This window comes from Ornithorhynchus anatinus, chromosome 8 (assembly GCF_004115215.2).
Source record: "Ornithorhynchus anatinus isolate Pmale09 chromosome 8, mOrnAna1.pri.v4, whole genome shotgun sequence".
Lineage (NCBI taxonomy): Eukaryota > Metazoa > Chordata > Mammalia > Monotremata > Ornithorhynchidae > Ornithorhynchus > Ornithorhynchus anatinus.
Window position 1 is genome coordinate 30,463,607 of NC_041735.1, and position 63,677 is coordinate 30,527,283.

General features: G+C 46.1%; 2 protein-coding genes, 1 long non-coding RNA gene and 2 pseudogenes across 3 annotated transcripts; all 5 read left to right on the top strand.

Annotated features, from left to right (window-relative positions):
* Nucleotides 1-13,116: 13,116 nt before the first annotated feature.
* LOC100092588 (histone H2B type 2-E-like) lies at nt 13,117-13,461 on the top strand. Its single transcript, XM_001521110.2, has one exon. It carries the CDS (start codon nt 13,117-13,119, stop codon nt 13,459-13,461), a length of 345 nt encoding a protein of 114 aa, XP_001521160.2.
* An 18,730-nt stretch (nt 13,462-32,191) lies between these two features.
* On the top strand, nt 32,192-33,073 carry LOC114813778 (zinc finger protein 202-like). Its single transcript, XM_029070708.2, is given in 2 exon segments — nt 32,192-32,775; nt 32,778-33,073. Coding segments are annotated over 2 exon segments (516 nt in total). The 5' UTR covers nt 32,192-32,414; the 3' UTR covers nt 32,933-33,073.
* A 2,636-nt stretch (nt 33,074-35,709) lies between these two features.
* On the top strand, nt 35,710-52,743 carry LOC103166513. The gene is made up of 3 exons (XR_003761522.2): nt 35,710-35,780; nt 36,168-36,294; nt 52,370-52,743. It is a non-coding gene; the product is annotated as an uncharacterized LOC103166513 (long non-coding RNA).
* A 38-nt stretch (nt 52,744-52,781) lies between these two features.
* On the top strand, nt 52,782-54,462 carry LOC107547453 (annotated as a pseudogene).
* Nucleotides 54,463-62,987: 8,525 nt separating this feature from the next.
* The window catches only part of LOC114813772, an 8,067-nt pseudogene continuing 7,377 nt past the window's right edge, over nt 62,988-63,677 (top strand).

Consider the following 63,677-nt stretch of genomic DNA (forward strand, 5'->3'; position numbering starts at 1 on the left):
AGGTAACTGAGGCACTGAGAAGATAAGTGACTTGCCCAGGACACACAGCAGGTAAGTGGTGGAGTCAGGATTAGAACCCAGAGCCTTCTGACTCCCAGGCCCATGTTGTAGCCCCTAGGCCACACTGCTTCTTGCTTCTACACCATGTGGGGAGATCCATTCCAGGAACAGCTTTACTGCAATGCCTTTAAAAGGCAAGCCCCCTTGCCTATTAGTGAAGTTGTTCTCTGGTTAAAAGACGACCCTGTCAATTGAATCTTGGAGAGAATCTCTTACAAAGTTTCACACTCTGCCCATACATATAACTGCTCCATCATCCATCAAATTCAATTTTCCATAGCCTGCAATCCCAGAGTTGATTTTACAGATTTGCCCTGCTGGTAGGATTCTCAAGCATTGTGGTTTTGTGTAAAGAGCATGAGCCTGGACACCAGGAAGCCTGCCTTTTTATCCTGGTTCTGCCACTTTCCTGTGACCTTGGCAAGTCGTTTGCCTTCTCTATGCCTCAGTTTTCTCATTCATAAAATGGGAATTAAATATCTATAATTCCTCTCCCTTGGACTGTGAGCTCCATGTGGAACAAAGACTGTGTCCTAGCTGATTATCTTGTATCTACTCAGGTGTTTAGTACAGTACTTAGCACACAGTAAACCTTACCAAATATTACAATTATTATGATTATTATAATTATTATTAACAGTAATAACCTTGAATTGATTCAGTGTGTTCAATGTATCTTGATCTAGTCTTTCTCACTTCTGACTCCTTGACTACATCTTCCCTCTGGCCAGGAACATCCTCCCCATTCGTATCTGATGTATCATCACTTTCCCCATCTTCAAAGCCCTCCTAAAATAACATCTCCAAGAGGCTTTCCCTGACTAAGCCCTCACTTTCCCTATTCACCCTCCCTTCTGTGACACTTCACCTATTTGCCCTCCTTTCTGCATCACCTATGCACTTGAATCTGTAACCATTAAGCACTTTGATTTGTACTGATACAGACGTCAGTACAAGCAAACAGGCATCAATATAAATAAATAGAATTATAGATATACACATATATACATGAGTGCTGTGGGTCAGGGATGATGATGATGATGGTATTTGTTAGCACTTACTATGTGCCTATCCCGACTGGATTACTGCATCAGCCTGCTTTCTGATTTCCCAACCTCCTACCTCTCCCCATTTCAGTCCATACTTCACTCTGCTGCCCAGATTATCTTTCTACAGAAACATTCAGGGCATGTCCCAACTCCAACCCCCTGCCCCACCATCCTCAAAAATCTCCAGTGGTTGCCTAACCAACTCGGTATCAAACAAACAATCCTCATTATTGGCTTTAAAGCTCTCCATCACCTTGCCCCTTCCTGCTTCACCTCCCTTCTCTCCTTCTACCTCCCAGCCCACACACTCCTCTCTCCTCTGGTGCTAACCTTCTCACTGTGCCTCTATCTTGCGCGTCTCACCGCCGACTCCTGGCCCATGTCCTACCTCTGTCCTGGAATGGCCTCCCTCTACAAATCCAGCAGACAATCACTCTCTCCACCTTCAAAGTCTTAATGATGGCACATCTCTTCCAGGAGGCCTTCCAAGACTAAGCTCCACTTTTCCTCATCTCCCACTCCCTTCTGCCTTACCTCAACTCACTCCCTTTACTATACCCGCCCCTGCCCCCCCATCTCTTAGGTAAGTAAGCTCCCTTTCATTCTTTACCTATTCCTTTCCCGCTCTCACCTCCTCCTTGCCCTTATGGAGACCTGGCTCACCCCTGAGGAAACAGCTCTTCTGCAGCTCTCTATAGCGGAGGCTGCTCCTTCTCCCACTCTCCCAGACTCACCGGGAAAGGTGGAGGCACCAGTTTCTTTCTCACACCTCAATGGCACTTCCGCACTATTCCCCCTCCCCCTTCCTTCTCCTTCCCCTCCTTTGAAGCCCATATTATTCATCTCTGCCACCTCCTCCAGATTCTTATAAATATCATCTACCACCCTCCTGGTACCACCTCCAAATTCTTTAACCACCCTGACCCCTTTCTCACCTTCTTTCTCTCCTTATCCCTGCCTACTCTGATCCTCGGAGACTTCAATGTCCACATGGATGTACCTGGTGACTCCTCTGCCGCCTGCCTTCTTTCAATCTTTGACTCTTACAACTCCTGCTCCACCACACTTTGCCCACTCCCAACTTGGTCATACCCTCAATCTCAACATTTGTTACCGCTGCACTATCTCCACCCTCACCAACTCTGAAATCCCTCTCTCTGACCATAACCTTCTCACCTGCCTCCTTTCTCACACTCCCTTCCCTTGCAACTCTGCATTATTCCCCCACAGAGACCTCCACTCTCTTGACCCCATCTGTCTCTCCCAATGCATCACACCCCACCTTGCCTCCCTATCCTCTCTTTCCACTCTCAATGATCAGATTACTGCTCTCAACTCTACCCTCTACTCAATGCAACTCGCTCACCCTCCTTTCCCTCTGCCTCTCTCGCTCCACTAACCCGCAGCCCTGGATCTCTGCCTCTGTCTGCCTCCTTCGCTCTTATGCTCGAGCTGCTGAGTGCTGCTGATGAAAGCCTAAGCACCAAGCCAACTTATTCACTTGAAATTTATCTTTTCCTGCCTCTTTATCTCTTCCCTCTCCTCTGCCAGGCAAAACTATTTTTCTTCCCTCATTGACGCCCATGCCCATCACCCCCAACAATTGTTCCAGACTTTTAACTCTTTCCTCAGGCCCCCTGTTCCTCCCCCTCCCCCATCCCTCACTGCCAACCAGCTGGCCACTCACTTCATTACAAAAATTAACACCATCAGGTCTGAGCTCCCCAAAGTAAGCACTCCCCCTTCTCCATCCCCCCCACTCCCAACCCTCTCCCCTACTTTCCCATCCTTCCCTGCAGGATCCTCAGAGAAGATCTCCTCCCTCCTTGCAAGTACCACCCCCTCCACCTGTGCTTCGGACCCCATTCCTTCTCACCTTATAAAAACTATCACACCCTCCCTCCTCCCCTCCTTAACTTCCATCTTTAACCACTCACCCTCCAACAGCTTCTTTCCTTCTGCCTTCAAATATGCCCATGTCTCCCCCATCCTAAAAAAATCCTCTCTTGGCACCACTTCCCCTTCCAGTTATTCCCTCCTACCCTTCCTTTCCAAACTCCTAGAATGAGTAGTCTACACTCGCTGCCTTGAATGCCTCAACTCCAACTCATTCCTGGACCCCCTCCAATCTGGCTTCCGTCCCCTCCACTCCACCAAAACTGCCCTCTCAAAGGTCAGCCATGACCTCCTTCTTGCCAAATCCAATGGCTCCTACTCTATCCTAATCCTCCTCGACCTCTCAGCTGCCTTGGATACTGTTAACCATCCCCTTCTCCTCCACACTTCATCTCACCTTGGCTTTATGGACTCTGTCCTCTCCTGGTTCTCCTCATCTCCTCTGGGTGTTCATTATTGGTCTCCTTCACGGGCCTCTTCTCCCCCTCCCTTCCACTAACCGTAGGGGTTCCTCAAGGGTCAGTTCTTGGTCCTCTTCTGTTCTCCATCACTCCCTTGGTGAACTCATTCGCTCCCACGGCTTTGACTATCATCTCTACACAGATGACACCCAAATCTACATCTCCTCCCCTGTTCTCTCCCCCTCCCTCCAGGTGCATATCTCCTCCTGCTTTCAGGATGTCTCCACCTGGATGTCTGCCCACCACCTAAAACTCAGCATATCTAAGACGCAGCTCCTTATCTTCCCTCCCAAGCCCTGTCCTCTCCCCGACTTCCTTGTCACTGTGGACGGCACTACCATCCTTCCTGACTCATAGGCCTGGAACCTTGGTATCATCCTTGACTCTGCTTTCTCATTCACCCGACATATCCAATCTGTCACCACTACCTGCCAGTCTCACCTTCACAATATCACCAAGATCTGCCCTTTCCTCTCCATCCAAACTGCTACTGTGCTGGTACAAGCTCTCAATATATCCCGACTGGATTATTGTGTTAGCCTCCTCTCTTATCTCCCTTCCTCCTGTCTCTCCCCACTCCAGTCTATTCTTCATTCCACTGCCTGTATCATCTTCCTATAGAAACGCTCTGGGCATGTCACTCCCCTCCTCAAAAACCTTCAGTGGTTGCCTATCAACCTTCGCACAAAACAAAAATTCCTCACTCTTGACTTCAGTGCTCTCCATCACCTTGTAACCTTCTACCTCACCTCCATTCATTCTACTGTGCAGTCCGTACACTCTGCTCCTCTGCTGCTCACCTCCTCATGGTCCCTCATTTGTGTCTGAATTGCCATCTACCCTTGGCCCACATCCTCCTGCTGTCCTGGAATGCCCTCCCTCCTCACAACCACCAAACTAACTCTCTTCCCCTCTTCAAAGCCCTACTGAGAGCTCACCTCCTCCAGGAGGCCTTCCCAGACTGAAGCCCCCCTTTCCCTCTGCTCCTCCTCCCCTCTCCATTCTCCCTTCTCCCACCCTTTGCTCTTCCCCATTCCCCTCCTCTCAGCACTGTGCATATTTGTACATACTATTTATTACTCTATTTTGTTTAATGATGTGTATATATCTATGATTCTATTTATCTTGACGATGTCTGCGTCAGACTACTTGTTTTGTTTTGTTCTGTTTTGCTGTCTCCCACGTTTATACTGTGAGCTCGTTATTGGGCAGGGATTGTCTCTATTTGTTGCCAAATTGTACATTCCAAGCGCTTAGTACAGTGCTCTGCACATAGTAAGCACTCAATAAATACTATTGAATGAATGAATCTCTTTTCAGAGACCATATGAGAATTATTCCCCTGGATAAAAGATCCAAAAGTAATTGACGGGCCACCTGAGATCATTACTTTTTCTGCCCATTATCATGACCTGTAGGATCCAGATACTGGTTTTTGCCAGCTGTGTGACATTGGGCAAGTCACTTAACTTCTCTGTGCCTCAGTTCCCTCATCTGTAAAATGGGGATTAAGACTGTGAGCCCCACATGGGACAACCTGATTCCCCGTGTCTACCCCAGCACTTAGAACAGTGCTCGGCACATAGTAAGTGCTTAACAAATACCAACATTATTATTATTATTAGCAGCTAATAATTTGAGAGGTACTAAGCAAGACACCATCTCTCACAAACCATCACTCAGTCATTCACAGGTATTGAGCATTTACTCTGTGCAGCACACTGTATTAAGCTCTTGAGAGAATAAAATTCAGCAGAGTTGGTAGATATGTATCTTGTCTGCAAGGAGCTCAGTTTAGAGGGAGAGACAGACAATAAAACTAATTAGTGATATGTATTTCAAAGCTGTTCTGTGTAGTGGAAAGAGCATGGGCCCTGGGAATCAGGAAGTCATGGGTTCTAATCTTGGCCCCAGCACTCATCTGCTGTGTGACCTTGGGCAAGTCACTTAACTTCTCTGTGCTTCAGTTACCTTATCTGTAAAATTGGTATTGAGACTGTGAGCCCAACCTGGGACAGGAACTGTGTCCAACCTGATTTACTTGTATCTACTCTGCACTTAGTATAGTGCTTCGCACATGGTAAGTACTTTCATTCAATAGTAGTATTTATTGAGTGCTTACTATGTGCAGAGTACTTTACTAAGCACTTGGAATGTACAATTCAGCAACAGAGACAATCCCTGCCCAGTGATGGGTTCACAGTCTAAACTGGGGAGACAGACAGCAAAGCAAAACAGGACAAAACAAAAACAAGACAACATCATCAAGATAAATAGAAACAAGGGGATGTACACCTCATCAACAAAATAAATAGGGTAATAAATAATATATACAAATGAGCACAGTGCTGAGGGGAGGGGAAGGGGGAAGGGGGGAGAGCAGGGGGGATGGGGGAGCAGAGAGAAAGTGGGGGCTAGGTCTGGGAAGGTCTCTTGGAGGAGGTAAGCTCTCAGTAAGGGCTTTGAAGAGGGGAAGAGAGTTAGTTTGGCTGACATGAGGAGGGAAAGCATTCCAGGACAGTGGTAGGACATGGGCCAGGGGTCGACAGCAGGATAGGCGTGAACGGGGGACAGTGAGGAGGTGAGTGGCAGAGGAGCGGAGTATACGGGGTAGGCAGTAAAAAGAGAGAAGGGAGGTGAGGTAGGAGGGGGCAAGGTGCAAAGGTTGATAGGCAACCACTGGAGGTTTTTGAGGAAGGGGGGGGACAAGCCTTCTTTCTGTAGGAAGATGATCGGGCAGAGGAATGAAGAATAGACTGGAGTGGGGAGAGACAGGAGGAAGGGAGATCAGAGAGGAGGTTGACACAATAATCCAGTCGGGATACAGTCAAGAGCTTGTACCAGCACGATAGCCGTGTGGATGGAGAGGAAAGGGTGGATCTTGGCAATATTGTAAAGGTGAGACAGGCAGGTGTTTGTGATGGATTGGATGTGTGGGGTGAATGAGAGAGCTAAGGTTAAACAAATACCTCAGTTATTATTATTATTATTAGTGGAGTGAATATGAAGGGAAATAGAGCATGTAGCTCCAAGGGAGAGGAGGCCTCAGAAAAGAAAGGGAGTAAGGACAAACAATGAAGATTTAGTAGGGAAAGACTTCTTGGAGGAGATGTGCTTTTTAATAAGGCTTTGAAGATGGTGGTGATCTATCATATATGAAGAAGGAGGGAGTTCCATGTCAGACATGGGCCGGTATTGAGAGACAAGGTCAAGGTACAGTGAGTAGGTTGGCTTTGGAAAAGTGAAGCGTGTGGGCTCAGGTGTGCTGGGAAATCAGTGAAGTAAGCTAGGAGAGAGTGAGCTGAGTGGTTGAAAACCAATGGCAAGGAGATTCTGTTTGATCTGGAGTGGATGGACAAGCACTGGGGGTTTTTGAGGAGTGGGCAGGAGTGAACTGCTCAGGGATTACGTAGGTAGTTAGCTACATGACCTCTGAGTCAGCATCTCCGTGAAGCCATGGTGGCACTGACTCCATTAGGGAACAGGGGAGGTGGAGTAGCGGGCATAGAACACTGTCACTAATTATGATGGGGTGTGCTTGTTTCTAAATATTTCCCGGGGGTGGATTACACTCTCAGGCCAGGGAAACCCTTTCTGGTTCAATGCAGAGTGAAACCAGGGCCAGAAACCCATCAAGGACAGGGCTATTTTGCGCTCTGGAATCTGAGAGCCACTCTGGCCTGCTTCCTCCCTGAAGGTAAGGGATGGGTGAAGAATCAGTGTAGCTTAGTTGATGAACTACTAGTAGATGATCTGGGGGCAGGAGACCTGGGTTCTAATTCCAGATCTGTCACTTGCTTGGTGTGTGGCCTAATGCAAATCATTAACGTTTCTGTGCCTCGATTAGTTTATCAGTAAAATAGGGATTAAATACCTATTTATCTCCCATTTAGAACACATCCATCTGATCATTCTTTATCTAGCAGCGTGGTTTAGTGGCAAGAGCACAGGCTTGAGGGTCAGAGGTTGTGGGTTCTCATTCTGGCTCAACAACTTATCAGCTGTGTGACTTTGGGCAAGTCACTTAACTTCTCTGTGCCTCAGTTACCTCATCCGTGAAATGAGGATTAAGACTGTGAGCCCCACGTGGGACAACCTGATTACCTTGTATCTACATCAGCGTTTAGAACAGTGCTTGGCACATAGTAAGTGCTTAACAAATCCATTCATTCATCGAACTGTACTTATTGAGGGCTTACTGTGTGCAGAACACTGTACTAAGCACTTGGAAAGTACAATGTGGCAACAGATAGAGACAATCCCTAACCAACAATGGGCTCACAGTCTAAAAGTGGGGAGGCAGACAATAAAACAAAACCAAACAACTAGACAGACATCAATAGCATCAAAATAAATGAATAGAATTATAATAATAATGCTGGTATTTGTTAAGCGCTTACTATATGCAAAGCACTGTTCTAAGCACTGGGGGATACAAGGTGATCAGGTTGTCCCACGAGGGGCTCACAGTCTTCATCCCCATTTTACAGATGAGGGAACTGAGGCACAGAGAAGTTAAGTGACTTGCCCAAAGTCACACAGCTGACAAGTGGCAGAGCCGGGATTTGAACCCATGACCTCTGACTCCCAAGCCCAGGCTCTTTCTTTTGAGCCATGCTATACACATCATTAATAAAATAGAATTATAAATATGATTATAAATACAATAATAAATATAATTATAAATATGTACATATATACACAAGTGTTATGGGGCAGGGAGTGGGGTAGAGAAGAGAGAGGGAGTAGGGGCAATGGGAAGGGGAAGAGGAGCAGAGGAAAAGGGGAAGGCCTCCTGGAGGAGATGAGCTTTCAGTAGGGCTTTGAAGGGAGGAAGTGTGCTAATAATAATGTTGGTATTTGTTAAGCACTTACTATGTGCAGAGCACTGTTCTAAGCGCTGGGATAGATACAGGGTAATCAGGTTGTCCCACGTGAGGCTCACAGTTAATCCCCATTTTACAGATGAGGTAACTGAGGCACAGAGAAGTGAAGTGACTTGCCCACAGTCACACAGCTGACAAGTGGCAGAGCTGGAAGTCGAGCCCATGACCTTTGACTCCGAAGCCCAGGCTCTTTCCAATGAGCCACACTGCTTTCCTATGAGCCACGCTGCTGCTAGTTTGGCAGATACAAGGGGGGAGAGCATTCCATGCCAGAGGTAGGACGTGGGCCAGGGGTCGACGGCAGGACAGGCGGGAATGAGGCATAGTGAGCAGGTTAGAGGCAGAGGAGCAGAATGTGCAAGCTGGGCTGTAGAAGGAGAGAAGGGAGGTGAGGTAGGAGGGTACAAGGTGATTTAGAGAATTGAAGCCAATAGAGAGGAGTTTTTACTTGATACGAAGGTTGATAGGCAACCACTGGAGATTTTTTAGGAAGGGGGGTGACAGGCCCAGAGCGTTTTGGTAAAAAGATAATCTGGGCAGCAGAGTGAAGTATAGATGGGAGTTTGGGAGATCAGAAAGGATGCTGATGCAGTAATCCAGTCGAGATATGATGAGTGATGGTACTAACAACGTAGCGGTTTGGATGGAGAGGAAAGGGTGGATCTTGGCAATGTTATGAAGGTGAGAATGGCAGGTTTTGATGACAGATTAGATGTGTGAGGTGAATGAAAGAGTGGAGTCAAGGATGAAACCAAGTTTGCTAGATGAAACCAAGTTTGCGAGCTTATTATTATTATTATTATTATTATTACCCCAGCAAGTAGGATATAGTAATGACCTATTATTAGTATAGTTTGTAGTTATTATTAATAATATTAGTATTATTACCTCCCAGATGGGGTACAAATACAAACCAAAACTGAGCCGGCTAGGTTCATCCATTTATTCAATGGGATTTATTGAGCGTTTACTGTGTGCAAAGCACTGTACTGAGCTCCTGGGAGAGTACAATAAAAAAGCAGATACAATGCCTTCCCACAACGAGCTCACAGTTAGAGGGTTCAGAATTGAAAGGAAAAAAGAGGACAAGAGTGCCTTGATTCTTCTCTCTTTCAGCCTACATATTCAATCCCTCACCAAATCCTGTTGATCCCACCTTCACAACATCACTAAAACTCTCCTTTTCCTTTCCATTCAGACTGCTACCACGTTAATACAGTCACTCATCCTATCCCGCCTAGATTACTGCATCAGCCTCCTCCCTCACCTCTCATCCTGCTGCATCTCCCCACTTCAGCCCATACTTCACACCACTGCCTGGATCATCTTTCTACAGAGACATTCAGGACATGTCACTTTCCTCCTCAAAAATCTCCAGTGGTTGCCCATCAGTCCAAAGGTGAACCCGGGAAACCCACAATCTTAAGGTCAAATGCTATCTCGTGACTTCCCGAGCCAGCAAGGCGGAATTCATAAATGCAGGTGGAATACCGTCCCCAGAACCAAAATTGCTAGGTTGATAGCCCAAATTGGAAATACAGAAGGTAACCCTCACTCCCGTGCCAATCAAATTAAGTTTGGAGGGGGAGGGCTGAGATTGGATAAACTGAGGCAGGTGATAAATACCTGTGGCCTATGACCTTCTGTGCAGTGGATAGAGACTTGAAGCAGTCAGCTGCAGGTCACCACTGCCCAATGCGTGGGATGCCTGCTCTGCCTGCACCAAGTGAGGAGCCGTGGGATGGATGGGTGAGTGTCCCGCTGAACACTCTTGGTGCTGGAAGCTGGGCGCCTTACCACAGGTTTGTAACACATAAATGGATTCCTTCCTGGTGGGAAGCGTTCATGGGTGGGAGTTAGCTGCCTCAACACGAGTGAATAAAGCATAAGTGAATTCTACCCTCTGCTCTTCTCCCTTCCCCTCCCCTCAGCACTGTGCTCATATGTATATATTATTTATTATCCTATTTATTTTGTTAATGAGGTGTATATCTCCTTGATTCTATTTATCTTGATGATGTCTTGTTTTTGTTTTGTTCTGTTTTGCTTTGCTGTCTCTCTCCCCCGTTTAGACTATGAGCTCATCATTGGGCAGGAATCGTCTCTGTTGCCGAATTGTAATTCCAAGTGCTTAGTACAGTGCTCTGCAAATAGTAAGTATTCAATATTGAACTACTGAATGAATGAATGAATTCCTAGGTGTTTTGCCATGTGTTTTGAGAAGCAGCCTGGCTCAGTGGAAAGAGCCCAAGCTTGGGAGTCAAAGATCATGGGTTCTATTCCTGGCTCCGCCACTTGTCAGCTGTGTGACTTTGGGCCTGTGACTTTACTTCTCTGAGTCTCAGTTACCTCATCTGTAAAATGGGGATTGAGACTGTGAGCCCCAGGTGGCACAGGAACTGTGTCAAACCTGATCTGCTTGTGTCCACCCCAGCGCTTAGTACAGTGCCTGGCACAGAGTTAAGCACTTAACAAATACCATAATAATAATTATTATTAATTATTATTATGTATGAGTAACACCTACATATATTCATCTCAATAGGGAAGCTATAATATCATTAAATAATCCTATTCCTCCTGAAAGACACATTGGCTGCTTCCCAAATAATCAAATAATTCAATTTGCCTCGCAGAATAAATTTTGTATAAAACTCAGCCTTTCTGTATCTGGTCTCTTTCTCTTTCTCTCATCATGCCGATTCCAGAACGAACCTGCCCCGGGGAGACAGGAGACACTACCCAGCTTAGCATCAAACAAAAACTCATCGCTGGCTTTAAAGCTCTTCATCACCTTCCCCCCTCCTACAACCCCCCCCCCCCCCTTCTCTCCTTCCACAATCCAGTCCGCACACTCCGCTCCTCTAGGGCTAACCTTCTCACTGTGCTTGGATCTCGCCTGTCTCACCACTGACAACTGGCCCACGTCCTACCTCTAGTCTGAAATTCCCTCCCTCCTCGTATCCACCAGACAATTACTTCCCCCGCCCTCCCACTTGCCCTTTCAAAGTCTTACTGAAGGCACATCTCCTCCAAGAGGCCTTTACAGACTAAGCCCCACTTTTCCTCATCTCCCACTCCCTTCTGTGTCTCCCTGACTTGCTCCCTCTTCTCTTCACCCCCTCCCAGCCCCACAGCACTTATGAATGTGTCTGTCATTTTATTTATTTGTACTGATGTCTGTTTATTTGTATTGATGTCTGTCTCCTCCCCCCACCCCCGACTGTGAGTTCATTTGGGCAGGGATTGTCACTCTTTATTGTTGTATTGTACTTTCCCAAGCACTTAGTACAGTGTTCTGCACATAATAATCACTTAATAAATACAAGTGAATGAATGGCTTACTGAGAGAGAGCGAGAGGTGGTACCTGATTTTTCTTTAAACAACCTGGGAGAAATACTTATTCATGTGTTAACTCACTTGTAACAATTATCACCTTAATAAGGCTTTAATTTCATCTTGTTTAATATTGGCAACTATGTTAACAAACAGGGTTGAAAGACTCTCTGAGACAGTAAAATAAGGAACAGATAATTTTACACCGTGTCAACACTTTTCAGTTTTAAATAATTGGATGTTTGCACCTATTACTTTGAATGAAACATTTATACATTCTATGCCTAATGTCACGATAAGAAATTCAATTGCTTTAATAAAAAGAGAGTGAATAACACCATTGAAAATAAAATCTATGTAAAATAATGTGTAATATTTAAGTATTTATTTCATTTAAAACTTTGAGCTGCCCACAGGAAGATTTCAAATGCCGCACAAATTATCAATGTAAGGTAATCGGTGAAGGAATTATAATAATAATGAAAAGGTAAAAAAATTAATAATATAAAGAGAAAATGAAGACTTCTATGTCATTAATTTCTCAGTTCAGAATATTTGATAGCCTTTAAGCTCCTTTTCTGAATGGTGCCATTGGTTTCATGGGTAGTGCTTGGCACATAGTAAGTGCTTAACAAACACCATTATTATTATTCTGTCTTCTTTTTTTTTATGAATCGGCTCAGTCTCAGATTTACATATCTTTGGCCCTGTTGTAGCTTTCAGTATTAACGAGCAGCAGCCCAGCCTAGATACAGGGCAAGAAGCAGCTTTGGAGAGTGACCAATACTTAGTCCAGCACCTTGTGCAGCAACTCATTCTCTATTCAGAGCTGGGTGGTGGGGCTACTGAGAGACAGTTGGGTCGCATTGCTCTCCAGCTCCAGGTCCTATGCCATCGGGGGCTCCAGCACCTTGACCAAGGGTGCCCAGGCCTAATCTGGTCGAGGTAGTTGCCCTTGAGGAACAAGGGCTGAAGGATGCCCAACGGAAATTGCAGCTCTTTCAGAAACGAGAGCAATGTGGCCTTAGGGAGGGCTCTACCCCCTGTTTTCTACCACCTGAAGTGGCGGTAGTAAATTCAGGTAGAAATAGAGGAACAAAGGTGAATCATTTTCAGATTTTCTGTAAATGAGAGGGGAAGTGGGGCATTACACCAAGTCAACTGATGGGTGAGAACATGTTTTTGCCACTCCACCCAATAAGAAGTTAAAGGGAATCCTTTCATTTGCAGTACAAGTCAACTCATTTGACTTGTTCCTTCTCATTCTCCAAATGAGTCCTCTAAAATCCTTTCTTCCAATCAAAAAGGATTTTAGAGGACTCATTTGCACACGTTCCCTATAAATACCAGAGAAAGTCCAGAACTCAACCCTGTTCTTGGAGACCAGTGACCAGCCAAGTGACACGATGTCTGAGACAGTCACGTCCATGCCAGTGCCCACAGAGGGCTCATGGAAGGCAGTGACCAAGGATCAGAAGACCCACAAGAAGCGCAAGCACAGCTGCTGGGAGAACTACGTGTACAAGGTGCTGAAGCAGGTCCACCCACTCACCAGCATCTCCACCAAGGCCGTGGGAATCGTGGACTCATTTATCGACATCTTCAAGCGCATCACCAGCGATGCCTCCCACCTGGCGCGCTATAACAAGTGCTCGACCATCACATCCCGGGAGATCCAGACAGCCGTGCAGCTGATGCTTCCCGGGGAGCTGGACAGGTATGCGGGGTCTGAGGGCACCAAGGCCATAACCAAGTACACCACAGCGAAATGAGAAACCCATGATATCCCTCATGCACCGAACCCAAAGGCTCTTTTCAGAGCCACACACATTTCTACAAAGAGCCTGATCACTTAATTTTTATCTATATGTCAGTGTTCCTTCTCCATTCTCCAAGTCCTGGGGTCAGTGGTGAGTTCCCTAGCCTTGGTGTGGTGAGATGCTACCAATTACCTACCACCCTGTCATGTTAGGGCCTGGATCACCGAGGGACTGGTCGCCATCTGATGCCACAGCACAACCCCAGCCTACGGGCAAAGTTCTGCAGCAGCGCGTGGAGATGCTGGGACACGGGGACTCCTGCTGTAATGCCTCTGCTCTTTTCTCCCTATTAGTCCATCCCATTCCAGGACTGGACCATCTCCCGCGTTCCTCTAACACCTTGCCCATAGGGGTTGCTCCCATCAAACCACGGATGGCTACAGCAATTCCAGGGTACTGGACCTGAACATAAAATAAAGATCTAAAACTAAATTTTGACCTCAAAATTCAGGGCTCGCAGGACTTTTCTCTTGGTAGAGGAAAACTTCGAGGAGGGGTTAAAAAACCAGAGATGGGGGGGGGTTCTGACTTCCTATGGGACCATCAGTTGAAATCTGTAAATATAGATTGAGAGTTCGGAGGCTTATGCCAGGCCATGAAATATTTGCACAGGGGAGGGATGGGGGTCGGGGTGGGGGAACTGCCTGTGTCAACTATAGGTGTTTGGGGAATGGAATATGCACATGACCAAGTGGATTCAAAGTTCCAGGACAAAATGTATTCAATGCCTAAATCTGCGACTATGTACTGAGGCCTCCGGGAGGGTGTGGGAATAAAGATGCTTAACTGTAAATGCATTGCTCTTTCAATGTGTTTTTTAAATTATTTTTTATGGTATTCGTTAAGTGCTTACAATGTGCCAGGCACTGTACTGGGGTAGGTGTAAATTTATCAGATTGGACAAAGTCCCTGTCCCATATGAGGCTCAGTCTTATTCCCCATTTTACAGGTGAGGTGACTGAGGCACAGAAAAGTTAAGTATCCCAGAATCACACAGCTGACAACTAGCAGAGTTGTGATTAGAACCCGTGTCCTTCTGACTCCTAGGTCTGTGCTCTATCAATTATGTTAGGCTTGCTATTCCTACCTCTCTGGAAGTGGTAGCAGTTGGCAGGAAACTGAAGTGCAGGAGATTTCACCAGCTCATCCATTGAGATTTTTAAGAGAATGCCAGTTCAGGCACTAGTTCCATGAATGAAGGGAATAGGGGAGGAGAACACCACAGACACTTTTCACAATGGTGATGAGTTTTCAAACATTTCCTGGGGGAGGAACCTCTTCTGCCAGGTGCAGAGAAGCATCAGAGAAGAAAACCCTACAAGGACAGGGCTACTTTGTGTTCCAGAAACTTAGATCTATCTCTGGTTTACGTCCTCCCTGAGGATAGGCAGTGGATGAAAAAACAGCATGGTCTAGTGGATGACCATTCATTCACTCATTCAATAGTATTTATTGAGCACTTACTATGTGCAGAGCACTGTACTAAGCGCTTGGGATGAACAAGTCGGCAACAGATAGAGACAGTCCCTGCCATTTGACGGGCTTACAGTCTAATCACAGGACAGGGAGTCAGGAGACCTGCGTTCTAGTCCCGACTCTGCCACGTCAGTCACTCAATCAATTGTATCTGTCGAGTGTTTACTAAATCCTTGGAGAGAGTACAACTGAGTGTAACAGAGTTGATAGACACTTTCCCTGCCCACAACAAGTTTACAGTCATTACAGGGGGACACAGACATTAATAGAAATAAATAAATTATGGATACATTCATAAGGTCTGAAGGGCTGAGGGAGAGGTGAATAAAGGCTGCAAATCCAAGTGCAAGGGTGATGCAGAAGAAAGTGGGAAAAGAGGAAATGAGAATTTAGTTGGAGAAGGTCTCTTGGAGGATATATGTCTTAAAAAGGCTTTGAAGGTGGGGAGAACGATTGTCAGATATGAAGAGGGAGGGCGTTACAGGCCAGAGGCAGGATGTGGCCAAGAGGTTGGTGGCAAGATAGAGGAGATCAAAGTACAGTGAGCAAAGTGGCATTGGAAGAGCAAATTGCAGACTAGGTAGTTGTAGGAAAGCAGTGAGGTAAGGTAAGCAAGGAAGTGGATTCATCATTGTGTCACTATAGAAGACAGACAGATTCATTCATTCATTCATTCATTCAGTAGTATTTTACTGAGCGCTTACTGTGTACAGAGCACTGAACTAAGTGCTTGGAATGTACAATTCGGCAACAGATTGCAGGATACATATTTTGGCCAGGGCCAGAACAGGGGAGAAAGACCCACCCAGCAGTTTGGGAGATTTGGAGCTTTGGCTCAGGGCTCTGGTCCCTTTGGAATTCAGATCACCATGTCACTGCATCACCACGTCACTGCCCTTCTTCCTACAGCAGTCCAGGCTGGGAAGAATAGAGAGAGTGCAGCCCTAGCCAACCCAGAATCCTTAGACAAAGAGGTGCTAACACCTCTTGGCCCAGCCTAAAGAGTGACCAACCACACAGCCTGGCAGCACAGGATAAATATGTGAGGGGTCTGAGGCTGTGATACCTCGCTCGATTTGGCCACGGTGATACTGATTGACCATGATGGAGACTGTTGAAGGCCCAGATCAAAGAGTTTGGATTCCTAGAAGAACTAGTCCCCTGCCCCGATACTGTGTGTGTGTGTGTGTATGGGAGCCGGTGGGGGAGGGAGAGGTTTGGAGCTAGCAGCCCAGAGGGATGAACCCACCCTTGGATAGAGAAATACCAATGCCACAGTACCTATGGCTTGTGAAGAGATGTCATTCCAACAGCCAATGGAAATAGTTTTCAAACCTGGATGCATTTAACAACTGAAGGAACATTTGCCTCTTCTGACTTGGTAGATAAAGACCTGACATCTTGCACTTTAGACTCACCTGGCTGCTGTGGAAGTCACACTTCCAGATACTAGGGGCTGACTAATGCAGAGGAGGATTCCTTCAGCCAAGAGTAGACTCTAGAAGGCTCCAGAACCAATGGGCCAGGAATGAAAGTTTTTCCTTAGTCACTAGATAAGCTGCCTGTGATTGGGATGGGTTAGGAGTGGAGGTTGCAATGGGTAGATGGAGGAAAGGGAATAATATATCACTTGCTGAGGAACTCGGATGAGACTGACACTCAACTGGGACTGTTTTTCCTGATGAAGTGAGGAAAGAGAGTAGATATCCTGGTTAAGAACAGAAGTAGAAGGGAGTGAAAGATCTCAGGTCAGACGTGGAGCAATTTAATAATAATAATAATAATAGAGAAGCAGCGTGGCTCAGTGTAAAGAGCCCGGGCTTGGGAGTCAGAGGTCATGGACTCGAATCCCGGCTCTGCCGCTTGCCAGCTGTGTGACTTTGGGCAAGTCACTTAACTTCACTGTGCCTCAGTTACCTCATCTGTAAAATGGGGGTTAAGACTGTGAGCCCCATGTGGGACAACCTGATTACCTCGTATCCCCCCAGCACTTAGAACATTGCTTTGCACATAGTAAGTGCTTAACAAATGCCACCTTTTTTTAAAATGGTATTTGTGAAGTTCTTACTATGTGCCAAGCACTGTTCTAAGCGCTGGAGTAGATACAGGGTAATCTCATTGTCCCAAGTGGGGCTCACAGTTTTAATCCCCATTTTACAGATGAGGTAACTGAGGCACAGAGAAGTTAAGTGACTTGCCCAAGGGCACATAGCAAACAAGTGGCAGTCAGAATTACAGCCCATGTCCTCTGACTCCCAAGACTGTGCTCTTTCCATTAAGTCATGCTGCTTCCCTAAAAAGGAGGCTGGCAGCAGTAGGAGGTGCTATAGTGCACGATGTCAGGTCTTGATCTATCAAGTCAGAAGAGACAGATGTTCCTTCAGTTGGGAAATGCATCCAGGTTTGAAAACTATTTCCATTGGCTGATGGAATGACATCTATTCACAAGCCATAGGTACTGTGGCATTGGTATTTCTCTATCCAAGGGAGGGTTCATCCTTCTGGGCTGCTAACTCCAAACCTCTCCCTCCCCCTACTCCCATACACATACACACACAACATCGGGGCAGGGGACAAGTTCTTCTGGGAATCCAAACTCTTTGATTTGTGCCTTCAACACATACTGAGCCACATTTAGAGCCAGAGCTAGATCTCACTGCTAGGCATTGGGAAAGTATTTCTTACTGGCCAAACAGAGAAATCCACTCAGAAATCCTCCAAGATTTTTTGCTGTTCCTTTATCTCTTATAGAGCAGCAATGTGTTCCCACTCTTGTTCGTTCTCTTTTCAGAGAGCCTGGATTCTCTCCACCAGGGCTCAGATGACTTATTTCTTCTTACCAGATTTTGCTTTTCTCTTTGCAGATTGCATTTTCTTAGTGATGAAGTTCTTCCTTACCTCTTTCAGTGATCTTATTTAATGCCCTTTATGCTTTATATTGGACTAAATGAACTCTTCCAAATACCCAGCAACTTTGACTGCTGACACCAGTTGACCTAAATATCACCATAAAGTGACATAACAACCCAGGTCACTATGCTCTGAATTATAAGATACAGTGTGGGAAAATACCGTAAGCCCCTTGTGAACAGAGTTTGGTCTATCAAATCTTTTGCACTGTATTCTCCCAAGTGCTTAATACAGTGCTCTGCCTACAATAAGCACTCAAAAAATACCACTGATTGATTTATTGATTGGGTTTGGGATCTTGTGAATCCTTGGCCAAGCCACTGAACTTCTCTCTGCCTCAATTTCCTCCCCTGAAAAATAGGGATGCTTCCTCTCCCTCCTATGTAGACTGTGAGTCCTATAGATACAGGGTACTATAGCTGACCCTACCACTTAGAACACTGCATGACACATAGTAAGCTCTACCAAATATCAAATAGTAACAATAACAATAATGTTGACAATAATAATAATAATGAAGGGGTGGGAGTTCCAGGCAGAAGCACAATGTGTGCATGTGGTCTGCAGCAAAAAAGATGGGATCGAGGTATAGTGAATAGGTTGCTGTTAGAGGACTGAGAGGTGCAGGCTAGGTTGTCATAAGAGTTTAATGAGGATATGCTGAGGAGAGCTGATGAGCTGTCCTAAACCTGAAAGTAAGGAATATCTGTTAGATACAGAGAAGTGGGGACAACCACTGGAGGTCTGCAAAGAGTGGGATGATGTGGACAGAACAGCTAGTTTAGAAAATGATCCTGGCAGCAGTTAATTGTGGAATAAGGTATGGAGAGATTGGAAGCAGGGAAGAGGCTGATGCAGTCGTCAAAGATGAAACTAATAAATGCTTGAACCAGTGGGATAGTAGTTTGGATGGTGAGGAAGGGGGAGATTCAAGAGAAACAGCCCTCTTTAAGGTCACCAATGACTTCCTTCTTAACAAATCTAATGGCCTCTACTACATCTTAGTTCTCTTCGACCACTCAGCTGCCTTCAACACTGTGGAACACCCCTTTCTTTTGGAAACACTATCCACCTTTGTCTTCACTGACACTGTCCTCCTCTGGTTGTCCTTCTATATCTCTGACCTCTCATTCTCAGTCTCTTTTACGGGCCCCTCCTCAGTCTCCTACTCTTTAATTCTTTAACTCAAGGCTCAGTTCTGGGTCCCCTTCTAATCTCCATTTATTATTATTATTATTATTGTATTTGTTAAGCATTTATGTGACGAGCACTGTTCTAAGTGCTGGGATAGATACAAGGTAATCAGGTTGTCCCACATGGGTTAGTCTTAATCCCCACTTTACAGTTGAGATAACTGAGGCACAGAGAAGTTAAGTGCTTTGCCCAAGGTCACAAAGCAGACAAGTGGCAAAGGCTGGTTTAGAACTCACATTCTCTGACTCCCAAGCCCATGCTCTTTCACTGAGCCATGATATTTCTCTACACCCACTCCTTGGAGAACTTATTTGTGCCCATGGCTTCAACTACTGTCTCTATGCAGATGATTCCCAAGTCCATGTCTTCAGCCATGATCATTCACCTTCTCTTCAATCTCAGATTTCTTCCTGCCTTCTCAACTTTGATACCATGTCCACACCTAAAACTTAACATGTCCAAAACAGAGCTTCTCATATTCCCTGCCCTCCCTCTGGCTTTGCGATCTCTGTAGAAAGCACCGCCATGATCCCTGACTCACAACCCCATATTCTCATCCTTTTCTCGATGTATCTCTCCCATTCAACAGACATATTTAATCTTTTACTAAAGCCTGTCAATTCAACTTTCTCTACATTACTAAAATCTGCCCTTTCCTCTCCATCCAAACTGCTACCACATTAATCCAAACACTTAGCTTATCCTGCCTTGATTACTGCATCAGCTTCCTAGCTAACCTCCCTGCCTTCTGTCTCTCCCCACTTCAGTCCATACTTGACTCTGTTACCTATATCATATTTCTTCAGAATTATTTAGTCCGTGATTCCCCTCTCCTCAAGAACCTCCAGTGGTTGCCCATTCACCTCCACATCAAATAGAAATTCCTTAAGAATATTCATTCATTCATTCATTCAATAGTATTTATTGAGCACTTGCTATGTGCAGAGCACTGTACTAAGCGCTTGGAATGTACAATTTGGCAACCGATAGAGGCAATCCCTATCCAATGATAGGCTCACAGTCTAATTGAGGGAGACAGATGGACAATAACAAGACAACATAATCACGATAAACAGAATCAAGGGGATGTACACCTCATTAACAAAGTAAATATGTTAATAAAAATACATACAAATGAGCACAGTTCTGAGGGGAGGGGAAGGAGGGGGGAGGAGCAGAGGGAAAGGGGGCTTAGCTGAGGGGAGGGGAAGGGGGGGAAGGGAGGGGAGCAGAGAAGGAGGGGAAGCAGAGAAGGAGCAGAGGGAGCAGAGGGAAAAAGGGTAGCTCAGTCTGGGCTGAATAGGTTTAAAGAATAGTTTAAATAGAATAGAATAGAATGAAAAAAAGAATAGTTTTAAACCATTCGATCACTATACTCGCTCCTACCTTACCTCCCTGATTTCCTACTAAAATCAATCCAGTACACTTCGCTCCTCTAATGCCAGCCTACTCATGGTACCTTTATCTCATCTATCTTGCCCCTGATCCCTTACCTTTATCCTGACTCTGACCTAGAACTCCTTTCCTCTTCATCTCTGGCAGATTATCATTCTCCCCACCTTCAAAGCCTTACTAAAAGCACATTTCCTTCAAGAGGCCTTCCCCAACAAAGCCTTCATTTCCGCTTGGGTCACTTGGATTTGCACCTTTTCATTTACCTCTCTCTCAACTCCATAGCACTTATGTAAATATCCACAATTTTTTCTTTCATATTAACATCTGTCTCCCTGTCTAGAGAGTCAGCTTGCTGTGGATAGGGAATATGTCTAAAATTTTACTCTCCCAAGCACTTAGTACAGTACTCCCCACACAGTAAGCACTCAGTAAATACAATTAATTGATTGATTGATTAAGATTTTGTGAAGGTAAAACAGATAGGATTTGGTGACAGACTCAATAAACAAGTTCATTCATTCATTCAATTCATTCAATAGTATTTATTGAGCACTTACTATGTGCAGAGCATTGTACTAAGCGCTTGGAATGTACAAGTCAGCAACAGATAGAGACAGTCCCTGCCCTTTGACGGGCTTACAGTCTAAACTGGGGGAGACGGGCAGACAAGAACAATGGCAATAAATAGAGTCAAGGGGAAGAACATTTCATAAAAACAATGGCAAATAAACATTAAACATCTCATTAAACAAAATAAAATAAATAGGGTGATGAAGATATATACAGTTGAGCGGACGAGTACAGTGCTGAGGGGGTGGGATGGGAAGGGGGAGAGGAGAGGGAAAGGGGGGAGAAGAGGGTTTAGCTGCGGAGAGGTGAAGGGGGGGTAGAGGGAGCAGAGGGAAAAAGCGGGGAGCTCAGTCTGGGAAGGCCTCTTGGAGGAGGTGAGCTTTAAGTAGGGATTTGAAGAGGGGAAGAGAATTAGATTGTCTGAGGTGAGGAGGGAGGGCATTCCGGGACCGCGGAAGGACGTGGCCCAGGGGTCGACGGTGGGATAGCCGAGAACAGGGGACTGTGAGGAGGTGGGCAGCAGAGGAGCGAAGTGTGCGAGGCGGGCAGTAGAAAGAGAGAAGGGAGATGAGGTAGGAAGGGGCAAGGTGATGAAGAGCTTTGAAGCCTAGAGTGAGTGAGAGAGATGAGTAGAGGATTATGGAACCTTGTGAGATAGGGAGAATAGTGATCCTGTCTACAGAGATGAGAAAGTCAGAGGGAGGACAGGATTTGGGTGGGAAGGTAAGGAGTTCTGTTTTGTACATCATTCGATTAACATTATTTATTGATAGTTTACTCTGTGTAATCAATGAATCAATCAGTGGTATTTTTTGAGTGCTTATTGTAGGCAGAGCACTGTATTAAGCACTTGGGAGAGTACAATGCAAAAGAGTTGATAGACCAATCTCTGTACACAAGGGGCTTATGGTCTAGATGAGGAAACAAGGAATTAAACACAGGTAAGGGAAATGTCAGAATATAAGGATATACAAATACGTGTTGTAGGACTGAGGGTAAGATGAATATCAAGTGCTAAAGGGACACACTCTTAGCCCTATGTAGGACAGGGTCTGTGGCCATACTGATTATCTTCTATCTACTCCAATGCCTGGTGCCTTTTAAGTTCTTAACATATGCCATTAAAAGAAGAAAGGAGGGGATAGCTGATTGAGTACCTTAAAGCCATTGCGAAGGAATTTCTGTTTCACGCCAAGGTGGATGGGTTTTAAAGGTGTTTGAGCAGTGGTGTGACAGGGACAAACAGATTTTTTTGAAAAATGACCTGGGAAGAAATATAGGCTGAGGAGAGGAGTGACAGAAGGCAGATAGGTCTGTGAGGAGGCCGATGCAGAAATGATAAAAGTTTGAATCAGAAATTTGGCAGTTTGGATATATAGGAAAGGGTGGATTCTTTTTTTAAAAAAAATGTAAAAAATACTTGTTAAGCATATACTACTTGCCAGGTACTGTGCTAAACTCTGTAGATAAAAGTTAATCAGGTTGGACAGAGTCCATGTCCCACATGAGGCTCAAAGTTTTAACCCCCATTTTACAGATGATGCAACTGAGGCACAGAGAAGTGAAGCGCCTTGCCAAAGTCAGCTGGCAAATGGCAGAACTGGGATTAGACCCAGGTCCTTCTGACTTTCTGTCCCGTGTTCTATCCACTAAGGAACACTACTTCTCTAAATAAATATTTATGTATTATGCTACATATTGCATATGTTATATCCTTTACACAATACGCAGCATAATACATAAATATTTATTGTAATAAAATACACTATCTAGATTTTGAGGATACTGTGCAGGTAGAACCAACAGGATTGAATACATGGGTTGAATGAGAGAGACTGAGCTGAGGTTAATGCCAAAAGTGCAGGCTTGTGAAAAAACAATGATGGTATTGTTGTCTACAGTGATGGGAATGTCAAGAAGAGGACTGGGTTTGTTAAATTTGAGGAGCTGAAGTTTAGGGGATGTGTTAAGTTTGAGGTGTCAGCAGGAGCATGGCTCAGCGGAAAGAGCACGGGCTTGGGAGTCAGAGGTCATGTGTCCAAATCCCGGCTCTGTCCCTTGTCAGCTGTGTGACCGTGGGCGAGTCACTTAACTTCTCCGTGCCTCAGTTACCTCATCTGTAAAATGGGGATTAAGACTGTGAGCCTCACGTGGGACAACCTGATTACCCTGCATCTCCCCCAGCACTTAGAACAGTGCTCTGCACATAGTAAGCGCTTAACAAATACCAAATACCATTCTGATGTCTTCCTACCATCCTGCACACCCACTTCTCTCTTCTAATTTCAACCTAGTCACTGTACCCTAATCTTACCTATCTTGCTGCTGACCCCTCACCCACATCCTGCCTCTGGCCTGGAACTCCCTCCCCCTTCAAATCCAACACACCACCATCCTATCCACCTTCAAAGCCATATTAAAAACACATCTCCTCAAAGAGGCCTTCCCTAATTAAGCCATCATTTCCTCTACTCCCTTCTGAGTTGACCTTGCACTTGGATCGACACCCTGCGTCACCCCACCCTCAGCCCCACAGAATTTAGGTTCATATCTGTAATTTGTTTACTTATATTTATGTCTGTCTCCTTTGGACCATGTGAGTAGGGAACATTTCTTCCAACTCTCTTATATTGCACTTTCGCAAGTGCTTAGTAAAGTGTCCTGCAAACAGTAAGCTTTAAATAAATATGATTGATTGATTGATTGAAAGCAGGAGGAAATATGAAACTGCAGAGGAGAGATGCTGGAGCTAGAGAGATAGGTTTGGCAATCCTTCACAATGTGATGCTAGTTGAAGTCGTGGAAGTAAATGCATTTTCCAAGAGAGTGGAGATGGAGAATAGAAGCACTCTCGTAACTGAGCTTTGAGGGACTCACACAGTTAGGGGTTGGCAGGCAGAGGAGGATCTTGCAAAAAAACACTGAGCAGCAGCATCCAGAAAGATCAAAGGAAACTCAAGAAAGGAGAGTGTTGGTGAATATATTGTTTCCAGGAGAAGGAAGTGGTCCACAGTGTCAGAGGCAACTGAGAGGTCTTGCATAATCTGATGGTTGCACACCCTTCCAGCAAAGACTTGTACCTTTTATATTTAATGAAATCCAAAATCCCAAATGCTTCCCCATATCCTCCCCTTAACTCATCAAAGAGCCCAACATGATGATCACTATAGTCCTTTCTTGAGATGTGTGTGGAAAAAGGAAATTCCTTTTCTGGTGATGTAAAGATGCCTGATCCCTCCTCTTATTGATGATAGTATGTGATAGAGGATCCTTCTTTAGATGCTGATGTGAATGAACTTTGCCAAGTCACTTCTCCTTGAGCAGTTCTCAAGATGACCAAATTGTCTGTCTTGGATTGATTCAGCCTTGGTGTGGTATGGTTCTTCGCTGCGATTATTCTTCAGCTGGTGTACCATGTGCCCTGACCCACTCTCCCACCTCCAACCCACCTACCACCACACTGATTTTTACAAAGGGAGTGATTTGGCATGCAGATATGTATTTATAGAGGGTGGAGGTTTAGAAGCTACTTTTTAGCAGGTTTTGCTTTTTCATATTTTCACTGAAGGTGTCTGTATTTTGCACAGATCTGGATTTGGGAGGCTGTGGCACATCCTCTGCTGCCTCAATTGTGGGTGGGGAGATTTAAGGGCAGGCTGGCTGCTAGGCATATGAGGTGTCCTGTATTGAAATCTGGGTTTTATTTCATTTAAAGTTGGTTCTGAGGTATTCAACAATTACTCTCCCCACCTTCAAAGCCTTATTTAGGGCACTTCTCAAAGAGGCCTTCCCTGACTAAGCCTCCCTTTTCTCTTCTTCCACTCCCTTTGGTGGTGTGGCCCGGACTTGCTCTCTTTGTTCATCCCCTCCGTGAGTCCTAAAGCACTTATGTACATATCTGTAATTTATTCATTTATATTATCTGTCTCCCCCCAGTGCTAGACTGTGAGCTCATTGTGTACTCTCCCAAGCACTTAATACCGTGCTTTGCCCCAATAAGTGCTTAGTAAATATGATTGAGTGAATGAATGAATGAATGAATGAATGAATGAATGAATGAATGAATCACTGTTCACAGTGGCAGTATCTGTCTGGGTGGAGCTCTAGTGAGAGCTATGGGTGAATGACAGTGGGGGTTCCATTTGCAGTAGGCACAATCGAGCAGTAGCCAGATCTTTTTTTTTTAACCTGTCCACCTTATGAGATTGTAACTCCTGGAGAGTATATTTTGGCATCATGCCCTAGTGAAAAGAGTGTGAATTAGGAAATCAGGAGACCTGGGTTCTAATTCTAGCTCTGCCACTGGCCTTTGGAATGGCCTTGGCCAAATCACTTTACCTCTCTAGATGACAATTTCCTCCTCTGTAAAATGGATATTAAAATTCCTGCTCTCCCTTCCTCTTAGACTATGAATGTTGTGAGAGGAAATTGGGTTCCCAGTGTTTAGATGAAAGTAAGTGGTTAATATATGCCATATTTATTATTACTGTTGTTCCCTCCTAAGTGTTTAGTACAGCTCTACACTGCAAGCTTGTTGAGAGCAGGGAACATACCTACCTCTGTGTTGTACTCTCCCAAGTTCTTAGTACAGTGCTCTGCACAAACGAAGAGCTCAATAAATACCATTGATTGACTCTTCACACTCTTTAGGCGCTCCATAAATTCCACTGATGCTGATGGGATATACAAAAGAGTGAGGAAAGCACTTAGAAAAGTGCATTGTATAAAGTAAGCCCTCAACAAAGCCGATGGATTGATTGAAGACTAAATGTAGATATAGGCAGAGAGGACAAGGGAATTGGTGTCTTTCTCCATGATCCCTTTCACTCCCATACTCCCGGGGCCCAGGATGGGAGAGGTGACCTCAAGGGTCAGTTCCATGGCCCTCTTCTGTTCTCCATCTACACTCACTCCCTTGGTGAACTCATTCGCTCCTACAGCTTCAACTACCATCTCTACACAGATGACATCCAAGTCTACCTCTCCTCCCCTGTTCTCTCCCCCTCCCTCCAGGTTCATATCTGCTCCTGCTTTCAGGACATCTACACCTGGACATCTGCCCACCACCTAAAACTCGACATGTCCAAGACTGAGGTCCTTATCTTTCCTCTCAAACCTTGTCCTCTCCCTGACTTCCCTGTCACTGTGGACAGCACTACCATCCTTCCTGTCTCACACGCCCACAACCTTAGTGTCATACTTGACTCTGCTCTCTCATTCACCCCACAAATCCAATCCGTCATCAACAGCTGCCAGTCTCACCTTCAAAATATTGCCAAGATGTGCCCTTTCCCCTCCATCCAAATGGCTAACGTGCTGGTACAAGCTCTCATAATATCCTGACTGGATTATTGTGTTAGCCTCCTCTCTGATCTCCCCGCCTCCTGTCTCCCCCAACTCCAGTCTGTTCTTCATTCTGCCGCTTGGATCATCTTCCCACAGAAAGACTCTGAGCATATCACTCCCCTCCTCAGAAACCTCCAGTGGTTTCCTATCAACATTCATATGAAACAAAAACTCCTCACTATTTGCTTCAAAGCTCTCCATCATCTTGTCCCCTCCTACCTCACCTCCCTTCTCTCTCTCTACTGCCCAGCCCATACACTCTACTCCTCTGCCGCTCACCTCCTCATGGTCCCCCATTCACGCCTGTCCCATCGTCAACCCCTGGCCCACATCCTGCTGCTGTCCTGGAATGCCCTCCCTCCTCACATCCACCAAACTAACTCTCTTCCCCTCTTCAAAGCCCTAGTGAGAGCTCTCCTCCTCCAGGAGGCCTTCCCAGACGGAGCCCCCCCTTTCCCTCTGCTCCTCCTCCCCTCCCCATTCCCCCTTCCCCTCCCCACAGCCAGGTACCTATTTGTATATATTATTTATTACTCTATTTATTTTCTTAATGATATGTATATCTCTATGATTCTGTTTATCTTGATGAGGTCAGCGCCAGACGGCTTGCTTTGTTTTGTTTTGCTGTCTCCCCCGTTTAGAATGTGAGCCCGTTATTGGGCAGGGATTGTCTCTATCTGTTGCCCAACTGTACAGTCCAAGCGCTCAGGACAGAGCTCTGCACATAGTAAGGACTCAGTAAATACGACTGAATGAATGAATAAGAAGACGGGGTCGGTCGCGTCGCCTCAGTTCCCGACTGGCCCCGTGGCGGGGCGCCAAAGAAAGAGCGGAGCGGCTGGAGAGGTCGCTGGCGCTGAGCCTCGGCCGCCAGGGGGCCCCATGGCTCCTCCGCAGCGAGGCCCCGTCTGCGGCCGCCCCATCTACCACCGAGACCGACGAAGCCTCCGGAAGCCTAGAGGGGAACCGGAAGTGTGGCTCTCCGGGGCGAAGGGGCCCCTGGGCGGCCATGTTGGGTGTGGCTGCCATCGGTCTCCCGCACGCGATGCCTCCTTTGCGCACGGCCCTGCCGCCGGCCCCGCCGCGCTGACAGGGAAGGGAAGGCTCTGCCGGTCCTGGGCGGAGGAGGAGAGGGACGGAGGCATTGCTGCCCCACACACGCCTGACTCCTTGTTTTCTTTTCTTTTTTCTTTTCTTTTCTTTTCTTTTGTTGACTCTCTCCCCCTTCTAGACCGCGAGCCCGTCGGGAGCAGGGATGTTCTCTCTCTCTGTTGCCGAATCGTCCCTTCCAAGCGGTTCGTCCAACGCTGTGCACACAGTAAGCGCTCAATAAGTACAATTAATAATAATGTTGGTATTTGTTAAGCGCTTACTATGTGCAGAGCACTGTTCTAAACACTGGGGTAGATACAGGGTCATCAGGTTGTCCCACGTGGGACTCACCGTCTTCATCCCCATTTTACAAATGAGGTCACTGAGGCACAGAGAAGTGAAGTGACTTGCCCACAGTCACACAGCTGACAAGTGGCACAGCCGGGTTTCGAACCCATGATCTCTGACTCCCAAGGCCAGGCTCTTTCCACTGAGCCACGCTGCTTCTCTGAGCCCGCTGAGCCGCTCAGGTTTGGGAGTTGGAGGTCGCGGGTTCTAATCCCCCCCCCCGCCTCCTGTCTGCTGTGTGACTTTGGGTAAGTCACTTCACTTCTCTGGGCCTCAGTTCCCTATCTGTAAAATGGGGATGAAGACTGTGAGCCCCACGTGGGTCAACTTGATGATCTTGGATCTACGCCAACCCGTAGAACATTGCTTGGCACATAGTAAAAGTTTAACAAATACCAGCATTATTATCATTATTCTCTGGGGATGAAGACTGTGAGCCCCACGTGGGACAACCTGATGACCTTGGATCTACCCCAGCACTTAGAACCGTGCTTGGTACTTAGTAAAGGCCCCTCTTTGCCTTCCTTCCTCCCCCCCCCCCCACACCTTATCTCTCTCCTCTCTTTCTTTATCGCTCTCACTGCATGCCTCATCTTTCAGTTCATCTCTTCATAGACCAATTTGGGTAACTCAAACTCTGTTTTGTTTTGTTTTTCCCCGGTGGGAGGGGAGGGCGGTAGATATCTGTCTGGCATTTTGGGGGGACAGGGACCCACCATTGGAGGAGCAGCCGGGAGCCTGCAAGGAGCAGGAGAATAAGGCTTGTTTTTTTTTTTGGATGTGGCTGTCTCTGTGAGGAATTGTGTGGTAAGGATTCCGTTATAACCCAAAGCCTGTATTCTCAGGGGGTAAAAAGCGCCTCTCCAACCATTCCCAGCTTTATAGTAGTATTCCCAGCATAGTGTAGTGGATAGGACACGGGCTTGGGAGTCAGAAGGACTTGGGCTCTAATCCCGGCTCTGCCAGGTGTCTGCTGTGTGACCTTGGGCAGGGCACTTAACTTCTCTGGCCTTCAGTTTCCTCATCTGCTTATGTGGGACAGGGACTGTGTCCAACCTCATTAACTTCTGTCTACCCCAGCATTTAGGACACATAGTAAGCACTTAACAAGTACCATACTGGACTCCTCCCTCTACCGAGAAGCAGCGTGGCTCAATGGAAAGAGCACGGGTTTAGGAGTCAGACGTCATGGGTTCTAATCCTGACTCTGCCACCTGTCAGCTGTGTGACTTTGGGCAAGTCACTTGACTTCTCAGGGCCTCAGTTACCTCATCTATAAAATGGGGATTAAGACTGTGAGCCTCACGTGGGACAACCTGATTATCCTTTATCTACCCCAGCTCTTAGAACAGTGCTCAGCACACAGTAAGCGCTTAACAAATACCAACATTATTAACATTACCACCCCAGGGACAATTCAGCTGTAGCCCCAGGGCTTCCCTAGTCACTGGCCTTTTCACACTGAATAGCTCAAGGACAATTCAGCCATCTCCTCTGGGTATCACCAGATTATGTTGTTATTGTTATCATATATTATTAAGTGGTAATTTTTCTAATTTCTGTTTTTTACCCCACCGACCTCAACATGACCCTTCAATCCCACCCCTCCACCCCCCAACTCCTATCTGCCCATCCCCGTCCTCCCTTCCCCCATCCCTCTCTGCCACCCAACTCCTCCTCTCCTGCTGCCCCCACCCTACCTCCCCACCCCTTCCCTGTAATCCCTCTGCTCCAGCACCACTTTTCCCCTTCAGACATCACCATCTGCAATACTGCGTATTCATTCAATTGTATTTATTGAGTGCTTACTATGTGCAGGGCACTGTACTAAATGCTTGGAATGTACAATTCGGGAATAGATAGAGACAATCCCTGCCTAACAGTGGGCTCACAGTCTCAATGGGGGAGACAGACAACAAAACAAAACAAAACAAGTAGTCTGGCATAAATATCATCAAGATAAATAGAATCATAGATGTATACACATCATTAAAATAAATAGAGAAATAATATATGCAAATATGCACAGAACCATGGGGAGGGGAAGGGGGAAGAGCAGAAGGCGGGAGAAGGGGGAATGGGGAGGGGAAGAGGAGCAGAAGGAAAGGGAGGGCTCAGTCTGGGAAGGCCTCTTGGAGGAGGTGAGCTCTCAGTAGGGCTTTGAACAGGGGAAGAGAGTTAGTTTGGCGGATGTGAGGAGGGAGGGCATTCCAGGTCAGCGGTACGACGTGGGCCAGGGGTCGTCAGCGGGACAGGCACGAACAAGGGACCATGAAGAGGTTAGCGGCAGAGGAGCGGAATATACAGGGTGGGCTGTAGAAGCAGATAAGGAAGGTGAGGTAGGAGGGGACAAGATGATGGAGACCTTTGAAGCCAAGAGTGAGGAGTTTTTGTTTCATGCAAAGGTTGATAGACAACTACTGGAGGTTTTTGAGGAGGGGAGTGACATGCTCAGAGCGTTTCTGTAGGATTGAAGAATAGGCTGGATTGGGGAGAGACAGGAGGAAGGGAGATCAGAGAGGAGGCAAACACAACAATCCAGTCGGGATATTTTGAGAGCTTGTACCAGCAAGGTAGCAATTTGGAGAGGAAAGGGTGGATCTTGGTGATATTGTGAAGGTGAGACTGGCAGGTGTTGGTGACGGATTGGATGTGCGGGGTGAATGAGAGAGCAGAGTCAAGGATGACACCAAGGTTGCGGGCATGTGAGACAGAAAGGATGGTAGTGCTGACCACAGTGACAGGGAAGTCAGGGAGAGGTCAGGATTTGGGAGGAAAGATAAGGACATGTTGAATTTTAGGTGGTGGGCAGACATTCAGGTGGAGACGTCTTGAAGGCAGGAGGAGATATGAGCCTGGAGGGAAGGAGAGAGACCGGGAGGAGATGTAGATTTGGGTGTCAAATGCTTAGAGATGATAGTTGAAGCTGTGCCTTTGTGTAAGCCTTCACATCAAACTGTTACATAAACTTAATGTTGGACCCCCAGGATGTGTGGTCAGCACATGGACACAACACCCCACAGTCCTCTGGTTAGATTTTCCTCCTCGAGCACAGTGCTCTTGCACGAGTCCGACGCCTACATACATTCCACCCCCTTGGTCTTTACACAAAACCCAAGAGCAACATAAAACTATTAGCCCCCTCTATCCCCCGCAACTATAAGCCATATTTAATGCATTACAGATAATAAGGTAGAACTGAAATCACATTGCCAGTTTACCTGCTGAAGGAGAAATTGTTACACCATGGCCATTAGGCCAGCTCACGTAGTTCATCTCTACTTAAAACGTCACCTGGAAGCAGCAGGCAGCAAGGACTCCTTAGGGCTACATAACACCCTGTCCGGTGGCAGCAAGCAGAATGGACACCCTGGTCAAAGCAAAGTCTACAAACATACAAACAACAACAAACAAGTTGCCCCTTCTTCTTGGCAGTGTCATTGCACAGTACATTGCACATCCCACACTCTGGGTTACCAATGTTCACAGGGTAATCAGGCCGAATGCCATAATTTTACCCTGGAGTGAAAATTTTCCACTGGCTCCCCTCCTATACCTATATACCTAAAGCTTATCTATAGCTGTCTCTCCTCAGCCCCCAGGTGGGCTACCTCTTTGTGCCCCTCAGATCCCTAGATCTAGGCATAGACAGCAGACCCTGGGTCACCCGACTGTCTTGGACCATTGTTAGAGGGATGGCCTTGCTCTGTCCATGACTTCAGTGCACCCAGCCTAACCCAGGGTGAAGCGCCTTCGCTGCCAGACCTCTGCCCTAAAGTCATATTCTGTGTTCCGTGAGGTCCCAGGTGGGGAAAGATGACCCAAACCACTGCTTTATCTGGGGTGGTTGTATTTTCCAGGTTGGGAGAGCCAAGTCAAACCATCCCTTCTCTGAGGTAAGGAGATCCAGCCTTTTTCAGGTGGCAAGAGCTAAGCCCTGCTTGTCCTGGGGTGGGGAAAGTTGAGCCCAGACTGCCTCCTCAGGCTGCCTGAAGGCTTACCTGTGATATAGAGCAATCTCTGAGCTCTCTTTCACCCCTCCCAAATCAAATAGCCCCTCGTGCCCCTGGAGCTTGAGGAAGTAAGAGGGAAGGAGATGCAGGGGGGGAACAGCTCCCCAGTGCTTGAAAAATCAAACCTTTAGAAAGACTCCTTTTTTTCCTGAGGATGGAGTAGTGGAGGATCCATATATCAAAACTAAAAATACCTGCCACACATATGCTGAGGGAAGGTTGTGGAGTGGTGACTTCATGAGTGGTGGTTCTCCGAAAGGGGTCTGCTACAAAGTGCTGCCTTGATTTCCGAGGTGATGGCCACCATGGGGGTGGTGGGAAGCGTGCAATCCAACCCCCAATGCCTGCCATCCTGAAGTGCCAGCTTACTTGGCTCTGTATCTGATACCAGCCCTGATTCCTTCTGGGATCTGGTTAAGTTGTAGAAAATTACTCCCCGGTGGGGCATGAATGGGAATTCTGAGCCCACCGCCCCCTGTCCCCAACCTTTGTTTGTGCCTGTGATTTCTTTAAGGAAGTTACCCTCTCTCCCCGGCATTCCTGAAGAGAAACATCAGGAAAATGCCCAGCCATTGTGGGCAGAGAATGGTTGAGGTACACAAAGCAGCCCCAAGTTGGAGTGACCTTGCACATGGACCAAAGTCAATGACTGCAAAATTGAGGTGGGTTGTGGCTCTCAGGCCCCAGGTCCAGGCATCCAAGGAGAAGGAAAGGCTTCCGATACCAAACGTAGAGGAGGACTGGACCCCGGGGACCGAATCCAGCCAACTTGGGAACAGAGAGTTCTGCCACCAGGACTTCTGGTGGTTCCGCTGCCCGGAAGCATCCAGACCCTGGGAGGCTCTGAACCAACTCCGTGAGCTCTGCCATCAGTGGCTGTTACCAGGGAAACACACGAAGGAACAGATCCTGGAATTGCTGGTCTGGAGCAATTTCTGACCATCCTGCCTGGAGAGATCCAGACGTGGGTGTGGATACAGCGACTGCAAAGTGAAAAGGAGGTGGTGACACTGGTGGAGGATTTGCAGAACGATTTAGATGGACCGGAACAATTAGTAAAGGAGGAAAATTTCAGATAGGTGAAGCTGAGGTTTCTGTAATGTTTGGCATGGCTAAGACAAGGTTACATTGCCTCACTCATCAGTTAATCTATGGCATTTGTTGAGCACTTGGGGTGGGCAGAGCACTGTCCTAAGTGCTTGGGAGAGTACAATACAACACAGTTGGTAGACCTGATTGCTGCCCATGAGGAGCTTACAGACTAGAAGGGGCTTACAGATGTGCCCACTCTGGTTCTCTTTTCCTCTAGGTTTTGTGGGGGCCTCACTATAGGGATCAGAGGACACTTTCTCGCCTGCTGTTATCCAAGTCCAGTGATTGGCCCTGGCTCTCACTCTGGTTAATATCATTGTTCAGTCACTATTTGGGCATATGAAGGAAATAGCTGCAGAATCAGAAGGATAGATTAGAAGCAGGGGCAAGAGAAAAATGCGAGGGACAGGGAAAAGGCTCCTTGTCTTCCATTTCCAGTCATTCCTAGTCATGTCTTTTTGCCACCTTCCACTCTGTCCTTCTGACAGAGAGTGAGTCTTTGGTTGTACCTCTTGTTGACCTGGGTTTGGAATTGTTGCATGTGATTTTTGAGTATGAGATCTTAAATTTGACATCCGGAGATCTTTTCTCACCATCCAACTCTTCCTTGTCCCCAGGTCCCAGACTGTGTGTCTGATTGGGAAGTGTTTCCAATCCTATGTCCAAAGCTGTGTCCTTGGGAGTGGCAAAATGCCTCCTCATATTGGCTCCTCACCAGAAGGTACAGAGTTTGTGATTCCATTCAGCTCCAGGTGTCATACTTCACTATTTAACTAGACTGTCAGCTCATCCCTCTAGCCTGTAAGCTTGTTGTGGACAGGGAATGTGTCTGTTGTTATATTTTACTCTCTCAAGTGCTTAATACTGTGCTTTGCTCACAGTAAGTGCTTAATGAATGAATGAATAAATGAATGAATAAATGAATAAACTAATGAATAAATGAATACTGGGTACAGTACCTGCTATAATGGTTTCTTATTTGACTACTGTCTCTTATTTCATCAGTCCCTCATTCAGAGTCAGCTGCTTGTTCCATTGTCATCTCCAAACTCTCAATCTCACGTATTTCACTGGGGCATTAATCTTCCTTTCCCTCAAATTTTGGTCCTCACGCAAGAGGACAGTGTCCTAATCTCTTCAATCTGTCCTTGTACAGAAGCTGTGCCTTGTCTCTGACCATTTCAGGTGTCCTACTTTGTACCCTCCAGGATTACAGGAATGGATGTCATAAGGTGTTTTTTAGTGGAAAAAATTGCATTTTAATTTTTTTGGATGGCATTTGTTAAGCTTTTACATGTGTCAATTATTATTCTAGGTACTGGGGTAGGTACAAGTTAATCACACTGGATACTATACTGTTCCTGTCCCATTTAAGACTCAAAGTCTAAGTAGGAGGGGAGGAATCCCCATTATACAGATGAGGAAATTGAACCACAGAGAAGTGAAGTGATTTGCCCATGATCACACAGCAGACATTTGGCAGCGCTAAGATTAGAATTTAGGTCCTCTAACTTCCAGGCCCCTGCTCTTTCCATTAAGCCAAGCTGCTTCTTAACTTTTGCACTCACCTGTGCAGGATGCTTGAAGGGTTTTTCACTTTCTCTAGCTGGGAAATCACATTGGGTTTGAAATCCTTGTGAAGTTTTTTGTTTGGCAAACCTTACTGACAGTAATTTATATTTAATCGGGCTATTGGCTACTTTGACACTCTGGATTGATATGTGAGTGTACAGTGTCTCAAAATCTTTGTCCTGAGGCATAACTGACAGCACAAAGTCCTCTTCCTCTCCACTTCTTGTTCTTTAGTTGCATTCTTTACACTTGCTCTCTACAAACATTCTCTCCACAAACTCCTTCAGGGACATCCCACAGTTTATCTTTTTTTATGGTATTCATTAAGTACTCACTGTGTCCCAGGCACTGTACTAAGTGCTGGAGTAGATAGAAGATAATCAGGTTGGACACTGTCCATGTCCCACATAGGTCTCACCTCCTTAATCCCCACTTTGCAGATGAAGCTTTTGAAACACAGAAAAAGAAGCTAAGTGACTTGCCCAGAGTCACGCAGCAGACGAGTGGTGGAGTCAGGATTAAAACCCAGGTCTTTCTGACTCCCAGGCCCATGGTGTATCTGCTAGACCACCCTGCTTCAGTGAGCTTTTATCTTCACTGCTCTATAAAATCAACTCTTTCTAAGTTCACCAATCAGTGGTTGGCCAAAACCAATGGCTTTTCTTTTTTTCTTTTTATCCCCTAAATGGTATTTACGGTATTTTCTCATTCTAACCCATATGGACTGCTCTGCTACCTTGGATTCTATTGCGTACTCCCCCTTTCATAGTCATTCTGGTAGACTCACCCTCAGACACAGTTTTCTCCTGGTTCTGTTAATACCTTTCTTATGACTTCCTCTGTATCTGCTTCCCCTTCCTTTAGTGGGGAATGCGGAGAGTAGGGCCCCAGAGGGGAGTCCAAGGTTCAGACCTGGGTCCTCAACTTTTCTCCTCATGCAATCACTTCCTGGAGAGTTATTTAGCTCACATAGCTCTAGTTTTCACCTCTTTGCTGCCGATTCATAGAGCTTTATATCTAATCGTTACCCATTCCATGTTCTTCCTTATTAGTGGGTTACCTCCCCTTAGTTTTCCTTCTGTTGCATCTGCACATCTTAGGTGGGTAGGAATTCACAGGTCTGGTTCTCAGGGAATTCAGGATGTTGAACTAGAGGTATTCAATGATTTTTCTTCTCTTCCATCAGCTTTGCCTGCTCTTCCCCAAGAGGTGAGCCCAGTTCATCAGGCAATGGCACCTGAACCTCAGAAAGTCAGGGCTCAGGTGAGTTCTTTCCTGAGTCCCTATTGCTTTTGCACAAACATGGCCTTACTTCTTACCCTCTTGGAACTTCAGCAAACTGCCCGACAGGAATCTCCCCCTTTCCCCCTCCTTCCCAGCCCCTCATCTCCTCTGCCCAGGATAAACAGTGTTCTGCTGTATTCCATATTCCTATTGCCACTCAACCTTTGTTTTTCTCTTTTGCTGCACCTCACAAACCTTCCTCCCCTCTCCACACTCTCCTTTCCACAATGTGGCCCCTGGAATTGCAATATACTCTCCCACTGCCTCCAGCCCTCTTGCTGGCAGGTATCCCTCTTCACTGCAAGTATGAATAATGGGCTGGTTTCTGGAGCTCTGGGAACTGACTGGAAACCTCATGGCATTCAGGGATTGGTGACATTTGAAGATGTGGCAGTGGCCTTCACCTGCCAAGAGGGGCAGCTTCTGGACTTTGACTAGCTCAACTTGTATCAGGAAACGATGCTGGAAAATTACAGGAACCTCACTTCACTGGGTAGGTACTCAGTCTATCAATGATGTTTAATCATCATCTTCATCAATGGTTTTTATTGAGCACTTACTATGTACAGAGCACTGTACTAAATGGCTGGGAGAGTCCAATACAACAAAATTAGTAGGCAAGTTTGCTGCCTATAAGAAACTTACAGTCTAGAGGTGAAGTTAGACATTAAAAGAAATTATGGATATGTACCTAAGTGCTGAGGGGCTGAGTGCTATCACTGTAAGCAGCACCACCATCCTTCCTGTCTCTCAAGCCTGTAACCTTGGTATTATCCTTGAGTCATCTCTCTTATCCCACCCACATAATCTATCACTAAGTACTGTCAGTTCTACCTTAACAATATCACTAAAATCTGTACATTCTCCTCCATCCAAACTGCTACAGTGTTAATCCAAACACTTATCCTGTCCTGCTTTGATTGCTATTATCAGAGTCATTGCTGACCTCCCTGCCTCCTGTCTCTCCCCAGTGTAGTCCATACTTCACAATGCTGCCTGGATCATTTTTCTACAAATATGTTTAGTCCATTTTTCCCCACTCAGAAGCCTCCAGTGTTGCCTATCCACCAATGCATCAAACAGAAACTCCTTATCTTCGGCTCTAAACCATTCAATCACTTTGTCCCCCCCACCTTACTTCACTGCTTTCCTACTAGAACACAGCCCATATACTTGACTCCTCTAGTGCCAACCTATTTATGGTACCCCAATCTCGTCTATCTTGCTGCCAACCTCTTATCCACATCCTGCCTCTGGCTTGGAACGTCCTTCCTCTTCATATCCAATAAACAATCACACATCTCCTCCAAGATGCTTTCTGTGACTAAGCCCTCATTTCCTCTTCTCCCACTCCCTTCTGTGTTTCCCTTGCACTTAGATTGGCATCCTTTATTCACCCCTTCCTCAGTCCCACAGCACTTCTATACATATATGTAATTGATTTATTTACATTAATGTCTGTCTTCTCTGAACTCATTGTGGACAGGGAAAGTGTCTACCAGTTCTGTCATACTGTACTGTCCCAAGCCCTTAGTACAGTGCTCTGCATGCAGTAAATTCTATTTAGTTGCCATTGTTTTTATGAGATGTTCTTCCCCTTGACTCTATTTATTGCCATTGTTCTTGTCTGTCCGTCTCCCCCGATTAGACTGTAAGCCCGTCAAATGGCAGGGACTGTCTCTATCTGTTGCCGACTTGTTCATCCCAAGCGCTTAGTACAGTGCTCTGCACATAGTAAGTGCTCAATAAATACTATTGAATGAATGAATGAATAAATGCTCAAAAAATATAATTGTTTGAGGGTAGGATAAATATCAAGGGCTTAAAGGGTACAAACCCCAGTGTACAGACAACCCAAAAGGGAGAGAGAGCAGAGGAATAGAGGGTAAACCTTCCTAAGATAAGGAAGACCTCTTGGAAAAGAGCACTTACCATGCACAGAGCACTGTACTAAGTGCTTGGGAGACTACAATACAACAGAATTAGCAGAAACATTCCCTTACGGTTTAGTGGGGGAGACAGACATTAATATGAATAAATAAGTAACTTGTAATCTATAATTTAAAGATATGTACATAATAATAATACTGATATTTGTTAAGTGCTTACTATATTCCAGGCACTGTTCTAAGTGCTAGAGTAGATATAAGGTAATCAAGTTGGACACAGTCCATGACCCACATGGGGCTCACAATCTTAATCCCCATTTTCCAGATGAGGTAACTGAGGCCCAGAGAAGTGAAGTGACTTACCCAAGGTTACACAACAGACAAGTGGCAGAGCTGGGATTAGAACCCATGACTCCCAGGCCCGTGCTCTGTCTACTACGCCATGCTTCTTCCCCACGTGTTGCTTCTCCACATAAGTGCTAAGGGATTGGTGAAGGGCAAATTGCAAATGTCCAAAGGTCACAGTTTAAAGTGCATAGATGACTCAGAAGGGATATTGAGCTAGAAAAAGAGGGCTTAATCAGGGAAGGAGTCTTGTAGGAGATGTGACTTTAGTAACGCTTAGTAATGGTGAATAATAATAATAATAATATTGGTATTTGTTAAGCGCTTACTATGTGCAGAGCACTGTTCTAAGCGCTGGGGTAGACACAAGGGAATCAGGTTGTCCCACATGGGGCTCACAGTCTTAATCCCCATATTACAGATGAGGTAACTGAGGCACAGAGAATTTAAGTGACTTGCCCAAAGTCACACAGTTGACAAGTGGCAGAGCTGGGATTCGAACCCATGATCTCTGAGTCCAAAGCCCGTGCTCTTTCCACTGAGCCACGCTGCTTCTCTGAAGAGAAAAGAGAAGAGAAGAGGTGAAGAGAATGGTGATCTGGGGTTTATGGAGGGGGAGGGAGTGGGAAAGGGGTCAGCGGTGAGATGGATGAGATTGAGCCCAGTGAGTAAACTGGCATTAGAGGAACATAGTGAGCGGGCTGGGCTGGACATACTGATTTACCCTAATAGAAGTGGCAGTCAATCAACCAATCATATTTCTTGAGAGATTACTGAATGAAGAATGCTGTTCTAAGTGGTTGAGGGAGTACAATATAATAAAGTTGAAAGACAAGCTTATAGGCTAGAGCAGGAGAAGACAGACATTAAAATAAATTATGGATATCTACATTAATGTTATGGAGCTGAGGGTGAATTGCATTGAAGGTACAAATTCAAGTATTCAGGGTGTTGTAGAAAGGAGAGGGATTAGAGGTACTGGGGAAAATGAGGGCCCAGGGAAGTCCTGTTGGAGGAGATGTGATCTTAATAAGACTTTGAAGGTGGGAAGCATGATCATCTGTCACATATGAACTGGGAGGGAGTTCCAGGCAAGAGGGAGGACATGAGCAAGGGGTCAACAGTGAGATAAAAGAGATAGAGGTGCAGTGAGTGATTGGTGTTAGAGGAGCAAAGTGTGAGAGTCGAGTTGTAATAGGAAATCAGCGAGGTAAGGTGGGGATAATGTTGAGATACTCCTGGGAAAGATGGGACAGTCGAGGAGGGAGTAGTTTAATGCCAATGGTAAGGGGTTTGTATTTGATGTAGAGGTAGATGGGTATCTACTAGAGATTCTTGAAGAGTGGGAAAACATGGACTGAACATTTTTAGAAAAATGATTCTGCCAGCAGATTGAAGTATGAACTGGAGTGCGAGAGACAGGAGGCGGGGGATCAGTCAAGAGGCTGATGGCAGCATGCAGCATGGCGTAGTGGATAGAGCACAGGCCTGGGAGTCAGAAGGTCATGGGTTCCAATGCTGTCTTTGTTACTTGTCTGCTGTGTGACCTTGGGCGAGTCACTTAGCTTCTCTATGCCTCAGTTTCCTCATCTGTAAAATGGGGGTTAAGACTGTGAGCCCCATGTGGGACAACCTGATTACCTTATATCTACCCCAGCACTTAGAACGGCGCTTGACACATAGCGCTTAACAAATACCATTATTATTATTATTATTATTGCAGTAATGAAGACTGGATAGGCTAAGTGTTTTGATTAAATTGGTAGCAGTTTGGATAGAGAGGAAATGGTGTGTTTTAGTGGTTATGAAGGTTGAACTGAGAGGATTTGGTGACCTATCCAATATATAGTTTGAATGGAAGAGATGAGTCAAAGTTAGGGGCTAGTGAGACAGGGAATTGGTGCTCTCTACAGTGACAGTAAAGTTAGTGGGAGGAGAGGGCTTCGTTGGGAAGATGAGGACTTCTCTTTTGGAACTGTTATTGGGGTGTTGGTGGGATATCCAAGTAGAAATATCTAGAAGGCAGGAGGAAAGGTGAGACTGCAGGGAAGGAGAGAGGTAAGGGCTGGAGATGTAGATTTGGGAAGCATTCACATAGAGGAGGTAGTTTAAGCCGGGGCAGTGAATGAGTTCTCTAAGGGAGTGGGTGTAGATGAAGAGTAGAAGGGGACCCAGAATGGAACCCTGAGGGATTTGCAGTTATGGGTGAGGAAGGAGGAGGAGCACACAAAAGATTGAGAATGAGCAGGCTAGAGAGATGGGAGGAGAACCAGGAGAGATCAGTGTCAGTGAAACCCAGGTCAGATAATAGTTCATTCATTCATTCATTCATTCACTCAATAGTATTCATTGAGCGCCTACTATGTGCAGAGCACTATATTAAGCTCTTGGAATGTACACATCAGCAACAGATAGAGACAGTCCCTGCCCATTGACAGGCTTACAGTCTAATCGGAGAAGACAGACAGACAAAAACAATAGCAATAAATAGAATGAAGGGGATGGACATCTCATTAAAACAATAGCAATAAATAGAATCAAAGTGATGTACATCTCATTAACAAAATAAATAGGGTAATAAAAAACATGTACAATTGAGTGGACGAGCACAGTGCTGAGGGGAGGGGAAGGGAGATGGGGAGGAGCAGAGGGAAAGGGGGGGAAAGGGGGCTTAGCTGAGGGGAGGTGAAGGAGGGGTAGAGGGACAGCAGAGGGAGCAGAGGGTAAAGGGGAAGCTCAGTATGAGAAGGCCTCTTGGAGGAGGTGAACTCTAAGTAGGGCTTTGAAGAGGGGAAGAGAATTAGTTGTGAGTCAGGTATGCAGCCATCTAATTTGAGAAAGACGGAGACTTTAATGCATCATGTTGCCTAAAGAGGCAGCTAATATACAAAGATACCAGAGATAAATGTCACTCCCCTTTATAAAAGGACCACCAAATGATGTTCATTTCATCTTTAAGCATAAAAAGAGATTAGACCATTCTACAATTGTTATTCTAAAGAGGAGAAGACCTGTAGAGTCTTTTTAGTCCAGAGTTCAAATGGTGGTCGACTTCTGTGTCCCTGATCAGCCGTCTGACTTGACATACTTTCCTATTTATCTTCCTCAAAATAGACAGTCAAAGGCTGCTTCAGGGAGCACTTGACAACCTCTACCTCGCCTCCCCCATTTCTGTCCTTTTGAAAGTGAATATGAACTAGAGGAGGGATTGGTCGACAGTGTCAAAGGCTGCTGAGAAGTTGAGGAGGATTAGAGTGTAATAGAGATCATTAGATTTGTCAAGGAGCTCAGTGGTGACCTTTGAGAGAGTGGTTTCTGTGGAATAAACAGGGAGAAGCCAGATTGAAGGGTGTCAAGGAGAGATTTGGAGGAAAAAGTGGAGGCAGTGGATAGACAACTCACTCACAGGAGTTTGGAGTACTCCGGTAGGAAGGAGATGTGGCAATAACTGGGGGGAGTCGAGGGGTCAAGGATGAAGGGGGTACATAAGCATAATTGAAAGCAGTGGGGAAGAAGTCATTTGAAGGTCAACGTCAGGGAGGTAAGGAAGGGTGTAGTAAGTTGTGAAGGATTGGGTTCGGTGGCACAGGTGGAGGGGGTAGATTTAGAATAAGTTGGAGATTTCTTGAGATACTGCTGGGAAAGATGGGACAAGTCGAGGAAAGAGGGACTAGAGAGGAGCAGGGGAAATGATGGAGAAATAAAGTGTGTGGCCAGGTCATTAGAAACAAGAGAGGAGGGGTTTGAGAGGGTAGTTAAATGCCCAAAACTACTAGCAAAGGCAATGGGCATGGGTATCAATAAGGATGGAGAAATAATATTGCCGAGAGGAGGCGAGGCAAAGTTAAAGGTGACAAGGATGGATTGAGGTGAGCAAGATTTGCCTGCTAAATGGATTTCCTCCAGAAGCAGGGCACAGTTCATGTACACAAGTGAAGGAGAGTTACTGTAGAGGTAACCCAGGGTTAGAGGTACAAGACCGGTGAAGAGTTTAGTTTAGATCAGAAGAGATGATGGTGTTGAGGTCCAAAGTTTGCTCATCAAGGGGAGGTAGTTTGGATAATAATAGTTGTGACCCTTATTATTATTAATAATAATAATCACATCATATAAATATATCACTTATAATATCTCTATCATATAATTTATATATTATATGATATATAATGTAACAATGTATTATATAATAATTATATGATATAATTAAATTATATGATTATATATAATGATTTTATTATTAATAATCATATTGGTATTTAAGTGCTTGCTATGAGCCAGGCCTGTACTAAGCACTTGGGGTGGATACAAGCAAATTAAGTTGGTAACAGACCTTTTCCCTAATGGTGCTCACGGTCTTATCTCCATTTTACACACGAGGTAACTGAGGCACAGAGCAGTTAAGTGATTTGCCCTTGGTCACACTGTAGATGAGTGGCAGAGCCAGAATTAGAACCCAGATCCTTCTGACTCCTAGGCCCATGCTCTAGTCATTATTACAAGCTCCTTGTTCTGCTTTTACTATGTGCCAGGCACTGTAATAAAATAATCAGGTTCCACATGGGGTTCACAATCTTAATTTGGAGGGAGAATGTGGTAAATCCCTTTTTTTGCAGATAAGGGTACTGAGGCACAGAAAAGTTAAGTGACTTGCCCAGGGTTACGTAACATGTAAGTTGTGGCACCAAGATTAGAACCCAGTTCCTCCGACTCCCTGGTGTGTGGTCTTTCCACTAAGCCATGTTGTTTCTTTATGGAGACTTAATGGAGCTTGGCAACTTGAGAAAATGAGTCCCTTATCTGAAAAACGGGGATTAATAGAGTAAGCCCACTGTGTGTCATGGACTGTGTCCAACCTGATTAGCTTATATCTACTTGAGTGCTTAGTTCAGTACTCCTGCCTTCAGGACATCTCTACTTGAATATTCTGGCAATTCTTCAAATTTAACGTGTCCAAACCAGAACTCATTCATTCATTCATTCATTCAATAGTATTTATTGAGCGCTAACTATGTGCAGAGCACTGTACTAAGCGCTTGGAATAAACAAGTCGGCAACGGATAGAGACGGTCCCTGCCATTTGACGGGCTTACAGTGTAATCGGGGGAGACAGATAGACAAGAACAATGGCAATAAATAGAGTCAAGGGGAAGAACATCTCGTAAAACAATGGCAACTAAATAGAATCAAGGCGATGTACATTTCATTAACAAAATCAATAGGGTAATGAAAATATATACAGTTGAGCAGACGAGTACAGTGCTGAAGGGATGGGAAGGTAGAGGGGGAGGAGCAGAGGGAAATGGGGGGAAAAGAGGGTTAAGCTGTGGAGAGGTGAAGGGGGGGCAGTAGAGGGAGTAGAGGGAGAAGGGGAGCTCAGTCTGGGAAGGCCTCTTGGAGGAGGTGAGTTTTAAGTAGGGTTTTGAAGAGAGGAAGAGAATTAGTTTGGCGGAGGTGAGGAGGGAGGGCGTTCCAGGACCACGGGAGGACGTGGCCCGGGGGTCGACGGCGGGATAGGCGAGACCGAGGGACGGCGAGGAGGTGGGCGGCAGAGGAGCGGAGCGTGCGGGGTGGGCAGTAGAAAGAGAGAAGGGAGGAGAGGTAGGAAGGGGCAAGGTGATGTAGAGCCTTGAAGCCTAGAGTGAGGAGTTTTTGTTTGGAGCAGAGGTTGATAGGCAACCACTGGAGGTGTTTAAGAAGGGCAGTGACATGCCCAGATCGTTTCTGCAGAAAGATGAGCCGGGCAGTGGAGTGAAGAATAGACTGGAGGGGGACGAGAGAGGAGGAAGGGAGATCAGAGAGAAGGCTGACACAGTAGTCTAGCCGGGATATAACAAGAGCCTGTAGCAGTAGGGTAGCCGTTTGGGTGGAGAGGAAAGGGCGGATCTTGGCGATATTGTAAAGGTGAAACTGGCAGGTCTTGGTAACGGATAGGATGTGTGGGGTGAACGAGAGAGACGAGTCAAGGATGACACCGAGACTGCGGGCCTGAGAGACAGGAAGGATGGTCGCGCCATCCACGGTGATAGGGAAGTCTGGGAGAGGACCGGGCTTGGGAGGGAAGATGAGGAGCTCAGTCTTGCTCATGTTGAGTTTTAGGTGGTGGGCCGACATCCAGGTGGAGACATCCTGGAGGCAGGAGGAGATGCAAGCCTGAAGGGAGGGGGAAGACTCTTTGTCTTCTCACCCAAACCATGTCTTTCCCTTGATTTTCCCATGGTAGAGAGCATTACCATCTTACCTGTCTCACAAGCCCATAAACTTGGCATTATCCTCGACTCATTTCTCTTATTCAACCCATGTATTCAGTGTCACTACATCCCTGTCAATTCAACTTTGACAACATCCCTAAAATCTTCTGAACTACTACCATGTTAATCCAAGCACTGTTTACCTCCGCATCAAACAAAAATTCCTTAACATGAACTTTAAAGCACTCAATCACCTTGTCATCCCCCTACCTTACCTCCCTGATTCCCTACTACAATCCAGCCCTCTCACTTCACTTATCTAATGCTAACCTACTCACTGTCTCCATCTTGTCTAACTCACTGCCAACCTCTTGCCCACATCCTGCCTCCAGGCTTGAATTCCAACCCTCTTAATATTTGAGAGATGATCACTCTCTCCACTATGAAAGCATTATTAAAAGCACATCTTCAAGAGGTCTTCCCCAACTAACCCCTCATTTCCTTTTCTCCCTTTCCCCCTGTGTTACCTCTGCACTTAGATTTCCTCTCTTTACCCTTCCCTCAGCCCTGCAGCACTTATGTACCTATCCATAATTTATTTATATTAATGTCTGTATCCCCCTCTAGACTGTAAGCTGCTTGTGGGCAGGGAACATGCCTACCGCTTCTGTTATATTGTACCCTCCCAAGTAGTTAGTACAGTGCTCTGCACATAGTAAGTGTTAAATAAATACTGTTAGTTGATTGATAAAGTGCCTGGCATATAGTAAGCACTTAACAAATACTATAAAAAATGAAGTTTGTTTTTAAATTTTCAGAAGATGGGGCTGGACCACAATGTCAGGCAGTTGAACAGACTAGGAGGATTAGGATGGAATCTGTTAGAATAGGCAAGGAGGAGGATAATGGTGATCTTGGAGAGAGAGTTTCAGTGGAGTTGAGGACACGGAAGCCATATTGCAGTGGGTTGAGGTGAGAGATAGAGGAGATGAAATGGAGGCCACGGGGGTGTAAACAACTCATTCAGGGAGGAGTAAGAAGAAGAAGAATGGTATTCATTCATTTATTCATTCATTCAATAGTATTTATTGAGCGCTTACTATGTGCAGAGCACTGTACTAAGCGCTTGGCAGTGGAACAATACTGAGAGGTGCAGTGGGCACGGAGAGGGTTTTTTTAAGATAGGAGATCATATTTGAAAAGGGGGGGAAGGAGCCATTGGAGAGTGGTGAGGGATTGAAGATGGTGATCAGAGAGGGAAGAGGGATGTGAGCAGGTGTGTTAAGTACGAAGGGATGGAGTTGGAGGCACAGGTGGAGGGGTAGATTTTGAGAGATAATACAGAATGGGTAGGGTTCGTGACTGCTAATTCTGCTGCATTGTACCCTCCCAGGCACTTAATACAGTGCTCTGCACGTAATAAATGCTCAATCGATACCACTGATTGAATGAAATGGGAGATGACCTCTTGAGAGATGGCTGAAAAGGATGAGAGAGAGTTGGTCTGCGGAGGTGAGGAGGGAGATTTTGTGGACTTCTTGCATGATGGTTTCAGTTTTTCAATAAAAAGGGTGGCATGGTTGGAGAATCAATAAGGGAGTAATAGTAAAGGAGAAGTATTGTTGAAGGGCAGAATTTTAGTAGGTGAGGATGAGTTTGAGATGGAGAGATTGGCCTGATGTCTGGATTTCCATCAAAAGCTCTCCACAGCACAAGAACAGAGGAAAGGAAGCATTATGTGGAGAAGACCTGGGCCTGTGGGTTAGTGGTTCAAGATCAGCGGAGGGACACGAGGGTGAATGAGTTGAATTCAGTGGAGAAACTGTAGTTGAAGGTGAGGATTTGAGTCGAGAGGGAAATTTGAATAGGGAAACTAAATGGGGAAAGATGACCTGCTGTAAGTAGAGTGGGTCAAGAGATAAGAGATCTCGGCAGGCAGGGAGCAGGACAGCTCTTATGGGTAGAGATGTGTGAGAGATGACAGGTCAGGTGGTTCTGGTGGGAGAATGCTTAGAACAGTGCTCAACACCTAGGAAGCACTTCAATGCCATAACCAACAAACAAGAGTGGGATTTCAGAGTTAGAGACAGTAGATATTGCATAGTGATTAGAGATTTTCAGATCAAGCAACTGTTCCAGTGGCAAATAGGTAAGGTGGAGTGGAGCTAGAGGTTGGTGAAGTCAAATGAGTCAGTCGAGAAGAAATTCATGACTGGGAGCCCAATCTCAGTTAAGGACAGAGAAGGAGAGAAGGAAAGCAAGAAAAGCATCAAAGTGGTTCTGAAAATTGGAGGTGGGACCTGAAAGGTGGTAGATGACTGTAACTAGTAGTTGAATTTGGTGGTAAAGACAGTGACCTGGGTTTCAAAGGAATAGAAAAAGAGGGATTGTGTTTGAGGGGTGGTGTGAAAATGGCATTGAGGGGCAAGAAGAAAAGCAACCCCTCCCCCTTTTCCAGGGAGTCTTTGGAAGTGGACAAAGATGAAGCATCCCCATTAGGAAACAGTGTCAGGGGACACAGTGTCATCTGGGGAGAGCTGGGTTTCATTGATGACAAGGAGTAGCAGTGACTGGGGTAGAAACTGATTAAGAATGAAGGGGAGTTTCCTTACAGTACAGTGGGGGTTCCACAGACTGTATTCATCTTTGGTAGTGGGAAGAGGAGAGCGATGGACAGTTCATATGGCTGCCACTGGCCAAGTCCATCCCTGGGGGAATCATGGGACCCCCGATGTCCTTAGAGAGGGGCAACCTCTGTGGTTTGGGAACAAAGAGAGTGGTGAATGGTTTACGGGGATGCTGTCAACACTTCCTCCCAAAGTTTTGTGAGGACATGTTGCTGCTGCTTCCTTTTGCTTGTCCTGAAACATTCCTAAAATCAAACTCTCAAAAGCTTTTCTAATTAAGAAAAAATGGTACTATTGAGAACATTCGAGGCCAACACTGAAAAGGAACTTCTTGAAAGGGAAAAAAAAAGTAGCTTGCAAGCTTTGCGGTTTTTTTTAAATTCTGCTGCCCTGATTCTCTGCTGCCGTGACTGTAATGTGATACTGTATAAGCTTTAAAAGATTCTTTTTCCAAGCCTTGGTCTTTCCTGCTCTCTAGTCCTTGTTTGTGAATTTCTCGAAAACATTTTTTATTTCCTGGGCAGCCAGTTATCTCCTGTACTGTCATCGTAGGGTCTTAAATCTCACAACCCACCCAAGTTGGTGAAAAATGAATCCATCTCAACACTAGTCAGCATGATATGGACCAGCATCTCCTCAGCCCCTTTCCCAACCAAAATGACCCCTGGAACCACTGTAGGAGAATTCAGATGCCTAATAATGTCCACAAAGTCCTAAAGCCCTCTGGATGTTGCAAGCCAGGAATAGGCAAGATATGGGGTCCCCACTAGAAGAATCCCAGCCCTCCCTGCCTTAGGCTGCTACCACTGCCTGTTGGCTCTCAGGCCAGCCCTCCCAACATCTGGAGTGATCATTCAGGGCCCAGCCAATTACTTTCCCTCCCGAGGGTGTATGTGGGAACAGAGGAGGTGGCTTGGCTGCCTCCCCATTCCTCAGCTTCTCAGGCTCATGCATCGCCTTGGGCAATCAGGAGGCTTTTGAGGTAAGAGCTAAACTGAGTCCAAGAAAGAATTCTGTTCCAAAAACATCTTTCTGTCATGAGTCCATCTCTGGGAATTTAGCTTCTCCTACTCTCAGGCACTCAAGACAAGTACTAAATGAAAACTTCCTTCATTGCCAGTTTATGTGTCACGAGCCCCGGGCCCTGCTCTATAGATTCCAAACCAGCCCCTCTTCCTGAACTGGGCAAGCCCACTATCATAACCAACATCAATAATCAGGAGTATCCTAACTAGTTCAGTTCATCTGAGACAGATCCTAAACAAGAGTGAGTGAAGGGACAGAGACTGAACAGGGGAGAAGAAGCTGCTACAGGTTAGCTTAGGAGGAAGGAAGAGAGCGAGCTGGGTTGCCATGAGTGATGGGGGCTAATAATGTAAGAATGGGAGACTTGGCACAGAGCATCTTGAAAATGATTGTGACTTTTCATTTAGATTGGTCCCAGGGACCCAGAGTTAAGAATCTAACCATACTTAAACATTTTGATTTCCTCTGAAACTTCCAGATAATTTGCCAAGCACTTTTATTCTATAATGTGGTCCGTTTTGGTTGTCCTATTTGCTGGTTTGGGAATTATCTAGGGGGAGAGGAGAAAGATGGAAATCCATCTTGGAACTGTCACAATGCTGTACTAAAATTCTCATGTCCAGTAACACACAATTTAAATCCAAACCTGATACGTGATTCTAATATAAGAAACTTAGTGTCTCCCTCACTGGAATTCCAATGCAGCCCTTAGCCAACACAATATGATGCCTTTCCTTGAACTCTTAGAGGGAAATCTCTTAGAGGGAAATTTTATTGAATCACAAAGAGTCCCACTCAAGAGAGTGTCCCTCAAAACCATGATCCTTTCCTGGCTGGAAAAAAAGTAATTGGGAACACAGAGTGTTCCCAGGGGACAAAATTTAAAGAAATGTTTGGCTTTCTAACTATTGACCACCCCTCGCCCAAGGACCCAGCAATTGTCCATTTTCTAGCTAATGTGAATTTAGCAGTTTCTCTAGAAGGGTCATTCCCACAACTACAGAAGACGCCAGCTTTAATCCACCTTTACTGGTGTTCATGCTTTGTGAACAGAGAGATGAGTGACTGTTTTCAGGCTTAATCGGAGAAGGTGGTCCAGAGTCTCTGGAACATTGCTTAATCATTTATTGGAGCCCCACCATGCCACATGCAAGTGATGGAAGAATCTACCGCCACTGACAAGCTGACCCTAAACAGCTCTGCATTCCAGTTTCTTTGCATGGTTCTCTCTGTCCTAACTGTTCATTAGTTCCCTCCCCTAGACCATCCTACAGAGAAACAGCATGGCTCAGTGGAAAGAGCACAGACTTGGGAGTTAGAGGTCCCTGCTATCCCTTCTTGACTCTGCCGACCTCCTCCTCCACCATACCGCGCCCACTCACCGACTCGGTCACACCCTCGATCTCGTCATCTCCTACCGCTGCACTATCTCCTCACTCACCAACTCTGAAATCCCTCTCTCTGACCATAACCTTCTCACCTGCCTCATCTCTCACACTCCCTCCCCCTGCAAATCTTCGCTACTGCCCCACAGAGACCTCCGCTCTCTCGATCCCATCCGTCTTTCCAATAGCATCTTGCCTCACCTTGCCGCCCTGTCCTCTCTTCCCACTCTCGACGAGCGGGTCTCCGCTCTCAACTCCACCCTCTCTACTCATCTCGACTCTCTCGCCCCCCTTTCCCTCCGCCGCTCTCGTTCCACTAACCCACAGCCCTGGATCACCTCCTCCGTCCGCCTCCTACGCTCCTATGCTCGAGCTGCTGAGCGCTGCTGGCGAAAGTCCAAGCACCAAGCCGACCTCACACACTTCAAATTTATCCTTTCCTGCCTTAACTCTGCCCTCTCCTCCGCCAGGCAAAGCTTCTTCTCCTCCCTCGTCGACACCCATGCCCGTCACCCCCGCCGATTGTTCCGGACCTTTAACTCTCTCCTTAGGCCCCCTGTTCCTCCCCCTCCCCCATCTCTCACCCCTAATGATCTGGCCACCTATTTCCTCACGAAAATCAACACGATCAGGTCTGAGTTCCCCAAAGTCACCCCTCCGCCTCTCCCCTCCCCCCCAACAACCCCCTCCCCTACTTTCCCATCCTTCCCTGCAGTATCCTCAGAGGAGATCTCCTCCCTCCTCGCAAGTGCCACCCCCTCCACCTGCGCCTCGGACCCCATTCCCTCTCACCTTCTTAAAACCATCGCCCCTGCCCTCCTCCCTTCCTTAACTTCTATTTTTAACCACTCAATCTCCAAGGGCTCCTTCCCCTCTGCCTTCAAACATGCCCACGTCTCCCCCATCCTAAAAAAACCCGCTCTTGACCCCACTTCCCCCTCCAGTTATCGTCCTATCTCCCTACTACCCTTCCTTTCCAAAATCTTAGAACGAGTCGTCTACAATCGATGCCTAGAATTCCTTAACTCCCATTCTCTCCTAGACCCCCTCCAATCTGGCTTCCGTCCCCTCCACTCTACCGAGACTGCTCTCTCTAAGGTCACCCATGACCTCCTTCTTGCCAAATCCAGTGGCTCCTACTCCATTCTGATCCTCCTTGACCTCTCTGCTGCCTTTGACACTGTCGACCATCCCCTCCTCCTCCATACCTTATCTCACCTTGGCTTCACGGACTCTGTCCTCTCCTGGTTCTCCTCTTACCTCTCTGGCCGATCATTCTCGGTCTCCTACGCTGGAGCCTCCTCCCCCTCCCATCCTTTAACTGTTGGAGTTCCTCAAGGGTCAGTTCTTGGCCCTCTTCTGTTCTCCATTTACACTCACTCCCTCGGTGAACTCATCCGCTCTCACGGCTTTGACTACCATCTCTACGCAGATGACACGCAGATCTACATCTCCGCCCCTGTCCTCTCCCCCTCCCTTCAGGCTCGCATCTCCTCCTGCCTCCGGGACGTCTCCACCTGGATGTCGGCCCGCCACCTAAAACTCAACATGAGCAAGACTGAGCTCCTCATCTTCCCTCCCAAGCCCGGTCCGCTCCCAGACTTCTCCATCACCGTGGATGGCACGACCATCCTTCCCGTCCCGCAGGCCCGCAATCTCGGTGTCATCCTTGACTCGTCCCTCTCGTTCACCCCACACATCCTATCCGTTACCAAGACCTGCCGGTTTCACCTCTACAATATCGCCAAGATCCGCCCTTTCCTCTCCACCCAAACGGCTACCTTACTGCTACAGGCTCTCGTTATATCCCGGCTAGACTACTGTGTCAGCCTTCTCTCTGACCTCCCTTCCTCCTCTCTCGCCCCGCTCCAGTCTATTCTTCACTCCGCTGCCCGGCTCATCTTCCTGCAGAAACGATCTGGGCATGTCACTCCCCTTCTTAAACAACTCCAGTGGTTGCCTATCGACCTCTGCTCCAAACAAAAACTCCTCACTCTAGGCTTCAAGGCTCTCCATCACCTTGCCCCTTCCTACCTCTCCTCCCTTCTCTCTTTCTACCGCCCACCCCGCACGCTCCGCTCCTCTGCCGCCCACCTCCTCGCCGTCCCTCGGTCTCGCCTATCCCGCCGTCGACCCCTGGGTCACGTCCTCCCGCGGTCCTGGAACGCCCTCCCTCCTCACCTCCGCCAAACTGATTCTCTTTCCCTCTTCAAACCTTACTTAAAAATCACCTCCTCCAAGAGGCGTTCCCAGACTGAGCTCCTCTTACCCCTCTACTCCCTCTGCCATCCCCCCTTTACCTCTCCGCAGCTAAAGCCTCATTTTCCCCTTTTCCCTCTGCTCCTCCACCTCTCCCTTCCCATCCCCACAGCACTGTACTCGTCCGCTCAACTGTATATATTTTCGTTACCCTATTTATTTTGTTAATGAATTGTACATCGCCTTGATTCTATTTAGTTGCCATTGTTTTTACGAGATGTTCTTCCCCTTGACGCTGTTTAGTGCCATTGTTCTTGTCTGTCCGTCTCCCCCGATTAGACTGTAAGCCCGTCAAACGGCAGGGACTGTCTCTATCTGTTGCCGACTTGTTCATCCCAAGCGCTTAGTACAGTGCTCTGCACATAGTAAGCGCTCAATAAATACTATTGAATGAATGAATGAACATAGTGAGCACTTAACAAATGCCATCATTATTATCATTACTTATTATTATTATTATTCTGTGCCTCCCAATGCCACCCTTACTTCCTCTTTAATTGCTAGTGCATTAAAAGAGCTAATTTCCATATACATCTCTCAGCTTTCAACTGTGCATGTTCCCTCCCACACTGAAATGTCACTTTAGATCACTTTTTGATCACCTTGTGGTTGGTTGTGTCCAGTAATTCCCCTGTCTTTCGATTTTCCCCATCTTGTGGTTGCTTCTAGCTGCGGTTTGTTTTACCATTTTTTTTCCTCTTAACCTGATTTGACTGTTGGGTTCAAACACCCTACTTTGAAATTTGCCCAGGCCCAGCTCCTACTGTTGCACCCAGCTGCTTTTGCTTGGGTAAACTGTTTGTTACTTTGGTCATTCCAATGTTGATGTTTGAATTGTCTTTATTTTAGATCATAAAGCTGGACTAAGATGGAGTCAATTGGCCTGAAGCATGATATATATGAACAGACAGGTTTTCATGGACTGTCATTGGAAGGTTCTCGACGAAGTATTCCCATATCTTCTATGGGAGGAAAGACATTTGAATATGAGACCAGGATGGCAAAGCAGAGAAAAGGGAAACAGAAGAAATTTCTTACCCAGAATAGTGATTTCAGAAATGTTATGGAAATCCATAAAAAAACCGCAGAACCAAGATCCTGTGATTGTGGGAAAACCCTCTAGCTGGAGCCCTGCCTTACTGAACATCAGAGAATTCATACTGGAGAGAAAACCTACAAGTGTAACCAATGTGCAAAGGCCTATATTGACTCATCATCCCTACTGAAGCATATGAGAGTTCATACTGGGAAGATACCATTCATGTGTAATCAATGTGGGAAAGCCTTTAAGAACTCTTCCTCCTTAAGAGAGCATCTAAGTACTCATACTGGAGAGAAACTATACAAATGTAATGAATATGGGAAAACCTTGAGTAATACTTCCTCCCTAAAAGTACATATGAAAACTCATACTGGAAAGAAATGATACAAATGGATACAAATGTAATGAATGTGGGGAAAGCCTTCAGTAAACCTTCAAAATTGATTATTCAGCAGATAATTCACACTGAGGAGAAACTCTACAATTGTAATGAATGTGGGAAGGCCTTTGGGTACTCTTCAAGCCTAAGTATGCATATGAGAGTTCATACTGGAAAGAACCCATGCAAATGTAATGAATATGGGCAAGCCTTTAGGAACTATTCCTCCCTAAGAGAACATATGAGGATTCACATGGAAAGAAACTATACAAATGTAATGAATATAGGAAAACCTTGAGGAATTCTTTCTCCCTTAAAGTACATATGAAAACCCATACTGGAAAGAAACAGTACAAATATAATGAATGTGGGAAAGCCTTCAGTAAACCTTCAAAATTTATTATTCATCAGAGAGTTCACATTCAGGAGAAAGCCTACAATTGTAATGAATGTGAGAAGTCCTTTAGCAATGCTTCATAGCTAAAAGTACACAAGAGAATTCATACTGGAGAAAAATCCTACAAGTGCAATGTATGTGGGAAGGCCTTTGGATACTCTTCAGGCTTAAGTATATATAAGAGAGTTCATACTGGAAAGAAACCATGCAAATATAATGAATGAGGGAAAGCCTTTAGCAACTCTTCCTCCCTAAGAGAACATATCAGAACTCATACTGGAGTGAAACCATACAAATGTAATGAATGTTGAAAAGCCTTTAGCAAGTCTTCTTCCCTAAGAGTACCTCTGAGAACTCATATGGGAGAAAAACCATACAATTGTAATGAATGTGGGAAAGCCTTTAGGAACTCTTCCTCCCTAAGAGTGCATGTGAGAATTCACACTGGTGAGAAACTGTACAAATGTAATGGATGTGGGAAAGCCTTTAATAAGTCTTCCAGCCTGAGTGTACACATGAGAATTCATACGGTGTGAAACCATACAAATGCAGTGAATGTGGGAAAGCCTTCGGTTGATCCTCATACTTATGTTTTCATGAGAGAATTCAGACTAGGGCAAGACCCTAGAATTGTAATGAATGTGGGAAGCTCTTCAATGACCCTTCATCTTTAAAAGTAAATAAGGTAGTTCATACTGAAGAAAATTCTGTAAATATAATGCATGTGGGAACGTCTTTACAGACTTCTTCCTTAAGAGTACACAGGACAATTCATACTGGAGATAAACCCTGTAATTGCAATGAATATGAAAAAGCTTTCATTCACCACCCGCACCTTAATGAGCACAAAAAACTCCATACTGCCAAGAAACTCTACAAATGTAGTGAATGTGGGAAAGACTTCAAGCAACACTCAAACCTTGCTCATCATAAGAGAATTCATACATGAAGGGAAGTCCTATAGTGAATATTTGAAAGGCTGTAGTCCACATAGGCTTTTGTGCAAATCCAAGTGTGAGCAACATATTGATTTGGAATTCTGTGCTAACAGGGGAAGTCAGGCTGAAAAGAAGGGTATAAGGGATTCTGTTAATTTTGCATAAGCAAAGATTAAACTTGTTATTTATCAGATGATTGAATTTTGATCTTCTGAAAACTTCAGAAATTAAGAATGTGATCTCATTTCTGTCTTGCAGTGTAAAGCTAGACCTGCCCATACCCCTTACTTGCCTCTCTCTTTTCTTAGTCCTCCTCCCTCAGCTTTCCTCAGCTTTCTAATTTTCCTGCTCCCTTTAGACTTAAGATGACTTGGGCCCTTCTGTGCCCCATTCCTCTTTAGTACCCACTGCTGTAACATCTATTTCCCCTTTCACAGCTCCAACACAATAAACACTGCCATTACAGACCTCATCACCACCCCCTCTGTAAGTGCAAAGTTGGTAGTGGGGCAATAGGATTGGGGTAGGGAAGAGCTCTGGAGTTCTGGATTTTGGCATTCTTCTAACCTCGAACTCTGTGTCTCCCTTGTACATTGCAGCTGAGTGAAATGCCACCTCTCAGCTCTCCATCTCCTCTATGGCTGAGGAACTCTCTTCCTGCCCCTGTCGTGCCCTGTGTACATTGAGCAGGGCATAAAAGCCACTGCTCTGCTCTCTTGGCCCCTTTTCACTTCCAGAGCCAAACAAAACATCTGATATATGCAGTCTCACCTACCTATGACCTCTTGGCCTCCCTCACCTTGGCCGAGCACATTGTTTTCCCTCCTCACCACTAGGACTTGGTACCAGCTTCCCTGTGCATCATCAAAGAGGCCCCACCCTAACCTTTCCACAACTGAAGTGGGAATGACAACAGCACCTGCAGCCTGAGGCTTCATACAACCTCAGGAAAGCTAGTGACTGCATAAGCCATTGCTGTGGGCCTTTCTTCTCTAACCACAGCATCCTACTGACTTGTTTTACTTTGTGTATTCCATATGGTTCCATTATAGATTAGCACATTTTACACTATGAAAAAGTGAATCTGGTGAGTGCCGTTTGCACCTTGCGTAATGTGTTATACTTAATGCCTTTCGGCATATCACTTCCTCTGATCACAGCTAGCCAGACAAATAGGCTCCAAGCTAACACTGAATACTGACACACCCGAAGGGACCAGGAAAAGATGTCTTCTAAGAGTAGAATACAATGAAACTGTAATTGGAAGATTTGGGTCATTATGCAGAAAAAGTGCAATGTAATGGTCAACAAGCATAATGTAAAGGATTGGGGAAAAAAAACCTGGCACTGCTGCTCCCTGTTATCCAAAGGGACGACAGAGACAGCCTGGGCAGGAGGAAACCTTTCAGCTGGGGATGTTCATGCTGGTCTCAGCCATACTCAGACCAAATGCTGACAGAGATTAATCATCTCACGATAGGAGAAATTCTCAATGCCCTTGAGTTTGTTACGGAATTTATCAAAGAAACAACTCTGATCTTTCAATCTCATGAGAGGGTTTTGTGACCTTGTTGTAAAAATGAACAGACTCAAGAGAGCGAGCCGAGAGAGCAGGAAAGGGTGGAAAGTGGCTGCCCGCCCATTCACCCCAAGGGGGTACAGTGAAGAACAGCCCCGAGCTTTCCAAACCAGGTACCTTTATTTGCGAGTTTTTCTGCGTTCCACAGGACTGCAACTCTTCCAGCATGCTAAAAATCCTACCCAATCCCTTTGCGTTGCCCAAACTCCAGCCTCCAATCAGAACCCAGTTCTTAAGAGTGGTCCATTTAAGGTAACGTAGTTGACACATTGCTGCCCAAGCTAAAATGATTGATCTCCCACAGGAAGGAGATAAAACAGAGACAGGATGTCTAGTACAATATTGGAAGGAGATAGAACAGATGGTCAATCGTCTAGTACAATATAGGAGACAGAACGGAGACAGAATGGTTAATCGTCTAGTAGGGGTTGGAGGGCTTAATGGAAGCAAGAAACTTTATTATTAATGTGTTGTGCATGCTAAGAAATGTTTTCTTTCTGGAATACTGAATATCGTGGTTTGTTCCATCAGTAAAACTGAGTCCCACTTCCCTTCCCTCCCCTCCCCACGTCCCTAACCCCTCCGTCCCTAATGGGCCTTATTGGGATGTAACAGTGCTGACAGAAGTGGTTTACTATGTCAGACTTTGTGACTGAGCAGACTTGCGATCTTGCTCTCTCTCTGTCTTTGAGAATAACTTACCTGGGCACCCTAACATCCATTTCCGGGTGGCCATGCATAAGATCCTCTGGGTCCCGACACAAAATACTTGGGTGGTGCGTTCCTCTCACCCTTCAGGCTTTATCCTCCAGTTCTCTCCTACCCTCATTTGTTACTGTAATGTGTGGAGTTTAGACAGCTCATGAAGAAAAGTGGGTGAACTGGTCACTGGGACAGCAAATGGCTAAAGGTAGTATGAGAGCATCTTAAGCTGTCGAGTTGTCTTCGACTCATAGTGATGCCATCGACACATCTCTCCCAGAAAGCCCTATCTCCATCTGCAATCGTTCTGGTAGTGGAGCCATGGAGTTTTCTTGGTAAAAATACAGAAGTGGTTTACTATTACCTCCTTTTGTGCAGTCAACTTGAGTCTCCATCCTCGACTCTCTCCTATACTGCTGCTGCCCAGCGCAGGTGAGTTTTGACCAGTAGCAGGTTGCCTTCCACTTGCTAGCCACTGCCCAAGCTACGATTGGAATGGTTAGGCCTCTCCCTCCCAAAGTCGAGACTGGTAGAGTATTGGAAAGTATCCAGGTGCAACCCTGAGAGAGGCATGGGAGGATCAGGAAGGCTTAAATGCAGAATTAGAAGCATGGCAGGAGGCTAGGATTAAGCCTGGAGAGGGCACAGAGGCTGCTATCAACCTTTTGTTTGCCTTATCCATGGGTAAAGGAGGAATTGAAACTTTGCAAGTCCACCTAAACCAGGCAGAGGAAAGAATAAAAGCCACAGAATGAGATGCAGTTGCCTGGCACAGATACTCTTAAGACTTAAAGGGGCAGGTTGCCAAAATGGAAAGGACCCTAGAGTCCTTATTCATTCAATAGTATTTATTGAGCGCTTACTATGTGCAGAGCACTGTACTAAGCGCTTGGAATGAACAAGTCAGCAACAGATAGAGACAGTCCCTGCCGTTTGACGGGCTTACAGTCTAATCGGGGGGAGTCCTTAGTGAATCAATCAATAGAACAAGTCCGATAGAAGCCGGTGGACATAGTGGCAGTATTGTATGAAGATAGTTACAGAATTTTATCAGAGAAACGACGCTGATTTCGCAATTGCATGAGAGGGTTTTGTGACCCTGGTGTAGAAATGAACTGACTCAAGAGAGCAAGCTGAGAGAGCAGAAAAGGGTGGAAAGTGGCTGCCCACCCCTTCACCCCAGGGGGGTACAAGTGACAAACAACCCTGAGCCATCCGAACCTGGTACCTTTATTTGCGAGTATTTCTGTGTTCCACTCCACTGCAACTCTTCCAGCGCACACCCAAAATCCTACCCAATCCCCTTGCGTTGCCCGTACTCCACCCTCCAATCAGAACCAGTTCTTAGGAGTGGTCCATATAAGGTAACGTAATTGACACATCGCTGCCCAAACTTAAAATGATTGATCTACCACAGGAAGGAGATAAAATGGAGGCAGAATGTCTAGTACAATATTGGAAGGAGATAGAACTGAGACAGGATGGTCAATCATCTAGTACAGTATGTGAAGGAGACAGAACAGAGACAGGATGGTAAAACATCCAGTACAATCACCTCTTTGATCCTAGCTGAACTAACCACAGCAGGATCACAGGTCATTCCGATAATGGCGGCTGAAGGCTTCCTGAGTCTCACGAGATCGTCCATCTAGTCAAGGACTGTCTGAGACCTAGAGCCGGAATTTGTGTGGGGGGTTGTTGATTCTCCGTGGGATCAGTTCCACCGTCTGCAGATCCCTCACCTGGAGAACTGTCCACTACTGCATGGCTTAGTAGAAAGAGCACGGCCTTAGGAGTCAGAGGTCATGGGTTCTAACCCCAACTCCGCCACCTGTCAGCTGTGTGACTTTGGGCAAGTAACTTAACTTCTCGGTGCCTGAGTTACCTCATCTGCAAAATGGGGATTAAGACTGTGAGCCTCACGTGGGACAACCTGATTATCCTGTATCTACCCCAGCACTTAGAACAGTGGTCTGCACATAGTAAGCGCTTAACAAACACCAACATTATTATTACTGCTGGCTTGACCTGCAAGTGATGAATCCACGATGACCGCTCAGCAATGCGTATTGCCGAGGACGTGGTGAGGAGTACCTGGACGGGGCCTTCCCAGAAAGGAGAGAGTGAGAGTTTCCCTGTCATCTTTTTAACCCAAACCCAGTCTCCAGCCTCAAAGGGGTGTAGGTTACTGTCTAAGGGTATCACATGGCAGCTGATGGCGTCCCGCTGGGTGTTCAATTCCTGCTGCAGAGAGACCAGGTATTTTGCCAGGGTTTCATCACCTCCCATGAGAGTGATAGATTGATCCAGTCTTGTGACCTCCCCGGCAGAAGGGAGGTGACCAAACAGTAACTCATATGGGGAGACCTTCAAGTCCCCTTGAGGACAGGAACGCAATCGTAACAGTGCAATGGAGAGGACCTGAGGCCACTTTAATGTGTCTCTATACACAATTTCCCTAACGTCGTTTTTAATTCCCAATTACCCCTTTCAACTTTTCCTGAGCTCTGGGGATGGTAGGGAGTGTCCAAGTTCCTCTCAATACCAAGACAGCGATTGACCTCAGCCAAAATGGACTCCGTGAAATGGGAACCCTGATCCGAATCAATGATGGAAGGGGGCCCAAAACGTGGAATAACCGTCCGTAACAACATCTTAGCTACAAATTCAGCAGTTGCGTGCCGGGCCAGGAAGGCCTCTAACTAACCTGTGAGGTGGTCGATGATGGTCAGAACATAACGGTACCCTTCAGCCCTAGAAAAGTAATGAAATTGATCTGGAGCCCTTCAAAGGAGTGGTAAACCCATGCTCGGCCACCCCGGGGAAGGGCCCGAGGTTGGATGGCATTAAAGCTCTGGCAGATGGGACAGGCCATCGTTACTCACTTGGCTACAGGATGGATACCAGAAGCAAACCAGTGATGTAAAACTGTGGCAGCCAGGGCACCAGCTCAATAATGGGTATTTTGGTGAGTCTGCAACCCAGAAGAACTCGTTACTCTCGACAGCCTCGTATTTACTGGGCCATTCAGATTGTTCTTTCTCCATAATCAGAAAACCGGGCTGAGCCACGGTGACAAAAGTGTTAAGAGTCTCCACAGGAGTCTCAGGACGTATGTTATGCAGCCCAGCGTGATGCTTGGTCAGCTTTATGGTTTCCTGGACTTACCAAGTCCTTACCCTAGGTGTACACTCTAACATGGATAACAGCGAGAGCAACGGGAAGTCTGATGGCGGCTAAGAGGCAAGCTACTCACTCACCATTTGCTACTGGCTTTCCTCCAGAGGTCAAGAATCCTTGGCTCTGCCACAAGGCACCGGTCGAATGGCAAATGCCAAAGCCGTACTTGGAAGCCGTGTAAATATTAGTGCACAATCCCTTAGCCAGGTGAAAGGTCTGAATCAAAGCCTCGAGGAGCTCTGCTGCCTGAGCACTAACTGAGGAAGGGAGAGATCTGGCCCATAAAACATGAAATAGAGAAGCAGCATAGCTCAGTGGAAAGAGCCCTGGCTTGGGAGTCAGAGGTCATGGGTTTGAATCCCAGCTCTGCCACTTCTCAGCTGTGTGACTGTGGGCAAGTCACTTAACTTCTCTGTGCCTCAGTTACCTCATCTGTAAAATGGGGATTAAGACTGTGAGCCTCATGAGTAAGACGGGTTTTTTGTAGTCCAGCAGCCCTAGAGCAGGGGCTGAATTTAAGCTGACTTTAAGGTTGTGAAAGGCAGACGACGCTTATGAGGACCATTCAAGGGAGTCAGGGGACTCTTTCAGGAGCTGAAAGATCAAACGAGTTATCAGTACGAATTCAGGGATCCAAGCCCGGCAAAATCCTGCCACTCCGAGGAAACCCCGAAGCTCACGCTTGGTGGGCCGGGGCAAGGCCTGGATGAAGTTGGCACGACTAGGGCCAATCGCTCTCTCCCCTGCCCAGAGAATGAACCCCAGATATTTTACCTGCCTTGGACACCACTGCAACTTCTTACCCCTAACTTTGAGGCCAATAGCAAACAAATGCTGCAGAAGCATCAGAGAGCCCGCCTGCACAATTCCTCAGATTTCCCAGTAATCAAAATATCATCTACAAATTGAAACATTCCCACTCCACTGTGAATCCGAACCTGTAAAAGAGCCTTGTAAAGGGCCCTGGAAAAGATAGTAGGGGAATGTACGAACCCGTGGGGCAATCGTGTCCAGGTCAGCTGACGGTTATCCAAGTAAAGGCAAAAAGGTACTGGCTTTCAGGAGATACTGGGATAGTGAAGAGCGATCCAGTCAAATCAATACAGGTAAATGCCCGAGGCTGTGAGCTAATTCCACTAATTACTGAGGCCAGGCTAGGGACCACCGCATGAATAGGGGTGGCATAAGCATTAATGGCCCGCAGGTCCTGTACAAAATGGTTAGTTGGGTTCCCTGGCTTAGTACTGGCAACACTGGAGTATTGAAGGGAGAAATGCACTTAACAAGGATTTTGTTTTCCAAGAACTCAGAGATAATTGGGTCCAACCCTGCATGGCTCTCAAGTGGGAAGCAGCGTGGCTCAGTGGAAAAGAGCCTGGGCTTCGGAGTCAGAGGTCATGAGTTCGACTCCCGGCTCTGCCACTTGTCAAGTCACTTAACTTCTCTGTGCCTCACTTACCTCATCTGTAAATGGGGATTAACTGTGAGCCCCACGTGGGACAACCTGATTCCCCCGTGTCTACCCCAGCGCTTAGAACAGTGCTCTGCACATAGTAAGCCCTTAACAAATACCAACATTATTAAGTGACATAGGATATTGCCGGACACAGGGAATAGAGCCCCACTTTTCCTCATCTCCCACTCCCTTCTGTGTCTCCCTGACTTGCTCCTTCTGCTCTTTCCCACCTCCCAGCCCCACAGCACTTATGCATATATCTGTCATTTTATTTATTTATATTGATGTCTGTTTATTAATATTGATGTCTGTCTCCCCACCCCCACCCCATGCCCCTTCGACTGTGAGTTCATTGGGGCAGGGATTGTCAGTCTTTATTGTTGTACTGTACTTTCCCAAGTGCTTAGTACAGTGATCTGCACATAGTAAGTGCTTAATAAATATGACTGAATGAATGGATTATTGAGAAAGAGCGAGAAGTGGTACCTGATTTTTCTTTAAACGACCTGTGAGAAATACTAATTCACATGTGTTAACTGACTCGTAACAACTATCATCTTAATAAGGCTTTCATTTCATCTTTAATATTAGCAACTGTGTTAACAGACAGGGTTGCAAAACGTTCTGAGAAAGTGAAATGGGGAACAGATAATTTTACACCTTATCAACACTTTTCAGTTTTAAATAATTGGATATGTTTACACTTATTACTCTGAATGGGACATTTGTACATTTCATGCATAATGTCAACATAAGAAATTCAATCACTTTAATAAAATGAGAGTGAGTAACACCATCATTGAAAATAAAAACTATGTAAAATAAAATGTAATATTTAAGTATTTATTTCATTTAAAATTTTGAGCTGGCCATTGGGAAAATTTCAAACCCCACACAGTATATCAATGTAAGGTAATCGGTGAAAGAATCATAATAATAATGAAAGGTAAAAAAATTAATATCAAGAGAAAATAAAGGCTTCTATGTTATTAATTTCTCAGGTCAGAATATTTGATAATCTTTGAGCTCCTTTTCTGAATGGATGGGAGATTATAAAACGAGCCATTGGTTTTATGGTTAGTGATTGGCACATTGTAAGCGCTTAACAAACACCATTATTATTGTTGGACTTTCTTTTTTTTCTTACGAATAGGGCTCAGTCTCAGCTTTACATGTCCTTGGCCCTCTTGTGGCTTTCAGTATTCATGAGCAGCAGTCCGGCCTAGATACAGGGTAAGAAGCGACCTACTCCAGCAGCTTGTGCGGCAACTCGTTCTCTGTTCAGGGCCGGGTGGTGGGACTACTGAAGGACAGTTTAGTGTCTTGGGTCGCGTGCTCTCCAGCTCCAGGTTCTACACCATCGGGGGCTCCTACTCCTTGACCAGGGGTGCCCAAGCTTGACCCGCTCAAGGTAGTTTGAAGGACGCCCAACAGGAACTGCAGCTCTTTCAGAAATGAGTGCAATGTGGCCTAAGGGAGGGCTTTGCCCCCTGTTTTCTACCACCTGACGCGGCGGTAGTAAACTTAGGTGGAAATAGAGAAACAAAGGTGAATCATGTGGAAGGGTAGGTGGGTCGCCACACCAAGTCAATTGATGGGTGAGAACATGCCTTTATCACTTCACTCAATAAGAAGTGGTAAAGGGAATCCTCTCATTTGCAATACATGTCAACTCATTTTCCTTCAATCAAAAGGGATTTTAGAGGACTCATCTGCACGCGTTTCCTATAAATGCCGGAGAGAGTCCAAAACACAACCCCGTTCTCGGAGAAAAGCAACCAGCCAGGTGACACAATGTCTGACACAGTCAAGTCCGTGCCGGTGGCCACAGAGGACTCGTGGAAGGTGGTGGCCAAAGATCAGAAGGCCTGCAAGAAGCGCAAGCACAGCCGCTGGGAGAACTACTCCATCTATGTGTACAAGGTGCTGAAGCAGGTCCACCCACTCACCAGCATCTCGACCAAGGCCGTGGGAATCATGGACTCATTTATCAAAGACATTTTCGAGCGCATCGCCAGCGAGGCCTCCCACTTGGCGCTCTGTAACAAGTGCTCGACCATCACATCCTGGGAAATCCAAGCAGCCGTGCTGCTGATGCTTCCCAGGGAGCTGGCCAGGCATGCGGTGTCTGAGGGCACCAAAGGCCATCACCAAGTACACCTCGGCGAAATGAGAAACCCGTGAGATCCCTCACGCACCGAACCCAAAGGCTCTTTTCAGAGCCACAACACATTTCTCGAAAGAGCCTTATTACTTAATTTTTATCTGTATATGTCCATGCTACCTCCTCCACTCTCCACGGTCTGGGGTCAGCGGTGAGTCCCCCGGCTTTGGTGTGGTGCGATGCCGTGGATTACCTACCGCCCTGTCACCTTCAAGGTCCATGGTCCTGATTGCCGTCTGACGCCACAGCCCACGGGCAAAGTTCTGCAACAGTGCATGGAGATGCTGGGACATGGGGACTCCTGCTGTAATGCCTCTGCT

Bases quoted from the DNA above. Each gene is read 5' to 3' on its own strand.
- LOC100092588 (XM_001521110.2), top strand. From the start codon at position 13,117: ATGCCAGTGCCCACAGAGGGCTCATGGAAGGCAGTGACCAAGGATCAG.